At 41.2% G+C, this 70654-nt stretch overlaps 2 protein-coding genes across 3 annotated transcripts in view; both read right to left on the reverse strand.

Moving 5' to 3' along the window:
* The window catches only part of cnn1b (calponin 1, basic, smooth muscle, b), a 13374-nt gene extending 7520 nt beyond the window's left edge, over positions 1 to 5854 (reverse strand). The window contains exon 1 of the mRNA XM_085453397.1: positions 5520 to 5854. Within this exon, the coding sequence (XP_085309523.1) occupies positions 5520 to 5579 (60 nt within the window). The 5' untranslated portion in view covers positions 5580 to 5854. The remainder of the gene's footprint in view (positions 1 to 5519) is intronic.
* Positions 5855 to 20745: 14891 nt separating this feature from the next.
* On the reverse strand, positions 20746 to 40708 carry tlcd4b (TLC domain containing 4b). Of its 2 annotated transcripts, XM_085453400.1 has the most exons (8): positions 40189 to 40708; positions 39223 to 39372; positions 35814 to 35966; positions 32341 to 32430; positions 25940 to 25998; positions 22627 to 22721; positions 22458 to 22531; positions 20746 to 22351 (listed from the first exon to the last, which is right to left on the reverse strand). In XM_085453400.1, exons 3-8 carry the CDS (start codon positions 35957 to 35959, stop codon positions 22003 to 22005), a joined length of 813 nt encoding a protein of 270 aa, XP_085309526.1. In that variant the 5' UTR covers positions 35960 to 35966; positions 39223 to 39372; positions 40189 to 40708; the 3' UTR covers positions 20746 to 22002. The 2 variants fall into 2 exon arrangements, with proteins under 2 accessions (XP_085309526.1, XP_085309525.1); XM_085453399.1 differs by lacking the exon at positions 39223 to 39372.
* Between the last annotated feature and the right edge of the window lie 29946 nt (positions 40709 to 70654).

Genomic DNA, 70654 nt, shown 5'->3' on the forward strand with positions numbered 1-70654 from the left:
ATTTTTTGATAGATAGATAGCTATCTATCTATCTCTCTTTTCCATATGGGACTGGCTTCCACTGATTTTCATGTATAATGTGACATAGCCCAGCCTTTTCTTCCCGTTTTGGTTCTTTAAGAATGGCTACTTCCTTCCTTCATCCTTCCACTGACACCTTTTCTGATGAGATGGAGCAAAAGGACCAGATACATCTCTCAGGTTCTGAGTTAGATCTTTGCTGGATTTCTTCCCCAGTTTCTTGATGTTCCTAATGACTTTTAGATAATAATATCTTCAGCAGATAAACTTTATTTTTTTTTTCTTTTTAAGACCCAGCACTTTCTTTTGTTTACTTGTCCCTCCTTTTAAGGACACACAGGCTGAGCTTGCTACATTTTCAGCTAATAGCTTTTTGTGAATCACCTTGTTAGTGCAAAAATACAATTTTATTCCCCTCAAACTCTTATATTTGGCAAATTTTATTTTATTATTTATCAAAAGAAACATGAACAAATTATATGTTTCTTTGACAGGCTGCTAGTAACAAAACGCCAAAAGATACAATTTAAAATTGGTTCTTTTGGAAGTTGTTATGTGTCGACACAAGACTTTTTAATGCTTGATGATTCAGAGGTCAGCGTTAAGTGACTTAAACAAAAACATTCCTCTGAAAATAGTCAGGTACAAGAATGGGACTGAAAATAAGTATAAAAAACAAAACAAAGAAAAACTCTGAAGAACTTAAAAATTATTCCTCAGGACCTCTTTTTTAAAATAAAAATAAATAAATAAATAAATAAATAAATAAATAAATAAATGGCAACAAAGTCAGCCTCCTGGGAGGTAAAATATAAAGAAATGATGAGTGGCTAAAGAGTTTTGCACATTACTGTATGAGATGGATTATTTAAGTGCACTAATTGAAAACTGGCCTCTCCGTTTTATTTCAAGGTGGAGTGCCTTCCTAAAGATTTATCAGGAAACTATGTATAATTTACACATATGTATAATAAAGTGTTATCATTCTTACTGATAGTTGAAAGTATAAGGATACTGTATGTGAGAAATTGGTATGAGAATAGTAGACTCTGTAATCTAAAATACAACATTCAAATCCTTAAATACATGAATAGCAGCTTCTTTCATGCCTCAGAGTCTCACAGAGGATGACGCTCCATATCTGAAAGTCTTACTATATACTGAAAAATACTCTAAGCTGAGGTGTAAAGAGAACAGGAAGGAAAATGAAATGTGGACATTTCTGCATGCAGAAACACACAGGCCTCTCCCTCTCTCTCCATGCATTTCCTTATTGGCATAAACACACTGCCCTAATACTTTGAATTCTGGCATGGGGGTTTAAGGCTGCCCCCCCCACCTCACCCCTTCACCACACACACACACACACACACACACACACACACACACACACCCACCCTGAATGTTCTGCAGATAAGTCTTCACAGTCTGGGATCAGCAGCCAACACAAACAAGTATTTCAAAGCAGCAGGGGATAGCGTGGACTCCAGTCCATCACACCAAACTTGGGAGAAACAGCTTTTCCTAAACACTCCTCCCTCTCCCTCTGCCTGTCTCGCTCTGTGTATTCGATTGGCTGCGCTCATATTTCTCCCTCACAATCTCTCTCCTTCTTCTCTCCCTTTGGGTTTTCCAGAATCTGCCCTTTTACAGCGAGTTGACTATTCAGGCACCCAATGTCCGATAAAGGCACACCAAGTCAACAGGTCCCCCTGCCAGTCGGGGGGGGGGGTTTGATTTAATTGTGCTTTGTCTTTTGATTGCCGAACTCCACTGCCACAATAAAAACTATTTTAGGCATGAAACACACAGAGAGAAAAGGCAAACAGAACAAAAAATGATCTGACTGTATACTGACGGATGTTATCGAGAGCATGTAACACTTGTAATTCCACCATGAGTGGTAATTACAATAAATAAATAAATAAATAAAAAGAATCAGTAACTGTAAGATCATAGCAAAAGCTATCAGAACATTATGCTAGCTGTCTTAGCTTAGCCAGCATTAGCTAAAAGTAGCTCCACGTGTGGCTGATCATACCAGACCAAGTAAGGCTGTGGCAGTAAATCTTCTGACTGCACTGAACTCCAGTTTGGTGCATTTCATTTCTTATGAATAGAACTTTTTATTTGATTAATGGTGGTCGGCTCTTTTTAAAGGGTTAAATAGTGGCATGTGAAGCTAAAAAAAAACCAGTACAACCAGTACAAGATTGTCAGCAAAGTGTTGACAATCTTGGATGTCACGTGAAAAGTCAAATGAATTACTCTGAAAAAAAACTCTTAATAATAAATCATCATCCCTGAGGGGACACCCAGAATCAATATATAAAGTCAGTTTTGCAGATAACTGAGGTGGAGCCCATGTTTGTCTGCTTTATATACAGTTAGGCAAATACTACAGTATATTGATTCTAAAACCATGGGTTGGCCCTTTCCTGAAAATCGAAATAAAGGATTAACAAGACATTGTAGGATGATTAATAAATGAGAAGAAATAAAGCAATAGCTCTAATTCTTTTATAGTTATAATAATTTAGATTTTTGAACAATAAACTTAAAAGGGAAAATAAGAAAAAGCCCCCAGTAACCCCAACATTTTCACAGGGATCAATAAGACCAAGAGGTTTAGCAATTGCTGGCTTCATCTCCATTGATGTATTGCATGTTTGAGATTTATCACTTCGTTTTATGAGTGAATTTTCTGCTAATTTGGTGTTTTCTTCAGATGTTTTGTACTTCAAATAAATATATATTCAATAATCTTAGAGCTTATAGCCAATTTTATTTAAGGAGTCATACTGTGCGGCTACAGCATGGATTTATTAAGAAAACGCATAAAAAAAAAAAAGAAAAAAAAGAAAAAAAGAAAAATGTGGACTGCCCTGCACTGTATAGTGGTGAGTTCAAAAACCAGTGTAACAATAGGAAAGAGCTACAAAGTGCCAGTAAGCTGAAGCAGCCATGCCACACACGTCACCTACACAGCAGTTTGCAGGAGGAAAAACTGCCAGCATTTGTCACCATAAGCTAACGGTCAGTTCGAACCAAGTAGGGCTGCTGCAGCTAAACTCTGGGTGTACTGACCCGAGCAGTGGACTGTGACAGAGAAAATTAAACAGGCTCACAAGAATGGCTCCAGAGCTTTGCTACACTATCACAGACTATTTGCTGTAACCGCTGGTGTAAATACGCGAGTTGAGCTGTTAGTGCCTGATATGTGGATTTCCGCCCCTCCCTCATTTATTTGTTTGCATCGAGTCTCCTTGGATTCACTGTGTGAACTACTGGCATGGCCTTGTCTTTGCTATCTATCGCCTATCTGTCTCCTGTCCACCTGTGTTCTATCAGGACAGTGTTTTGTCATTCTTGACTTGGATGTAAACTGTTTAGAGTGAGCACACTTTCTCACGTTCCAAGTCAGAGCCCAGTCACTCCATAAAAGGCCATTAGATGATGATCATGTACCTGTCAGTCTTTCTGCTGCATCTCTGCCCCTCTCTGATGTCACGCTGCTGGAACGCAGCATCCCGCCATTACTCTCATTTAAGCCCTTAGGCTTAAATAAAAATTTTATATCCCCCCCAACCACACACACACACACGACCCTACTTCTCAATTTCCACTCACTGCGTGTACGTGATCGGCTTGGAAATGGCACTGTGGTGTCGGTAAAATAGCAGCCTGACTGCTGAAAGGAATGCGGGCTTCATAGAGTGTGCTGCACCTCTGCATGAGACTAAAGCACAGCTGAGAGATGGCACCATTCAGGGAAGAGGCCAGGGCAATGATGATTATAATGATGATGATCTGGGTATTGGAACAGTCACAGGCTGACCTTTGTCATTCTGGCTGTTAGCAGCTGTGACTCATCCAAACATACAGAGTCACTGCTGTCACCGCACAGGCAGAAAATCCCAGTAATTTTATTCACACTCACAAAGTGAACACGGCCTAGCTTCCCCACAACGGTGACAACACACACACACAAAAAAAAGCTTGAAAATCAGGATTGTGCATGTTTATCCTTACCCAGGTACAAACTGATTTAAAGGTGGAATGTGAGTCAACACTTGTCAGGTGATCCGGCCAGTTTAAAAAAATAAATAAATAAAAATAATCAGTAATATAATGTGCAATGGCACAACACAGATACGTTCCACCCTGCCAAAATAGTGAGAAATTAATTTTTCAAAGTGATATATATATTAGATTGTATTTGGTATATTAGCAACAATATTCCACATCCCAAAATAAATACTCTCACTGACCTAATCATTACAATCTTTCAAAGCTTACTGAATGTAATACTTCCTGTTAAACTTGTGTCATATGTAATTATATGGAACTGCTTTCCAGTTTGCTCTCTCACATGCACATCCATTTACGTCTAGGAAAAGGTTCATAAAAGGTGGAGGATGTGAATTTTAATGTAGTATAATTAGTGAGGGGTGCACACTCACTAATGATACACTAAGTTTTTAATGTTGGCGTGTGTGTAGTTTTCATTCAGTCTCGGTCGTTGTGTCCTTGGGCAAGACACTTCACCCGTTGCCTACTGGTGGTGGTCAGAGGGCCCGGTGGCGCCAGTGTCCGGCAGCCTCGCCTCTGTCAGTGCGCCCCAGGGTGGCTGTGGCTACAATGTAGCTTGCCATCACCAGTGTGTGAATGGGTGTATGAATGGGTGGATGACTGGATATGTAAAGCGCTTTGGGGTCCTTAGGGACTAGTAAAGCGCTATATAAATACAGGCCATTTACCATTCATCTAATTTCTCTGTTCAATCCCCTTTCTCACTGCACAGTGCAGCTTCAAGCTCAGCCTTTGTAAGATCACCTTCTTCCATGTTTCAGTCACTTTTTGATTTCTCTGAGGGGAGATCAGCCAAACAACAATAACAGAGCACTCCCTCCACCACGTGCTTCACTCCAGCACACTATAAAGCCCTGACCCTGCATAATCGCACGAATCATTTGGCCACTAAAGCCTGTTTTCTGCTCGAAAAACAATCACCTCCTTCACGGTGTGATCTCTTACCAAAAGACAGAAGTGTGTCACCGCAGCGGTTTTCCCAAGCACACAACCTGAAATTAAACTGGAATGAGATCACATCACCGATGATATCTTCCCCCCCCACCCTCTCGGTGTAACGTTAAGATACATGTAGGAGTTCCTTTCCAACTGTTTGATGCAGAGCCACAGGCCAACAGCAGGTGTCTCTACGTCTTTTGCTGCGAGTTGTTTCAACATGCTTAACTATAAAAGCAGCCACCACAAACCCTCTCTTCTGTTTCTTTGTATCACAGTTTCGTTGGAAAAACTGCGTATTTACAGCAATCACAGAGAGCTTGTTGTTTACTTTGCTATTATACTGGGTAGATCAACCTGTTACTGACCCTTTGTGGACCTCTGACCCCCACCAGAGGAGCCCATGCTTCACCTACAGCATCCAAACACACTCTGGATAACTAATATTAAAAAAAAGAAAGAAAACATACCTTACTCTTGACCTCGGCGGAGAGTCCGAAGGCTGGGCCGCTCCTGAAATGTGTTGTCATTCTGTCGGGTTTTCTTTTCTTTTCTTTTTTGGCTATTTACAGTGGAGCTAGGGGGGAGCTTTAAAAATGGAGAAGCAGGTTAGAGCTCTCTGTCCAAACAAGGCAGGGAAAGCACGCAGAGAAAGTCCCCAACAAATCCGCGGGTATCTTTTACCCCCCTTTTCTTTTCTTTTTATTAATAATATTATTATTCGCCCCAGTCGTGCTCGGACCTGCTGGCGGAGGTTTTTGGACAACTTTCCAACACTTTTCCGAATCTTTTTAAAACTCTTCCCATGTGTGTGCTCTCTGATTGGCCGCGAACTCCGTCCAATCCGGACGCAGCCCCATCACGGAGGGGAGTGATGTCACCGCTCGGGTATTGGATTTAATCAGTGTCACTTTTTCCACCTTCATACCGGTCCGGGATAATTCACACGTGTGTTAATATGCAGTTTGAAGGAGTTATGTCATTGCCATGTTCAGATCAATTTCTGTTTTTACTCAAGGTCTTAAAAGGAAATTCACGTAGCAGTAACATTTAATTCAGTAATATGAATAATTAAATATTAAGGAGATCTATAGCCTAGATAACTGCAATAAAGTCATACAGTAACATATTAGAAAAGGAAGTCTTAAAACATCTTAAAAATACACGCTTAGATATATAAAAATACTAATATGTGTCTAAAACTGGTCTACTATGTTAATAGAACTACTAAAACACATTATTACCAAAATTGAGTAATCACCCATCATTGAATTCAGGTGTTCCAATCACTTTCATGGCCACAAATGTATTAAATCAAGCACCTAGGCAAGCAGAGTGCTTTTTCAAACATGGGTCGCTCTCAGGAGCTAACTAAATTCCAGTGTGGAACTGTGATAGGATACCACCCGTGTTATATATCCAGTTGTGAAATTTCTTCTGTATTAAATATTCCATGGACCTCCAAATTTCATCAGAAAATCAGATTGGCCATCAGATTAACTCAAGAACAGTGCATACAGAGCTTCATGGAATTGGTTTCCATGGCCGAGCAGCTGCATCCAAGCCGCATATTGCAAAGCACAACATTAAGTGTTGTTTGCAGTGGTGTAAAGCATGAGTGCGTGTGCTTCTCAGTCTGGTATTCCGATAGATGAGTTTGGGTTTGGCAGTTGTCAGGAGAACAGCACTTGTCTAACATTGTCATTGTACCAAGTGTAAAGTTTGGTGGAGGGGGATTGTGGTGTGAGGCTGTTTTTCAGGATTCCGGCTTGGCCCCTTTGTTCCAACGAAAGGAACTCTTAATGCGTCAGCATACCAAAACATTTTGGACAATTTCATACCCCCAACTTAGTAGGAACAGTTTGGGGATGGGCCCTAATATAAGTGTGCACATTCTAATATAAGTGTGCACTAGTGCACAAAGCAAGACCCATAAAGACATGGATGAGTGAGTTTGGTGTAGAAGAACTTATTTGGCCTGCAAAGAGTCCTGACCCCAACCTGACAGAACACCTTTGGGATGAATTAGAGTGGAGGCGGTGAGCCAGGCCTTCTTATCAGTTAGTGTCTGACTTCACAAAAGTGGTTCTTGAAGAAACTACGACTACGACTACTTTTGGCCATATTGTGTATGTAATATACCAAGCAATGATAAGCGACAATGCTAGTAGCGGTTTTCTACTGAAAAGGATCAGGTCCCTAATCATTTCTTTACTGCATCTCAGTCATGAAATGACCGGTGCTAGTGTCAAAAAGTAGTCACAGCTGCCATAGTTGGTGATAAAGAGCTGTACGAGCCTACAGCTAAGCAAACCTTTGAGATTAATGCTAACAATCGGCACACTAACATACTCACAATGAAAATACTAACATGTTTTGCAGGCACTGTTTGCTCTGTACTGTATCTTAAATTAGCATGTTAGCATTTGCTAATTAGTACCCAACACAATGCAAAATGGAGGTTGGTGAGTGTGGGAGGGAAGGGATTTTACCACTACCCTCCAGTGACCCCATCAGATCCTCAGATGAACAGTAAAACATTATATATTACACTGATTTTTTTATTCAACAAATGCTAAGCTAAAATGCAGACACAGTATGTGAAAAAGTGCTCCCAAGTAGCTTCCCCTACAGCAGTCAGGCACTGATCAAGCACTTAATAAATTTATCATGTGTGTGTCAGTTTGCTTACTGGTCTGGAGTGTTCAGGTGTGTGTTTACACGATGTCTAGGAGGAAAGACATCGACAATTATCTTAGAAAAGCAACTGCTGATGTCTGTCAGTCTAGGAAGGGTTTTAAGACCAAATCCAAACAATTTGAAGTCCATCTACTCTGAAGAAGATTATTCAAAACATGCAACACCATTGCCAATCTTTCTAGGAGTGGAAATCCCAGCAAATTCAGCCCGAAGTCAGATTGTGCAATACAGAAAATAAACGAGCTACGTCTCAGACTCTACTGGCTTCTGTTAGCATGTTAAATGTGAAAGTTCAGTTAGAAAAAGACTTAACAAAAACGGCTTGTTTCGAAGAGTTGGCAAGAGAAAGCCTATTCAGTCTAAAAAGAAAATGGCAGCACGTTTTTGGTTTGCAAAGTTTCATCTGAACAAATCTTGTGGAACAACGTCCTTTGGACAAAAACACCTAAGTGGAGATATTTGGCCAAAATGTGGAGCTCTATGTTTGAAGAAAACTAAACATAGCATATTAATACAAACCCCTCATACCAACTGTTTGTTGTTGAGTTGGCCATCAGCTCCTCTGTATACCGAAGTATTTCACAGTAAAATGTAAGGCCATTTGTCTGACAGCTAAAGCTTGGATGAAATTAGGTCATGCAACAGGACAATGATCCCAAGCACAAGAGCAAATGTACAACAGAATAACTGAAAAAAAGAAAAGAATCAGGTGTCTCTACAAGGTGATGAATCGTGGGTTGTGTGTAGTTTTCACACATGGCTTATGCATTTTGTCTCAGTTTTTGTAACCGTGTGTAATGCATGGTGATGTTGTTCGTGTCAGGTTGTTTTTAAATCACTTTAGAACCTGTTAAAGATCAGATAATGTTTATTATATTTATTACAGTTAAAAAGGTGTATTTTCTCTTTCACATGGCGATACATAATAATAATAATGGATTGGATTTATATAGCGCTTTTCAAGGCCCCCAAAGCGCTTTACAATACCACTATTCATTCACTCTCACATTCATACACTGGTGGAGGCAAGCTACAGTTGTAGCCACAGCTGCCCTGGGGCAGACTGACAGAAGCGAGGCTGCCATATCGCGCCATCGGCCCCTCTGGCCATCACCAGTAGGCAAGTAGGGTAAAGTGCCTTGCCCAAGGACACAACGACCAGGACAGAGAGCCCAGGGACCGAACCGGCGACTTTCCGGTTACAGATGCGATTCCCAACCCCCTGAGCCATGGTCGCCCCCCATAGACCAAAATCAGTATGAACCTAGTGCTATCATAGGTTTGATTGAATTAGCTCCATTAGCGTAAAGAGTATATAGAAGTCCTTGATGCGTGTCTTACCCTCTCTCTCTCTCAGCTTTCCTGTCTATCATCACTGTTGCTATCCAAGAAATGCCAAGAAAATAATATTTTTTTAAAAAAGCCAGTAACTTATTAGGCTGTAGATGACATTGGCCTTGGCTCAGGCGATAGAGCGGGATATCTACCAATCTGATGGCTGGTGGTTTGATTCCTGACTCCTCCAGTCTGCATGTTTAAGTGTCCTTAACCCTGGAGAACCCATGGGGTCAAATTTGACCCCATGGTTTCCCTAGAAAACCAATGGGGTCGACTCTGACCCCATGGGTTCTCCAGGGTTGAAGAGTGTGGATGTTAAACAAGTCACAGAACCGGTGAATGAGTCTTATGGCAGAAAGTACTAATGAGTGTTCAGGTAGAGTAGAACAGCACCAGTCAATCTACCATCTGTAGAATTAAGTATTTTGTTCAATGTAGTTTACAATCCCGCCAAGTTGTGTGAATTTAAATGTGGCAAAGTGACCTAACCATGAGGTTTGTAGTTTCTTAATCGACTCAATCGTCCTCAGCTGACTGAAGTAATCAGAACACTTAAAGGACTGGTTCTGGCTGAAATTTAAAGTTTTGCTATTGATTTTGAAGACAACATTCCAGAACAGATCTGGAATATTTGACAGGATCCAATGAGTGTTTCCATGTTAGTTTTCAAGCCAACATAATAATAATGGATTGCATTTATATAGCGCTTTCTAGACACTCAAAGCGCTTTACAATTCCTCTATTCATTCACTCACTGGTGGAGGCAGCTACAGTTGTAGCCACAGCTGCCCTGGGGCAGACTGACAGAAGCGAGGCTGCCATATCGGGCCATCGGCCCCTCTGGCTAACACCAGTAGGCGGTAGGGTGAAGTGTCTTGCCCAAGGATCCAATGACCAGGACAGACAGAGCTGGGGATTGAACCGGCAACCTTCGGGTTACAAGATGAGCTTCCCAACCCCCTGAATCACGGTCGCCCCAAACCCCAAACATGGATGAGAAGTTATCAAAATACTTTGTTATGTCAAAGAATAGAGTGCTCATCCCTGTACACTGCTGTGGGACTTTTTTTTTCCGTGTGTTTGACGTGTGTTTGACTGTGCGTAAAAGCTACTGTAGTGTGCCTGACGTCACCCTGGGAACAATGAGGTGGTTTTCCTGTTTTACTCCAGAGCGTTAACTCTTCTTTCCCCCATAGGCGGGCAGACGACAAGGAAAGGAATGCAGCAGATTCAGGGGGGTCCGTGTAACAGGGAGCTAGGGAGGACAGGGAAAGCGACTCCCAAGTAGCATGATTCATTCCCTCTTCTCTCTTTTGAGTGCATTTGAACGTTAAGATTATTGCTGGCATGCCAGACTCAGAGAGGAACATTCTGGAAAAGCCAGAGATGGATGAAAAAGAGAGGAACAGAGAGCAGGATGTGTGGCTGTGGTGGTTGGGATACCCAATGAAAGAGTGCAAATAACTATTGGATATACACTGTTACACCGTAGCAATGCAAGGGCTTCAAGTCAGACAGTGGCAGATTTATACAGACCCAGCTGAAATTAATTAGTGCAGAGCACTGGTCTGCATGAGAGACTTTTGGAGACCACAATGGGATTGGCATGTTCACAGTCTAGCATGCCATAGCTACAATCTGTCATGGTAATCCAAAGACAGAAAGCAAACATTGCAGGACCTAAAAGTTCCTTCTCAGTTTCAGGAGTTTAGAACCCAATTGATATCCACCCAGATGGTCCAGTGTTGATCAAGGGAAAATAGTGGGTCTAATGGCAAAATTTTCCCTCCATATAATGATGATTATATACAGGAAGGCATAACTGTTTCTGTTATGGGGCAGGGATAGCTCAGTGGGGCAGGGATAGCTCAGTAGGTAAAGTGGTCGCCCCATGATCGGAAGGTCGGCGGTTCGAATCCACTTAACGGCTACCCTGAGGTACCCCTGAGCAAGGTACCGTCCCTATACACTGCTCCCCGGGCGCCTGCTTAGTGGGCTGCCCACTGCTTCACTGAGTGAATGGGTCAAATGCAGAGAAAAACAAGTAATTTCCCCATGGGGATCAATAAAGTATCCATTATTATTATTCTTGGACAAGGTTTGAATTCCATTAGCTTAAAGGAATCATTAAGAATGTGGTAAAGGAGCCATGTGGTTGTTTTTCATAATTCAGCTGATGGAGGAGTCCAAACAGTCGGTGCTCAGTGGAGCCTGATTGGCTTGCTGTAGAATACCAGAATTGGCAGGTCAACCTCTGACGCCCTTTGGTTTTCACAGATGTGAGCAGGTTCACCCTGAGCACATGTGACAGATGTGAAAAGGTCTCGAGAAGTTGAGGAGAACCTTGTACTACCTGTAAAATCGGTTCGTGTGACCAGTTTGGTGATGGGTCAGCGATGGTCTAGGCAGGCATATCCATGGAGGGACACACATAGGGTGCCGTAGCCTGACCTCTACAGGTTAGGCTACTGCACCCTAACTGTGTCAAGATGAAATTCTTTGGATCCAGTGTCAAACACTACACAGGTACAGTGGTTCCTGGGTTCCTACTAGTGCATGACAATCCTCAGCTTCCTGTGGGAAGAGCATAGAGGCAGTTGCTGTAAGATGAAGGAATTGATACCATGGACTAGTCCCCACACCTGCCTGACTTAAATCCAACAGAAAACCTCTGGGACATTATGTTTTGAGTTCCATGAACTCAAAGTTGCTCCAATGACATCTCAGTAGCTTGAAAGCATTTAGCTTCATGTGCAGAAGGTGGTCATTGTCCATAGCATTAACCATGGACAATGACCATGGTTAGCCATGCTCATTTGGATGACCTCTGGGTCAGCTGATGGAGGAATCTTAACGGTATGTTGACTGAAATTGAATTCAAATAGCACTTGTTTTATACACTATAAGGACGGAAGGAGAACCTACACAGTACACCTACAGGAACTTTTATGACATTCATTGTGAATTGGTTCCTCTTTGTGGCTATAACAGCTTCCACTCTTTTGAGAAGTTTTCCTACTGGATTTTGGAGTGTTCCTGTGGGAATCTTCTGCATATTCATCCTGAAGAGCATTTGTAAGGTCAGACTTTGATGTTAGACGAGAGAGCCTGACTCACAGTCTTCATTCTAGTTTGTCCCAAAGGTACTTTATAAGGTTGATGTCAGAGATCAGTGTAGTCCTATAAAGTTCTTACAAATAAAACTTATCCAACAATACATTGCCATTAACAGAAAAGTGCCTTCCTTAAAAACTCACACAATATCTAAAGCATTAAGATTTCCCTTCGCTGGAACTAGGGGCTCAAACCAACTCTGGAAAAACAACCAAATACCATTAATGAATTCAGCGATGTGTGTCACCCTGTACTGCTGCTGCCCATACTTACCATATAAAGCATATTCTGTAATGAATTGTGTAACAGTTGCATTTTGGCCATGTTCTATTGAAAAAGAAAGTTTGGAATTTTGTGGCAAAATCAATGCAAACTGAGAGAGTAAAGGGAAATTTAATAAGGATGTAGCTCGCAGTGAGGCTGCAAACATTTCAGTACCTGTAGGTGAGTTAAAGACTCAATTTCCACGTTGTAAGTTAAGACAGACTTTTGTTTGTTTGTTTGTTTGTTTCTTAGAATGCATGTCTTTTTGGAGCAGACTTATTTGTGGAAGAAATACAAACTTGGAGAAGGCTTTAAATTATTTGTTAAAAGTTTGTTAAGGTGTCAGCTAATTTGCTAAAATGCCAGCTAAAGCAATTAGATACTGCCAAAAGGCAAAATATAGCATCCAGTTGCAAGGATGGCTATTCAGCCTCCTCTGGAAGAATTCCTCTGCAAAGCACTAAACCCCCAATTTTGTCCCAGAGGTCACAAGTAGCACTCAGTGTTGTAGCTCACTGCCATCTGTTTTAAGCGTATGTGTGTGTGTGTGAGAGATGGAGAGAACAGGTGAAAAAGAGGCAAATTGTAAAGCACTTTGGGTAAAAGCACTACATAAATGCAGCCATGGGGCACTGCGGATGCTGCTTGCTCTCTCAGAGTGTCCTAACCTGACAGTTTGGTTGCTTACAGCACTTATGAGTAAGAGATAAAAGCACTTGAATTATAAGATGAATCGAGGTGAAACCTTGAATGAATGTGTGAATTGCAATCAGCTGATGTAGTTGGTAGGGTAACAGTGACGGGAAGTGAAGCATCAGCTCCAAAGCTGTGATTAAAGAAACACTTTAGATTAAATATTAGATTAATGTCTTTAGCTCTACACTTTTAATGCAAGTTGTTATCCACCAGAATTATGCTGTAGAAGTGTAAAAATGTAAAATGCTAAATGTAATAAAGTACAGGGACAATGAGAAGAACATATAACAATAATATTGTAGTTTATGAAAATGCTACCTGTTGAGTTCAGCGCATCAGTAACAGGCTTAATGCTGAGATTACTGAAAGTCCAATAAAAAGAGTAGAGAAACATCATAATGGACCTCATGAACTGGTTAAAGCACAACCTTAAACTCTCACAACATAGTAAAAGCTGACACTCCTAACCTGAAAGCAAATCAAACATTATCAAAGCACAGTAGATTACCATAAACAGCCTGTTAGAATATAGAAATCTGGATTAATTCTGCGTGCCAGGAGATGTGCTCATTTATGCACAATCGCATTCCCTCATGTGCACACGCACACACAAACTAAGCGAGGGTCTTATAAACATTTCACAGGGAGAAGAAGAAGCACACACATGGAATTTGGACGCTTTATTTGGGCATGATGGGAGAAGGGAAGGGCCTGAGCTGACTGGGAGAGGGATAGAAATGTAATGTCTCGTGAAAGAGGAATCCCTCACACTAAAAATAACAGAATACAGTCAGACACGGTGGGCTTTACTGTTTATACTGGCTCCAGTTCATCTGACACCTAGGCTAATAGGCTACTTCTGGGCACATTTATTGTGTGTCATGTGGATGGATGACTAAAGAGTCTTGGTTTAGGGATAATGGTGTCACAATTTCATAAACTCAGCGGAGAAGTATTGCAGTAATGTGCTTTTGTATTTACAGTATTTTAGTCAGTCATATTTTGTGACTGGACATTTTTTCACTTTAAGCAATCAGTCCTCTTGACAAAGGAGCAATTTTAAGTGACCGGTGAGTTAGTTTACAATTTCCAAGGTGACTGAAACATACTGTACATGCATGGCCCAGTTCAGAGAAACTATTTCAAAGTCAGTGGATACATCATCGGACAAACTTCTTTGGGGTGGGGGTGGGGTGTCTTGGATGGTTGAAGAGATCTGGGTGGATTATAGAGATATGCTCTGAAGGCGCGAGGTTGAGAAAAAGTCCCGAGTCACAAAACTTGACGAGGTGCAGACAGAGAGTTTAAAGGGGCTTAAAACTATTAAGGAAGAAAGATGCAAAAATACAGAATGGGAGGGAAAGAGGAGATTAGTGCAGTTTCTGAAACTCAGAAGGGCATTTCTGCTGGAAGCTGTTTGTTCCTCCACCCACCGACCCCTCTCCCAACTCCTCTTGGGTCTGGCTATTTATGGTAGAAGCCTGTCTGAGGACTTCTGAAGGCTGAGTTCATGGCATCATAATTCCAACCTGTTGCTAGAGTAGGAGAGGAAGCTCTAAACATACCTGGATTTGGTCAACAAGCCCTCAGGCGTCAGCTCAGACCTATTCAATCAGTCCGGTCATATTCTTGCATATGTGTCTCTGGTACTTTTAAAAATAAAATGTTGAACAAAATGTTTTACCTGACTCAGGGACTTTCAGCACTCTATTTATGTTTGCACTAGACAGTGAAAGTTGTTGCCACTTCAACAGCGAGCCAGTATAGCAGTGATCATCACAGTACTCGATTCTTTTGCTCCTTTCATTACTTAGGCTCTGACTGACACCTAAAAAGATGAACAGTTTTTCAATGGAACTGTCTTCAATCTCCATATTTCATACACAATTCACCTCCACTGGTTTTACTTTTTCCATGCTGGTGTACCTGACACTTACAGTGCAGAACCTGGACTGTGCTCAGTTCTACTGCTGCTGCTTTTAGTGGTTACACCTTAAGAGAGCTGTGCATTAACAAATGCCCACAGACTTCAATGAACTGAAGCAATGTTGTAAAGAAGAGCAAGCGAAGATTCCTCTTATAAAGTCATCTAGAAATCCAACACTTTCAGTTTTTGCTGCTAAAACTGGTTCTACAATCTATTGACTTATAAGGTGTACTTTGGATTTTGTTAAATAAATAATGAGTCAGCCTAATATTTGTTCATCTGAAGTTGTATATAAATACTTAATAAATACTTTAAGACTTGGTATGGACTACATTAATATTGTGTGTGTGTGTGTGTGTGTGTGTGTGTGTGTGTGTGTGTGTGTGTGTGTCTGTGTGTGTGTGTGTGTGTATATATATAAATATATATAGAACCTCGAAAGAGGATGTAACTTATTCTTACAATGACTGTAAGAATACCTTTCAATGTTGCCTCAAACTTTTTCAGCCTTTAGGACTTCACATTTCAACAAAAGATTAAAAAAACTCCTTCAACTCTTCCAAGGCCTTTAAAGATGCAGAGTATAAAATCTCACCCCTAGGCACTAGATGTCAGTAGATTGCAGATTGCAGTCAAGTGAACTTGACATCTTCCACAAACCAGCGCCCACTCCTATCAATATTTAATGGATTATTTCTAATTTTATGAGAATGCTTAATTCTTTGGAACATGTAATTTTACACACTAATCAATGTATGTTTTGTGAGCACATTTAACTGACTGTATGTTTAACTTTCCCTCTTCATAGAGATTTAACGCTGACATTATTGACTTTTTACATCAGCTGGCCTTTAATTTCCTTTACTTCTTAACAGCTTTCAGTTATAACTCTCACCTTTATTCAGCTTTTACTCTTACACTTACATGTGCACTGCTTTCATCTCTCTTTTCAGCTAACATGTCAACTCTTTTCAGTGTTTACACTCTGAATGGCACATTCAGATCTCCAAGCATCACCTGCACCAGATCACCTGCTGTCAGTACTTATTCTTTTCACATCAGCTGACACCTTTCCATCTATACACTTGCACTAGCACTCTAATATCTGGGTTTCTCCTTAGTTCCAGTTGTGAACATTTGCAGCCTGTCTTTATTTTCGCTTGTTTTCCTCTATGTCCAGATCTTGGCTCTCACTCACATGCTGGAACAGGCCAGTGACACCTTTGGCTAAAATTGCTGGTGTCAGTGAGGTGCTGCTTGTTAGCGTGTTTGTTATAAAACGATGCCCAGGCCAGGGGTTTTTAAGCACCTTGTAAAAGTGGACTCCGTTTATAGCTCCTCCAAAGTCTGGAATGTTTATTTGAGTTTTTCTTTTTTCTTTTTAAATGTCTGTTTTTGTTTCTCCGTGTCTGGGAAAGGTCTTCAGAATAAATTCCTCTTGAAATAGACATATCCCTATAATCTATTTATTTTTACATAACTATTACTTGCTCAATGTTGTGTCTGGCTTGTGCTGCATACTAGGAGCAAGCTCAGATATTGGACCTTGTAAAGACAGGGAGAGAGGAGACTTGGCATTTACAGACATGAATTCATTAAGTTAAAATGTCTTACAAACACACAGTCGACGTAAGGAGACGGTGATTTTCTCGGGGAAATCGGCTGTGCTGTGAAAACCAGAGAGCCCGTACAAAATGTATGCTACGTTAAAAAAAAAAAGAAAAGCGTTGACGGATAACGTGTTTTTGTAACAGGCAGGTGTGTTTCTCTGTGTACAAAACACACAGGTGATGAGATTCAGCCCATACATGACTGAAGTTAAACAGTGAATGTGCATTGTAGTAGCAAGAGGAAATGTTCATTGAGTCTGTTATGTGACCTTTTTTGGTAAAGCTTCTCAAGCATGGACTCTGACCAAACCCCTTGACCGATTGGTACACACACACACAGGAGATGGTTTCAATCACAGACCTCTACAGTGGCTCAGACCCCTCCTCCAAATTTTTCACTTTCCGTGCTCCTTCACGGGTCTCTTTCATCCCCATTTCGAGCAATGCTCTCCTCCCTTTTATCTCATAGCGAACGTCTCAGTCCGTGCTTCACCTTTCCTTTTTTGTTGAATATCTCCATCACTTTCCTCACAAACACTTTTTAAAAGAAAACACAGAGCAGTGGTGCCAGCTACCAGTAGTTAGTTTTGGCTTGCCTAAGTAGAACTGTCATACTACTGACTGCTGACAAATGACTGGACAGGTTACACCACAAACAACAGGTCATGCTGACGTCAGTGTTTTTGATAAAAGTGTAACTAAATGGAATTTCAGTGTGTTGTATTTGAAATTACAATCTAATTATATTTACCTATAAATACTGAAAAGTCGGTGGACTAGAATAATGGGGTAACAAATGTATAAGTATGTTTTACTGTGCAATTTCATGGTAATTTTGCAGAAAAACAAACCGTATTTCTCCATCTTACATGTTAAATGCACCGTATTTGTTGGGTGCGGGTCCTATTATGGAGTGGAATAATCTTCATTATACTGATGTGCATGATGGGTGTTCTATTATTCAATTGTCCTTTTATTTTACTAATATATATGTAAGTCCAACTTACTTTTGTTTCCTGTTCAAACACAAACTAAAGTAAATTTAAGTAAAGTATAATTAAAAAAACTGATTGTTACTACTTTATTCTAGTGTACACAGGTTTAAGTATATACAGTATAATTACATTGTAATTAAATTATACTGAAGCGCCATTGAATTAGAGGGGAGTTGCACCTGTAGCCGCCCGCCATATTATAAAAGTTTGCATAATGAAAATAGAAATTTAGAGTCAAAATAAAACTCCAACATACTGGTTTTCTATGTTTTCAACTTTATTGAAGAAAAAAAACACTTCAAGTAAGTCTCAGCTTTCAGCACTACAATTATGTGATGATTAGTAGTGGTCATTGTAGACAACAACAGCCTGAGTCACAAGGTAATGCTCGGACGAGGACCCCGAAGGCTGCGTGCGTCTCCGTGTGTGTGTAGTGTAGGCTGTTTCACATTAAAATCTCCAGAAAACATAACAAGATCATTGCATTAAAACACAAAAACAGACAGAGGATGTAAAAGGAGAAGCCACACTGGCAAATCATTCACAGGAGAAAAAGGGAAAAAAAAAGAAAAAAAGAAAAGACGTGATCATCACTGAACTTTATCATTATAGAAATCTTCCAGATTCAGCAGATTACATTTCATTGCACAACCAGAAAACAAAGAACGACAAAACTAAAGGAAAGAATGTTTCGTCTTGTACCGTGAATACCCGTGAGAGAAACTGAAGTATAGCATACAACTTCCACCAGCTCAGAAGCAACCCATTTAATATCAGCAGTCTTTTTGTCTAAATGTCTGTCTATTTTGAGACCCCAATAGAAAAGCTCAGCTGTAAGGCCAAAGCGTATTTCATTTCAACATATGCTTGTTGAGCATGTGGAAGAACAACCTAACCGCATTCCAGGCAAACTGGTGGAGGTTCAAATCCAAACTTGCAATTTTGTTCCAAATATATCAGAGTTTGATCACAGGATGATTTTTGCTAACTTTTTGATATATATACACATATAGCTAAGCAATTTCTCTTTATGAAATGCCATAACAAATAGTGGCAATCTGGCTGTTGTAAACAAATAAAAATAATTAGTACAGAATACAGATCACAGCCTTATATCATTCCACTCACTCTCTTTCCAAAAAGCCTCAAAGTGTGCGACAGAGATCTTGAAATATATTCTGTAGAAAAACCCTGACAGGTACAAAAACTCTATTTGTCCAGTTCGCAAAAGAGCTACACAACAAACATCCCAACTGTGTCCTTTTTACATTGTGCATGAGACATGTGCCAGAGAGCAGTCTCAGTCTAAACTCATCCAAAAAGAGCAATACACTACAACAAGAAGCGTATCAGCATCACTGCTCGGCCGAGTCTCAGTAAAGTCTCCCGTGCTCGGTAGTTCAGACTGAATATTCACAGCTTTGATTTCAGGAGGCTGGAGAAATGAGACACTAGCCTTCCCGTCCACTACGTGTACAGCTTAAAGAACTTGTGTTTAAAAAAAACAAAACACAACAAAAAGAACTTCATTTTCGACATCTGCAGGATCATTTCAATGCCACTAAATAACCTCTCGCAACATTCAGATATATACCCTGCCCAGAAAACGGGCTCCCCTGCTGGGATCAGCTTTGGGATTATAATACTTGGCCGGATTAATCACTGTGCAGGCAGGTTATAAAAATATATATACACAGAGTATACATAAGGAATATAGAGGAAATAATCACTGGATATTACATTAGAAAGTTCATGCTAATTCAAATCTGACTGCATCACATCCACCGTTTGTCTAAAAAGGCACAAGATACTGTAGCCCCTCCTTAGCGGTGACAGACAGAAATACAGGAGAGTCACAGCCCCACGGGGAATGTGCTTTATATTTCCACAGTGAAAACAGCAGCAGAGATTCTCAGACTATTTTAAACATTGATCCAACGAGACAAAGACTCGAAGGAGAAATCCACCAGTTTAACACTTCAAGTGTGTGTGTGTCTGTGCAAGTAACATTTGCTGGGAGGAGGAGGGGGGGGGGGGGGGGGGGCTGAGGCTAAAAGAGAAAGGGTTTTATTTAAATGCTATATAATTAATGTTTAGTTTAAGTTGTGCAAGGATGGAAAAATTTATTAAATTAGATTTTCTTGCAGATTTTTAGGGATATGTAGTTACTGTCATTCATTTTTGGATGTGAATGCAGCTCAAGTTTAAATAAAACCCTTTCAAGCGAAGAAAGTACAAACCTGCAACCTGTTATTTCAAGATTTGATAGCAAAAATAAAAAAAAATAAAAAATCCCAAACCTGAAACATCTGCTGTGTTTCTGTCTGTCATGAAATCAGCTGTTAAGAATTTGCTGACAGAAGAACTGATGAATCTGTAAGAACTGAAGTCTGTAAATCTGAGTAATGCCAACTGGCCTATGGAAAGTGTGGTAACATCTTAGCCATACAGTACGCACAACTTACCTACTGTATGCGTATACACTGTACAGACATGCAGGTTGAGGGGAAACAATCAAAAAATACAAGTAGTACATGCTTTGAGTATGCTCTGAGAGGACAACACATTTTGGAAGATACCCAGCCCAGCCCCACCCAACCCCTTTAGCATTAGATTAATGCATTTAATATTTAGATGTTAGTCATCTATTTACCCTATTCACTAAGGCGTCACAGAAATATGTCAATCGTACCATGCTCTATCGTGACGATACATTTTATACAGTAAAGTAAATCATGCAGATTGCCACGGTGCTTTCTGATGTCGCAGACCGGTCCATCGAAATTCATGTTCTTATCTGCCAGACAATTTTTGAAAAAACTAATGTAAATAATAAAATGGCATATTGCTACCATTCCTATTGCTCAGATTCTGCAAAAAGGACAAGCACCACCATGGTGTTTAAAAAAAGGGCACTGAATACAGTGTGTAAGATTGCACGCTATGCAGTGCATGTGCAAACAAGTGGAACAAGTACATGTGGGTGAGTCTGCTTTCCACTATTAGAGTCACTGAAAACAGGGTGGATAAGTGGGGGGGGGGGGGGGGGGGGGGAATCTAACTACAAAAACAAACAAACAAACAATAAACAACACAATTAGAAGCAGTTTAGCAAAGCTGCTCTGCTGCACTGCACTGGCTGGGATAAGCTCTGAAGACAGAGGGAGAAGTCGCTCTGAGCCATTAATGTTGACACAGATGAAGTCTTGAAAGATAAAAACATTTTTTTCCTTTTTTAACAGGGAAAAAAAAATAAACAGCTGATTAATTCATGAGGACGGGATCGACAGACTCTTTTGTAAGGCAGGGGGAGAGGTAGAACGAAAATGCTGGAGCTCGATTGTGGAGCCCTACCCAGTGAGGCAGAGGGTTGCAATGAAAATGATATTCCTTTGATTGCTAATGACAAGTGTTAAATTAAAAAAAAAGAGCCATCATGAAGAATACTGAAAAGGCAAAACTGTCCTGTTAGGAGCGAAAGGTGTAAGAGAGTGAGTCTCTGTCTCTCCTGCATGCATATTCTGTGTTTTACATAGAAACTCCAAATGATAACGAGGCTGGAGGGGCATGGCTGGTGATACAGGTAGGTGCCACTTGTTACGAGGAGGCCACAGCAGGTGATACTGTAGAAGAGGCATTCATGGTGTTTTTTTTCCTGTCTCTTTTTTTGTGAGGTTTGATGAGTTTAAGACAAGAGCCCTATAGATTCACAAACACTGTACGGGTCTGACGGATGAATTAGTCACTCTGCAGGCCACGAGTGTGGAATGATGAAGAAGCCTCGAGTTTGTCAGGAGCAAAAGTGAGTGCGATTGTTTTTTTTGTTGTTTTTGAAGGGGGCTAAGCAGTAATGTAATGGGCGATATACTCCTCTACTGTTATTGCTTTCCTGTTTTTTTCCCTTCCCCTCACGCCCCCTCCCACAGGCACTTCAGAGGATTGGGCTTTGGCTGAAGTTGAGTGTGAGAGCAGGCTGTGGGGGAGATGACAGAGGATTGGTGGTAGTGACAGGAGTAACAGACAGAGTTAAAAGTGTTCTTTTGAGCTCTACCTTGTCGTCTGAAAGCTATCACCCAGCAGGATACTAATCTGTCAGTGAAAAAGGTTGCAAACGCTGGTGCTTGTCCTGTGCCAGGGTGAGAACCTGAGGACTCTTAGCCCAGGCCACTAGCTGACTTCAAGAAGATCAGGGGCTGAGATTGAGGGTGAGAGGGAAGCTGAGGCTTTATTAAAAGAGCAAGGTTCCTGGTTGTCCAGCCTCCCTCCATGCTTATTGTCTGTGTCTACAAATGCTGTGCTCTACACCTCCTCAGTCTGTATGGTTGTTTGTGTGCTTCTTATCTAAGGAAGATGACGCCTCTGCTTCTACCTTGACCTTTCGCCCTCCTCTCCCAGTCAGGACCTTGTAGCAGCCCCGAGTGATTTTGTACATCCAAATAATGTTCAAGACATCCAGGGCAATGCAGGAGGTGATCCATGCCACCTGGGCACCCAAGCCCAGCCGCTCAAACTCCGGAGTGCCAAAAGTGGCGAATACACTGGCCCAGTAGGATGGCATGACTGCAATGCGCACCAGGAAGAACACCACAGCCATAGCAACCCCATTTAATACCACCAACCGGTGTGAGCGTGGGTACTTTAATGACTCGAAGAACCACCTGGAGGAGAAAGAGCCATTAGGAAATGTCAGGGAACAAGATATGTCTGCCATATGGTGTGAAGGGGATCCTGACAAGTACATATTCACAAGTGAGGATGACTCACCTTTGGTTCACAAATGGTGTGGATAGCTCAGAAATGAGACGGAAATTGGCAAAGTAGGGAAGGACACCACGGGTCTGCGAAGAGCAAACAACACAGATGATGAGGAATTTAGGAAGCAGAAGGACACAAAAACAACAAGAATCGGGTTTCAGAAAAATGAGCCACTCACCAAAACATATCCGTAAGCATAGAGCGCCGCCAAGTGGTGGCAAACGAAAAAGCTGTCCCCCATAGTGCTCCAATTACATGCTAGCAGCACCAGGTCTGGAGAGCAGGTGGAGACATTGGTCATTAAGCTAGCAAAACATTACACAGCTGACTTTAGAAGAAAAGAACAGAGCCCAGGCTGAACTGAGTCTAACACGAACACAGAATACTCAGGACTTTGACTCTAAAAATGACTTTGACATAATCAATTCATCAACAGATGAATTAAAACTTGTTACAAAACTTGGAGAGCTGACAATACATTCAAAACTAGAATCAAGTCATAAAACAGCAACTGAAGATAAGGAGAGCAAGAACAAAAGAACAAGGAACACAAATTTGCAGAAGAAACTGAAGGAGACATTTATGGTCCTCCATTTTCAACAGCACTCATGCAGCATTTTCATGGACTTAAGCAAAAAGTCCATGAAATATGTTTTTATTTCTCATTCTTTTGAGAGAACAATCAAATTGGTATACTAGTGGACAATTTCCTTTCCTAGTATTTTCAAAAGTTCAGTCGCTGATAATGAGCTTGCTCTGGACATTTCCCTACCATCACGATGACCAACCCACTCATGTGGCCATTATTTGGCTGCAGATTCCACAGATTCCCCTGCTAATTACCCAATCTCATATTCGACTGATGCCACAGTTTTATCAATCCCTGTAATTATAAAGGCGCAGATGGAAACCATTTATTAGTCATCACAAATTTCTGCAACCAGGCCTAACAGTCTAATTACCGTGCCTGACAAAGCCCAGCCTCCCAAGTCAGCAGTTATTGCTCTTTTGAAACGACTGAACTTTTACTAATGAATCATTTATTATTAATGGTTTATTACCATCTTCTGTACCACTGAGACTTGGCTCAAACTAGAGGACTACTGCCCCCTTGTGGAATTTTGCTGACTAAACAACAAATTCTTGAATGCCCTGAGGCGCTCGGGCTGTGGTGGGGTAATCGCTGCGGTTTACAAGGTCAATTTGAATTGTGTTCCATTTCCTCCCACTTCTTTTCATTCATTCAAATTACTATTGTTCAAAATTGACTGTGAAAATCTAGTTTGCTATATTATTATCTACTGACCTCCTAAATCTGCTACCAACTTCCCTAAATGAGTTCCCCAATCGACCTTCATCTATTGTTAAATTTGACAAGCTCATTTTGGTATGCGACTTTAACTTGCGCATTGATTCCTCTAACTGAATTTTACACAAGGCATTTCATTTAATGGTCGCACACAATGGTGGGCACATCCTGGTTGGTTGTTTTACTCTTGGCTCATCTTTAGACTCTCTCTGTATGTCATATTTACTGTTTCACCATAAGTGTAATATTTTTGCCACAGTTTTGCAGCCAGTATCGTTTTCAAAGAGGAGAATCATAAAGCCTAGGATCTTTAATGAGAACACAGTGGCTACATTTTTAACTCTCTTACCAAGTGTCAATTATATTTGTAATAAAGCTGAGATAGAAAAATACAAATCACTGCCTTTTCATGACGGAACCAGTTACTAACCAGTCTACTTCTTTGGCTTAATTAGCATGAAAAACAGTCCAAGGTTCTTGTTTAACACCACGAACAGACTCCTTAATCCTGCTCAGTCTGGTTTTCCTGCCCAGCCCTCGGCTGAATGTGAAAAACATTTTTTTTCCTCTTCTGTTGTCTGTTAAGATCAATTATATCAGGTCACAATTAAACCCTAGTTGCTATCAACCTGCTCAGTTGTGTCATGGAGTTCTGTTATCTAAGTTTTTTCCACGACAGATCTTCGTTATGTTTCCTAAAATGTGGAATTGTATGTAATAGTAGCCTTTGACACCACTGATAATCCCATTCTTATTACAGAACTGGTTTGGTATCTCAGGCCTAGCTCCTAAATGGTCTCATCATACTTATCTGACAGATACTCCAGAATTCATATTAACTGTATGTCCTTATCAGAGCCCCTCATATGAGGGGTTCCACAGAGCTCAATCCTGGGTCCAGTTCTGTTTTCTGTATATATGTTACCCCTGGGTTATCTATTAAATAGCTTCTAACAGGGATTTCCGACCGCTGTTATGCTGATGATACATTTTTCTGTTAAGTCAAACAACCTGAAGAGCCTCTCCTATCTCGGGGAATGCTTCACTGCTGTTATTTGTTGGATGTCTTTAAATTTCTGCCATCTCAATACTGGCAAAACGGAGGTTCTTGTGTTTGGCTCTTACAGCTTCTCTAAGATCAGTCATTACATTGTCCAGCTATCCAGCAATATCAAGTCACCTGTTAAGAACCGTATTTTACCAATATTTGAATTTGTAATCTCATATTCTCAAATTCATTCTTCATTTTTTATTAATGACATATAAAGCCCTACATGGCCGGGTTCTGCCTTTCTAGCAGACCTGCTAAGACCTTAATCGAGCACTCAGCCTGCAATCACTGATCAATGTCTCCTAACTGTTTCACACTTCCACATCTATTTTAAAACCAGAGGCAAAAACTCCTAAACCTTCTTTAGGAAAAGTTTTTCTTCTTCTTCAGCCCATGTTCTTTGTTCTTTGAATGTATGGAAGTATGCGCTTGTATGTTTTAGACATGCGCTTATCTTTTGTGTTATTTTATTTAAACTGAAGCATTTAAAAAAGTGCTATAAAAATAAAGTTACCATTATTATTATTATTAACTTCATAATATTTTTTGTCCTGTTCTGCAGATTCTATGCAAGTTAGAATTTTTATTTATATAGCGCTAAATCACAACAATCGCCTCGAGGCACTTTATATTGTAAAGTAAAGAACCTACAAAATGTCAATGCTGAGCTCTCCAAGGCTGCAGAGGAGAACAAAAACTAACGTTGCAAGTTCACAAATGACCTGGAGTGCACCAACCAGGGAATGAAGGACTCCTGACTATTCTTTCATTTAATGTACAGGGTTTTTGTTTTTTATTAAAAGAAAGTGTAGGTGTGTCTTCCTTTGGTTTGAATTCTGAAGGAAACATTAGAAGTGTTTTAAATTCCAATTCAAGGACACATGATAAGACAAAATAATGACTTTCTTCCAAGTCGGACATGTCAAATATTTTGTCCTTTTTCGATGCTCCTATGCATTCACGTATCACAGGTATCCTTCATAGCATGTAATATACATTTAATTAAAACTATCCGACTCTACAGTAACTTGATTACAATACAAAGCTCTACTTGCACACACACACGAAGGGTAATGGCAGCCACATATGCAAAAAAACGAAATAAAGACAGAAGAAAAAATTAAACCTCACCATATAGGAGGTAACCACAGGTTATGGCTACATTTAGTTTGACGAGACTGGGGTCACCCCTGTGGAAAAGCAAAGGATACAGTGTAAAGGCACAAAGCCATAATGCTCAATCAGTGAGAGACTGAGATTACTGAGATTACCCAAATGCACCACTGAACAACACACGAAATCATTGCTGGCTGTGGATATCTGCCTGTACAACTCCTCCACCTAATGCACAGCACACAGTGCGATAGTTGCACCGTTTTGCACATCCTGTATAGTCAAAATAACTTATAATTAAACTACTTGTATATTAGAGACATTTTAATATTTTGTAACTTTGTAATATATTGTATTATTAAAATGTAGCTCAGTCTGTTACAGTGTCTTGGAGAAACAGTAACCACATAATTTCCTTAGGGATTAATAAAGTTTCTGATCCTGATTTTAAAAAAAGAAAGTAAGAAAAAAAAAAAAACAGGAAGAAGAAGCTTCAGTTTATGAGTTAAATATGTTACGTTGTCTTGCTTCCCTGATCGACAGTCTGCAATACTGCACCTCTTGCATTTCTTAGCAGATTAAAACTGAAAGGTCATTTAAGTTCGACTGTCTAACCTTGATGAATTTGCTGTGATACTGTTGTGTGCGGTATAAAGGCGACTGTCTTGACAAGAGCAATGCTTGTGGTGAATCCATAACATGACAGATAGCTCTGCAGAAAAGATATCCACAATGCTGACACTCCGTGTTCCTCTCCTCCCATTTGACAGTGTTTCTGTTTAATCAGCAATCAGTAGTTCGGGCCATAAACCTGTGACCTGCTGCTCTTACCATTAAAGTGTCCTTGCAAATAACATCGGTTTAAAATAACAATGGAGGTATGTCTGCTTCAATAGAGATCCGATCCTTGTATCAGCCACAAGTATCGCATAGCAAATGACTGGCTGACTGCTTGTGTAACAGGAGCTCGCAGCACAGCGCACATGCTCTACTATACACTGTACCCACACCAACAACATGACCCTGGGCTCACTGCTTTCAAAATGTATTCTTTATCTCCAAGCTTCGACTGCCCCACTTTAAAATAAGTACTTTAACTAAGTGCATTGAACATCTGGAGATATAACCAAGTTACATGTAAGATTTTCTTTTTACCATACCATTTTAATATCTAATGAAATGTATGTGATAGAAACACACAGACACATTGATGTCAGTCCAAAATGAACAGTCAGGTCAAAGAAGAGTATTTGTTTGAGTTTAAGACTTAACTGCTCAAACATCCATCCATCCATCCATTCGCTTCCGCTTATCCTTTTCAGGGTCGCGGGGGGCGCTGGAGCCTATCCCAGCTGTCATAGGGCGAGAGGCGGGGTACACCCTGGACAGGTCGCCAGTCTGTCGCAGGGCTAACACATAGGGACAGACAACCATTCACACTGACATTCACTCGCACATTCACACCTAGTGACAATTTAGATTAATCAATTAACCTATCCCCACAAGCTGCATGTCTTTGGACGGTGGGAGGAAGCCGGAGTACCCGGAGAGAACCCACGCAAACACGGGGAGAACATGCAAACTCCACACAGAAAGACCCCGGCCTGATGGAGGAATTGAACTCAGGACCTTCTTGCTGTGCGGCAACAGTGCTAACCACCGTGCCACCGTGCTGCCTACTGCTCAAACATTTGTATTTATTTGAAAAGACGACAAAAAAAAAAAAAAAACATTGTCGTTTTACTAATCTAACATTTCCCCAACATTATTGTTTCCATGAGTATACGTGTATGAATGTAACAAACATGGCCTCGGCCTGTTTTGTTGGAAAGTGTTCATCACACTCTGACAGAAATGCAACGTGCAAACATCAGGTTGGCTAATGCCCATCATGCCTGATAATGTGATTGTCAGGGAGCCTGAAAATCCACATACTTCTTGGTAATCTCATCCGTGTGACTCAACTTTGATTAATCAGATCTACAGTATATTCACGTTGTCTCTTCATGAATGGTTGACTGACTGGAATTTGGCCCAGAAAGATACGTAGAATGTTAAACAGGAAGTACTACAATAGCGCCAACTCAACAGGCATTATACAAAAGACACTCAAAGCCAAATGATATGCTGTTAAGGGGCAAGTAGAAGTCATTTAAGAGCACCAGATGCACTTAGCAGTTTGCTAGGCTTTTTCCATGGGGCTACAGATACGTAGTAATCAGAATGAACCTTGAGCTTATATGTGGTTCAAAGAAAAGCGCAAAGGAAACTTAAATAAACTCTCTATATTCTTACTGAACGCAACTTCGAGAAAAAACCTAACTCTCTCAGAGTTTGTCTTTGCTCAGCAGAACATCCTCACTGGCACATCAAAGTATAGAATTACCTGTAGCGTCTGTACTGTACTCTGTATCATTTATCTCTGTGACAGCTGCATACCCTTGACTGCCGCTCTTCTAAATCATTGACTGTTCCGCTTTTTAACTCTGACAACTTTCGTCTCAGATGGCCAAAAATCACACAGACTTAAGTGGGGGAAGTGTGGTGGTGCTTGGGCTATGAGTTATGTTCACCAGCAGCTGATCTGGAGCTGTGGTGACAAATGACAGCATGGGAATAGAAGGGTCTGACTTTCAGTGGATCTTAGACTTTTTGTTAGTCTTAGTCTGCAACCCTTCATTAAGTCATTCCAGAGTTATCAACAACTTAGATCTACAGATAAATCACGAACTAGCTGGCTGTGTTTCAACAGGTTACGGTTTAGATTCAGGGAAGCAGGTTTTAAAAGTTTTGACGTTCAAGAATGGGGAAACGGATAGCAGCACATTGGTGAAACTATGATGTATGAAAGCGCTTTTCATTTCCACCTGATGAGATGGATACTGGAAGTCCCATTCAATGTCAATTTTTGATTTAAATATTAATTCCAGTAAGATCAAAAGAAAGAAATATAATTCATTGGTTGATGATTCTCAAGGACGTTTATTCAACCTGTGACAACCAGGAGGCAAACAAACTCAACTCCAGGTCTCTTATAATGAATGAATGATAATGTTGGTAACACTGACATCTTATATGAATCTGATTAGCTTTCTACTTGCTTGCTCTATCGATAGTTTGACTCTTCATTCAGATATTTGCATTTAGTGTTGTGCATGCAGACCCTTAAGGGAAATCTAAGGAATAAAGCATTTTAACTGCAACAATAAAACACATTTGAATGAAGTTTGGAGAAAGAAAAATGCACAAATTTACCAAAACCATAGAAAAGAAAGGAATGCTGGGATACAGGTGGATGACAAAAACAGTTGATGGACCTCTCTTTTCATCACCTCTATTGATTCTTAACAGCAACAGCATCCTTTAGCTGCAGGGTTGCATTTCTTTGAATAAAACTTGCAAACAAATGGGGCCGGATGCTGATGATGACATGCTGACCCTCCTCAGGAAAGACACTGGTGTTATAAATTAGGTTTTGGGGCCTTGCTAGGTAAGGTGAATTGAGGTTTACCTCTGGATTTTCAGTGTTACAAATGCAGTTCTCATCTTATCTGCTTAAATCGCTGTGGTAACTTCTGTGGCAAACCTAACCTGTTTCCAAAAAGGTTGTGCATGAGATAAGACATCAACATGCACATAACAATTACCTACTGACCAATCAGTTCACCGTTAAATGACATAATCATTCCTGCAAGGTCACATGAGGGATTTGAGTTATTAGCCAGCACCTAAACCCTCTGTCTTCTCAATACAGGGACCTTTCTTTGCTGCTTCTAAAATAAGCAAGTCAGCCTGTTTAACAGTCTAAATTCTGTTTGTTTTTTTGTTTTATTTATTTAAGGGTGTTTACTTGTGTAAACAACATTGGGACAGCAGCTGAAAGAAGGCTAAAACCTATTTGAATACCATGAGAATACATTGAAGCAAAACATTAGTTTAATGGAACACCCTTTTCTAATCCTGTATCTTAATAATGGAGCAGTGATACAAATAAGATTGCATTTACAGCCACTAATGCCTTTCCAGACTTCCCGATGGCCTAAAGTGCTTTAAACTGTATGTATGAAAGAATGAATGAATATAGCAGATTTTTATAGCAGAAGATACACACTCACACTCTGATGCTTTGGCTGCAAAAACTGTGTTGCTGCGGAGCATGTATTATGTGATTAACCTCTTTGCAGTTTTCTAATATTATAGCTTGGTTGTTGTTTGTACAATATGCCAGTCTGCTGCCTGCCAGTAGACCTGCCCATATGCTGCCAACACCACCTCTTTTACAGCGCTGTGAATAAACTGGTTTGATTTATCAAGCCAATAACTATTAGTGCCTGAGTTTTCTAAATCTCACCAGAAAGACTTGCTGAACTAAACATCCTGGAAAAGCAACACGAGAACAAAGAGTCATGGTAAAAAGAAAGCACACCCTTCAACCACAATGTGAGAGACTGATACAATCCTAATGCTTTAAGTTATTGGTGCTAAGGGTGGTTCTACAAGTTGGTGACTCATAGGGAGTACTTATTTTCTTACACACTGCATCTGCATTTTAGCTTAGTTTTGTTAAACAAACAATGAGACAATCTGTCTGTCTGACTTTATACTCTCCTAATCTGAAGACTTATAGGACTAGATATTATTTTTTATTTATTAAATGAGATTTGACAAAATGCACTTTCACCTTATCTTGTTTTTTTTTGTTGCTTATTTTCCTTTAGTGTCAAAAATATATCTCAGGTTGTCCTAAATTTTAAACAAACTGAAATGCGGTCCTCCATTCTCCTCAGACTGTCATGCACATGTTAAGTTCAAGTCCAGATAAGCCAATCAAGAAATGCAGCAGGGGCGAGGCCGGCAGACACGGCGCTTGTTAACCGAAAGGATTATGATAACAGCCGAAGCTGTGCTGACAGTCGGAGTGACAACCTGAAAGAGCCTGAGCAGCAGCTGCAAACAAAGCAGGCTTCTAACAGTTTGGCTCTGACCGCTGCGCCACCATTTAGCACAGCGCCGAGAGAACAATGCTGCTGTGTGACAGGCCTTAATGATGCTGTAGCGCAATCAGATTGACTGGAGAATTAAGGCTTGCTCCACTCCGGTGTTGAAATGAGATGAGCTTTAAAAAGGCATTAGGATACTTCTGGGAATTGGCTAGGTGCCGGTGGGTGACGGGAATAAGCTTAAGAAATTCAACAATAGCAGTGAAGAAATAAAGTTGGAACAAAGAAACCATTTCAGCAGAGAAATGACTGTCACCTTTTGCTCAAGGGGGGTGTCTCAGAGAAGTGATAGAAGAAAAATCCTGCCTGCAACCCCCCAAAAATGCTGGTAAGGTATTAAGCACTTGAACACTGAGCAGATGAAGACTAGCAGCAGGAGGAGGGAGGGAGAGCTCATCCCTCCTGCCCGTGCCCCTACCCACCGCTGTTTTCTCCCCTTTTTCTTTGCTCCATCAGCGATGCTAGCCAGAGAAACAGAATAAAAGAGCATTGCATTGATATGGCAGCTAGACATGTGTAATCGGCAACCCAAGGCAGGGGGAGGATCGTGAGGGCTGGTGGTGCGAGGGAAAGGGAGAGTGGGTTTTGTTTTGTTGTTTTTTTTGTTTTTTCTTTGGGGGGGGGGGGGGGGGGGGGGGGTTTAGCTGCTGCTGTTTGCTATAAAAAGGCATCTTGTTGGTGGGATTTCTAGTCTGCTGGACAGACAGAGAGGAAGTGAAACAGAAGGTAAGGAAAAAGAGGAGAGAGGGGAAGGAAGTGGTGTTGTAAGTGAGAGAAATGAGAGAGCAAAAGCTGAGGAGAGATGTGTTCAAAAGACTGATTGAGATATTAGAAAGGAGAAAGAAATGGGGGGAGAGAGAGCGGGAGAGTGAGCGAGAGATTGCCATTTCTCTTTTTCAGGACTCACTGATCCAAATAACAGACTCAGCACTGGTGGGGAGAGTGAAGGCAGAGAAGACAGCGAAGACAAAAATCAAAGTCTAAATCCTCCAAATCAACAACTCTCTGGAGACTCCACTGACACGTTAGATCCATCCTCTCGCCTTCCCTCTTTCGTTCTCATGAAGGCAGTGCCATCTCTGTCGCGCCAAAAGGTGTTAACTACCAATCCCGACGATTTTTCACCACCCCCCCACCTCCCTCTTCATCCCTTCATCAGTTTCCACCCTTCCCTGTGTGAGAAAGTTCCGGCTGCCAGTCTGAAAAGGCAGATGTGGGAACACAGGTTTCTCCCAAAAGCACCCACGGCTTTAACAGTACTTCAGTATTTTTTGTTTATATGGTTGCACAGTATGTGGACAGCATATGGCTGCATGCTGCAAATCTTGTCTTACTTCGTGCACGTGACATGATATTCATGGATGCTTTTGGTTTTTGTTTTTTTTTAATGCATGAGTGTCTCCTTTCTGTTCCTCTTACCAGACAGGGTTGGCGTTGACTGCGTCATCGTACCACAGGATGTACAAACAGAACAAGCCCACAATCAACGCGTGCACTGTGGACACTAACCTGGGAGACACACACACGCACACATATTACAAGAGCAAATTAGTGAACATGACAACAGATTAATAGGTTTACAGTCAGGAACAATCATCAGTCTTTTTTACACATCTGTTCATACATGCATAGTGTACAGGTTTACCAAGCTATGGGCTGAAAGAGCTAAAAAAGTGGAGCTAGCTCCAAAAGTGAGTCAATCCCGATTACAGGTGGCAATCACCAGACACTCCATGATATGGTATAAACACATGACATTTTGAACTCCGTTGAGAATTACAATAACTTATATTGTGATTTATCCCCTTTTTTTAAACTGCAAATTATGTTCTCAAAGTTTAACTTTGTCAGTATCTGTTACATTAATAAGATAAAGTTCTCTCACTTCAGTTATTTTTTGCTGAAAGATGAGATTATCAAACATATCAACACTATCACTAAAATCAGCCATCAGTCTGATAGTGAATGGGGTCAAGTTGGCAATTACATGCAATCTGTTTCTGATAATACAGCTAATCATCAAATTCACGTATCTGTTTCTGTCTACATAGGCAGAAATTCATATTTCACCATTACATTTGCACTCGGCAACCTTCCTGTTTTATAGGAATACAACCAGCTGGCAGCCAGTTGAGCAGAGTCACCTAATTCAATTCAGTTTTATTACATTACACAACAACAGTCGCTGTTGTTGTGTAACAGTTATATTATATATAACACGTTATATATATATATATATATATATATATATATATATATATATATATATATATATATATATATATATATATATTTATTTAACACTGACATTGTTGGATTATCGTCTGCTGTGCATACAGCTCAAAAAAACAAATAAAACAAATAAAAGTAAAATCTGCTTTTTCATTGGTCTGTTACTTAGGACCAATCAGGAGATATCTGTGGGTAGCATTGCATATAGTTTACGGACTCTTGGATTTCCAATATCTGGTCCCAATATGATCATTTTTGAAAAACAAAACAAAAAACAAAACAGCATTTTAGTTTCCCAAATTTAACACTTGGCTTCAAAATGCAGAGACTAGAACCTACTGGGTGAGTTCATGATGACTAAGCCCAAGTTTTATGTTTAGTCTATGATAGCTGCATTTATTTTATGCACTGTGTTCAAGTAAGTTACTTTCTTTGACCTTTGGAGTTATGTGGGCCACTGAAGAGATACTCCAGAGGTCCAGTGGGTCTTATCTCTTCTCTACCACAATCACAATTCCTCCAGTGTCACCATGCAGCCTCTATCCACAGACTGCAGCTGCCAGCCTGAGCCTTGGCCAAAACTGGCTCGATGGCAGGCTGCTGTACAAGCCCAGTCTTAAAAGTATGACTAGCCACTGAGTTATTTTCTGTTACAGAAAGTTCTGGATGCAGTTACTCTATTTGAGGACGTGCAATAATAAATAAGAGGATGAGGAAAAACAGAAAAGACATGAAATAAAAGTACAGGACACACTTTTTTGCTCACAACCATACTGCTTTTCCTTAGAAGTGCTTCCTCCCTTCTCTCCCTGCACTTAAGTTGTGGTTACATAAACAGCACACTGACACACTGAGAGCTGGCTGTTACACAACAGCAGACCACTCTAGAGTGGGCCATCAGCGCTTTGCCTTTGACTTGTCTTGGATTCCTTGGTCAGTGCACTCCATTCTTTCAATTAGGTAGAAGCAGGCTAATGTAAACCACAGCTGCATGAAGAAAGTGTAATCTCTGAGCAGTACATTACAGAAAACAGATGGAGGAAGAAAATAAAAACAGTGAAAGATGTTACGCAACTACAAAACATTGCCCCCTGAACCTCACCCCTGAGGTTTAAGTTTGAAACTTTAAACCACTCTGTGCTCCACCAGCCGTTCATATCACAGCTGTAGTTGTGCAGAACAATGAGCTGGCCTGAGGCACATCGAGGTTCATCTCAACAGAACCGCACAGAGGTTAGCTCGGTCAAGGCTTTATAACATTTTGCAGCTACAGATTTTTTTTTTTTTTTGAGGAAGTGCATCTCACTTGTACAATTTTATGACAAAAAAATAAAAATAATATCATTACTTTATATTTTGCTATGAATAAGGGGAGTGTGTGTTACAATTTATTGAAATATGCACAAACATGTATGGAAATACAATATACAAGCTAAAAAAATGGTAGAAAAAGACTAACAAGCTTAAAAGTCAATATTTGGTTTGACCACCTTTATTTTTCAGCACAGCCTGAAGTCCTTGGAAAGCAGTCATGTAATTTCTTTAAATAGTCTTCAGGAATGGTTCTCCAGGCTTCTTAAAAGACATTCAAAGCTCTTCTTTGGATGTTGGCTGCCTTTTCTTCAGTTTTCTTTCAAGATGATCCCACCATGCTTCAATAATGTTAAAAACCGGGTTCTGGGGGGCCAATCCATGCCTGACTGATGTGTGTTTTTTCGGGCCCGATATGCATTTTCTGTATTGGCACTGTGTTTGGGATCATTTTCATGTTGAAAAATGAAGCTGTTCCCAATCAGAAGCTTTTCAGATGATACTGCATGGTGGATCAAAATCTGATACTGTGTTTCTTCAGTTATAAATCAGTTTTCACTGGCTGATTGCAGCCACAACCATGACAGCGCCTCCACCGTGTTTTACAGATAGCTGTGGACTCTTAAGCCCCTTTTCCATTAGTACCTACTCGGGTCGATTCGCCATGGAACAACATGACCTTTTTTGATGCTTGAATGATTCACAGGTCAGTGTTAAGCAGCTCAAAAAACTCCCAAAAACCATTCCTCTGAAAATGGTGAAAAAGCAACAAATGTCCTAAAAAACATTTGTGAGACCTTCAGAAAGCCTGGAGAGGTATTTCTCAAGACTACTTTTAAAAATTAGGAGATCTGGCTTCTTCAAAATATTAAGAAATGGGAGAGGAGGGACTGTTGTACAGTATATTTCAACATTTATTATCCTAATCGATCATTCTTAATGTTTTATCACCTCCTAAAAGGGGGGAAAAAAATGAAAGAAATCCCCGGCTATACCCCATTTTCCACCAACCAAGTACTGATGCTCAGTCCAGAATCAATTCCATGCTTTTCTACCAAAAAAAAAAAAAAAATAATTAACTAACATTCACTGAAAATTACAGTCCCAAATGATGAAATTACTGTCTTCACTGCAAAAAATTCACCAATGATCGTCCACCATAATTTTCTTCCCACAGGCATTACATCCAATTCTGCTGGTAATGCAACATAATCGGTTCCCTTTCCTCTTAAAATGTGCCGGCATTACTACCAGCAATGGCACTATAGCACAGCGCTGCTGTAAAAAAACAAGGTAGCTCAGGTGGAAAGAAAAGGCCTGTTGACGAGCAGCGTTTTCCTGTGACGTACCTGGAGTTCCATTCAGTGAGCTTGGTGGGAGGCAGCCGTCCATAACCTGGGGTAATGGCGGAGGAGAGCGGCGGGCTGGCCACTGAGAAGAGAAGCTGGAAACCCACAAAGCTACCAGCTACCACGGTCAACTCTCTCGTCTCCATCACTCACCTAAACACAATGGGGAGCAGAGGAGGGGGGGAGGGGGGGGGGATGCACAGAGAGTGATACACATGGACAGGTTCAATCGATGTCTGTCAGTCATTCTGGGCAGTGCCAGAAGAGAAACTGAGGTGGCATTGAGAGCGGAGGGAAACTGTGGTTCAGCCGGCGCACAAAGAAGAGGAGGAAAGGGAAAGAGACAGAGGGAAGAAATATAAGCTGAAGACATGAGCCGTCTAATGCAAGTGACATGAGCGCTTTAGCCAAGAAGGGCACGGTGGGAAAAGGTGGGGTAAAAAGCTTTTATGGATAACAGAGTGGCAGAAACAGAAAAGAAGTTACTGGGTGTGAATACGTGATGCTAAGCATTTAGAACTGAAAAAAGGCTCTGTGTTATTATGCACATTTTGCAAGGGGATTACAGAGAGTTGTTTAGGACACACCAAAAAAAATCCCTGAGAAGAAAACAAAGCCTGAGCGAAAGAGGATTTTCAAGATGAAGCAACAAGTTCAGCTCATGGGATTGCATAAAGAATTTCAGGCGGTATTTTACTTAAAACAATGCTTGTTGTTACAGCTTTGTTTAGGCTTAAACCCCTTTTTTTTTTAACTCAATCTTTGCCATTCTGCCTCGCTTCCATGTTGCTGACACTTTATCTTAAAATGATAAGGCAAATTTGAACTAAAAGGAAACCGTTCCAGGGAATGCTAAGCAAACTACCGATTGTAAACATACACTGTGAACAGTCTATACTTGAGTAGCTTATGAGATTTATTTACTTTGACTCACGTCATCGCACCAGAAACCAGTCTTTTCAAACCGCAGGTAATCAGCGAGGGAACGGTGCCACGCTCACTAAAACCACTGAATCAGAGACTTTTTTTTAATGAGTCCTTGAGTAGTTATAGATTTTCATCAGTTCATACAAGCTCAGACAGTAGTCCTATTGGTTGTTACGTTAAACAAGAACAAGAAGTTCAGACATTTTTCTGAGAACTTCCCTAAGTTGAAAAAATAGATAGCATTTAAAGAAGTTCCACTTCTCTAAGAGGACTTTGCACTACAAGTCTCGACACTTATCAGCTTGTGAGTGTTGCCGTTCCTGTTATTTGTTTCCTGCAAGCAAAAATTACTTGCATTTCTCAGCTTCCCCCCTTCAACAGATCACAACCACAATTACAGCCAAATTGTCCATGTTTAAAACAAACAATTTTAAAAAAGGAGGTCAAAAAAGACCCAAAGTTCACAGGGAACAGAGGGTACTGAAGTGCATTCACATAATGACCTGTTATCAGTTATCACCACATCCTGTGTCAGCACTGATCTGGACTCTGTCCTGATAAAACCCCGTTTCCCAAAAAACTGTGACGCTGAGTAAAAAGTAGAGAAGTTTAAATTCTTAGAGTTAACATTGTTTATATTTGGAATTATTTAATGTTATATTTGACTTTAAAATTGCAACAAACACGTAATATCTAATGTTAAAACTGATCAAATGTACTTAAAAAAATAAAAATATGAGATAGCGGTTCTTTCATGAACATTGGGATATTTGCCAGCAAAAAAAATGTAAAGAAGACTTGGTGAAAAATCTCACTGCTAATTAGTCTAACTAGTAAGATAGCTGAGCTTAAAAAGAGCATCCCAAATGGACTGAGTTTTTCAGAAGACCGGAAAAGCGTCACTACTCTGGGAAGGCCTTTGCAGTTAATCAGTTCAAGGATTTAAGGCCCTGCCCACATGTACACAAGTAAGTCTTTTGGTAAACATAGCCCTTTCTATGTATTTTTGCCATTTCTTTACACATAAACAGTGTTTTATGTGACTGATCTTTAAAACAAAAATCCTTCCAATGTAAGGATTTTAAGAAACTCGGTTTCTCCATATACACCTGGACAAGGCAAACAGATTTGGTCTTGTAAATCCAAAGGTGTATATCATGTGCATGTGGACACAGCCCAACCCCAACTGGAGGATTTGATCATTTACTGCGCAATATTACTAAAAGATTAACATAAGCCTGTGAAGTCAAGGGACAAGCCTGAAAAGCAGCACTAAATGGCTGTAATGCAGGACTGAATGGCTCACTATGTGGGCTCAGAAACAGTCTGAAAACCTGTGTCAGTGGACACAGCTCAGCACCACATCCACACACGTAAGTTAAAACTCGAACGAGATCCAGAAGCGTTGCTGCCTCCTCTGGGCCAAGCCTCATTGAGGATCGAGTGAAGCAAAGTGGAAACTCTTGAATTCATTAGGAAATTCTGGACACAGAATCCTCATGGCTACAGAGGAGAGGAACTGTGCAGCTTGTTATTAGCACAAAGTTTAAAACCCACTAAGTGTGGATTAGTGGAAATACTTATTTATTTGTGGCATCATACACTGCTATTAAGTCTCTGTCAGGGAAAGCCTTGCTTGTTTCAGCAAGGATACGCACACACTCCTACAGGTGCTTAACTGCCTGCAGTCAATTCATTCAGATTATTCTGCAACAATAAAATAAAAATAAGGAAGCCCATAGAGTGGCTAAAATCCTATATCAAACTACGAAGCGGAAACCTTTCACTTTTCAAACTACAGCAACTGGCCTCCTCAACAAGAGAAGCGGGGCTGCAACACAGTGGGAAACATGGCATGCATTTACTGTCTTTTTACCATTCTCAATTAGAAATATATAAATGGATGAACGAATGTTATGCAAGCCACGTGATTCCACTTTTGACTGGCAGACACAGCAGTTGCTGTACAGTTTGTGAAATCATGCTGTTTACAAAGCAACCTAAGCAGTTTGACCCATATTACTAAGTGTGTATCCAACATTTTTCATCTACATTAAAATGTCCAGTGCTGTGCATATACACCGCTGTGTGAAAGCCAAGGAAGAACAACCTGCTGAAAAAACCCAAAGCACATCAAGCCAAAGTGCCACGAGCAACACTGCATCAATTCAGTGTCGACCATGATTACAGCGCTGGAGTAATCTTCTGCACAAACTCCCATCGGTAGGACAAACTTCACTCTGCAGTAAATAAACACATTTACCAAGAATCAAAGCCGCTGCAAGAAGTGCAACTCCACTCCAGCTTTCCAAAGCCCCATTCTCTCAAATCTGGCATGTTCAGCAGGGAAGCTGAGGCAGGCCATTCTTCTTTCTTTTTTTGGGGGGTGGGCTCTTATTGTCCCCAGAAGCAGCTACGCACATTCCCGGGCAACCCTGATCATATGCAGCATGTGCCTGAATAATTCATTGGCATTCTTCACCTGGCAGGCTGGTTCATAGCGCCCCATGGGAAGGAGCAGCTCACGGAGCCTCCTCACTGCGGCTGACAGGTCGGACGGGAGAAGTGCTCTGCCATCCTCGTCCGACCTTGGTCCGCTGGACTATCCTGCTGCTGTCAGCAAACCGTGACCCTGTGACATATCGACCAAATATAAATAATAGGGCTTCAACTCTTCCCCCACCCCCGTCCTTTTTGATTTGGAAATCTAAACCGGCCCCCCCAGTCTACCGCATTGCTACAGCAGAGGGATGGGTCTGGCTCGCTCCGAGTTGGAGGATCAGTCTTCGGCCAACCTTCATCACACCAAACCCCGCAAGCAAGCAAGCATGCAGGATCATGACACGAATACTGATACATGACTGGTGGCTACTGCCGTTTGAAGCTGGAAGAAATGCCCAGATTTAGCAAACCCTCTCTTCTTTGATTTGGACTATTGTGCAGCCCGCACCACCTCATCGGCGACTGGCGGGTTCGGCTTACAGTAAAAATGGATCTATATAACAGCAATAACCCCCATAAATAAATCCACTATGTTTGGCGGGGGTTGTAGTTGCAAATGCATCGTAAAAGCACTGCAGACGGCTGAAGAGAATGGCAAAAAAATGTGTCGAAAAATAGGAATCTCATTGACAATGGGGGAGAGAAACACAGCTTATTAAACAACACAAAGACAGGAGGTTTTGAGCGGATTGTAACAAGCCGCCAAAGCGCAGCGGACTGATTTCAGGAGAGCAAAGTTGCTCCAGAAGAAAGCTCAAACTGTGTGGACTGCTACGTGTCCTGTTGTTTCTGCCGCCACGGCAGGAGGAGAGAGGGACACGGGAGCTGTTGCAGTCCTAAGGTATGTGCGGGGGAGAACTGCCTAAACTGAGTAAAATAAAGACGGCAAGGCTTTTAGTCTGCGCTGTGTCTGATGTGGTGGAAGGAGATGGGTGAGCTCTCGTACCTGCTATCCGTCGCATGCGTCTGTGTAGGCGGATGAGCTCCCGGTTCGCCCCGTGTCTTCTCCACTTTCTTCCAACTTGACGTTAGCTAGCAAGTCTGCTAATCGGAGGCAGCCCGCAGGCTTTCCCCGTGCGAGCTCAGGGAAGAAGAAAAACAACCTCCGCTGCTACAGCACAACGTGGCAGAACAACCATTACAGCCCGGAGAAGAGAGGCTTTCCCCGATTCCCCGCTGTCATGAGTCTACTTGAAAAGTTTTTTGTTTTTTTTACTCGTTTTTATTTTGGCGTTGACAGCAAGGACCCAGTGGTGACGTCGGTACGTACCCGCCCACGCGTGCACACGCCCCCCACCGCCGCACACCCCTTCACCAGACAAGAGTCTACGCTACAGTCTGTGGGTTACACCCACCAGGAACAAAAGCCACTGTATATTATGATTGATGATGATCCGCTGCAGCACAGGTAGTGGAGACGTACAGTCTGCAAGTCATGCTGCTCTGCTGGCCGATGGACTAACGACTTGCAAGAAGATATCTCACACGCACAGAGTGGACTGAGATATGCTCAAGGGGCTCAACTGTTGAGCACCAAACCTATCCATCATAAGTGGATCATGAGGATTTAAGTTACCCCAGGTGTATTAAATAATATGAGCTCAAACACTCCTTATGTATGTGTCAAATGTAATGTTGAAAAAGCCCCCTTACTTTAAAGCCTATGGAAGGAAAACTATGTAAACGTGACTCGTAGTGCACTGAAATAAAAATGAAAACTACACTTTAGCTAAAAATTAAATGAACCTTTGTCAGATCTAACAATACAATAAATGTAATATTTAAAAAATATATACAGGACATCTCTCCTTTTTTCAACAATTTAGTCTGGTGCATGTGTTTACTGAGATAGGAACGTCAACATGACTGTAGGAAGTGTGTCACAGTGTTTGTGTTGTCATACATAATTAGAAGTTCTTAAACTTTGCATTTGACAAGTACCATTCAAGACACTGAGGCAAAAATAAAATTCAAATATTGAAATTAAGCATTAAAGAATAAAATAAAAACATAATATAATATAATATAAAATATAATATTAACTATAAGAGCTACTTTTAGCTCCTCCCATATTCACAAGGAGTCAAATAGCTCAGTATGTTTGCTTTGGCAGATTTTTAAGCTTTTTATGCAGATTGCTGACCCTCACTGAACCTGGTTCTGTTGGAGGTTTCTTCCTGTTAAAAGGGAGTTTTTCATTCCCGCTGTCACCAAGTGCTTGTATAAAGGGGTTGTCTGATTGCTGGGGTTTTCTCTGTAACAAAAAACACCTTGAGGTGACTGTTGTTATGATTTCAATTTTCCTGTAGACTCCTGCTGGAGCATAGGTCCGCAACAACACCACGCCAACGGACTCTGTTCTGGGCCGTTCTCTTCATCTGGGTCCATGTCATTCCGGCGGCCTTCACTTTGCTCTCGACAGATCTTCTCCATGTCTGTTTGGGTCTCCCCACTTTCCTTTTCCCTTGTGGGTTCCAGTCCAGTGCTTGCATTGTGATGTTGTCGAGTGGTTTTCGAAGTGTGTGGCCTATCCAGCCCCATTTTCTCTTCTTGATGTCTTGACCGACCGGGTTCTGGCTGGTTCTCTTCCACAGGTCTGTGTTTGAGATCTTCTCAGGCCATCTGATGTTGAGGATGTGTCGCAAGCACTTGTTGATGAAAATCTGTATCTTGCTGGTAGTGATGTTGGTCACCCGCCACATCTCGGACCCATACAGGAGGACTGCTTTCACGTTGTTGTTGAAGATGCAGATCTTGCTGCGCTGAGATAAGGCTTTGGAGTTCCAGATCGGTCGCAGGGTGTTGAATGCAGCCTTGCTTTGTTGATCCCGCTTCATCTGTGCCTCCATTGCTGTTGACTATGGTTGTTATGATTTAGCACTATGTTATTTAAAAGTTTTACATATTTGATATAAATCATTTAGCATTGTGTAAATAAAATTTAATTGTCATTTGTAAACCAAAACACTATAAGGTCACTAATTATATTTAAACTGAAAAATAAAGAAATGCAAATAAAATCTAGGAAGAAAAATAAACCCTTCTTTCTGTAAAAAAAAGATTCAAAATGTACCTGTCAAATGATCTTAAACACAGTTACTCATTGTGTATTTTATTTGTACCCAGAGGGCAGTGTGTGCTGAGAAACAAAGAAAAGAAAATGATCGACTTGTGCATATTACATGTGCAAGATGCGTGATTTCTCTCTGTTGGCAAGGCATAAAAAAGCCCTAGCAGCTATCAGCACGTCTCATCCTTTACAAATGAAACAAACAGGCAAAAGGTTTGAAATGCACGATTGATTTGCTTTGGAAATTTAATGGTGAGACACACCTAGGGATTGCAGTAAACTCCTTTGTCTGCTATACAGTGCTCTGTTGCTCAATATATTTTTTTATTTAATGTAATAACTGCTTTCTCTTAGCGGTGGAGGGATTTTTTTTATATTAATGTGTCCGTTTTTATATATATATATATATATATATATATATATATATATATATATATATATATATATATATATAAATAAAAGTGTGTGTGTGTGTGTGCATTTCTATATGAAAAAAATACATGTATGCTGTGAGTATAATTCATAAAAAGTCTCTTTTGAGATGTCAGTAAACCCATGGTCTGAATTCAAGGACATCACTCAGTTACATAGCTGGAAAAAAACGATGCAGACTGCTGTTGAAGCAGGTTTCCAGGCAGAGTGAAATACCAGCAAGCAGGCTACAAGCATACGCTTATGTTCCTTTCATATAGCAGTTTGACAATCCAGACAATCCAGTTGTTTTGTTTTCGTTTTCTTTTGTTTTTTGTTTTTTTGGTTGGTTGTTTTTTTTTTTTTTTTTAATCTGAAAAGATACAGAGGAGTAGTTACAACTGTATCCAGCCTATACCAGCATACTGCACAGACAATAGGAAAACAGCTTGAGTCACAATTAGGTTTAGGAAAAAATGTAAATTCATGAGTAATGACACCATGCATAAAGTAACCCTTTGAATTTTCTTTTCCTTTTTTTCTCCTCCATCAGGCGACTTTTGGCATGGTGACTGTTTGACCTCTTTGTTGCTTCAGCTTCTGAGTCATTTTGCAGAGATAACACTGAGTCAAGGTTGTCTGTCCTGTTCTTCCAGGACACAAACGATCACAGTCTACTCTAACCTTAAGCATAAGTGCCACCCATTTAACCCCGTCGCCTCCAGAACTTTGAAAAAAATGTTACCCCAAGAATTAATGACTTATATAATTGTCCTCATAAGGAAGACGTGTCCTCGTAATGAAAGTGAGTAAATGGATGTAGGTCCCCACAACATCTTTAATACCTGCACCACGGGAATCTTTTCTTCTCACACTCGTGCACCAGCATGTTCAGTGTGTGTAGTCAGTAGCCGTGGGGTTATATTGTGTGATGCATTATTCATAAGAAATTTATGAAGGTACAGTTTTTATTGAATTTATGCTAAGAAAAAAGCAGAAGGAGTGCAAAGAGTTAAAAATGTATCAGACGAGAACAGATGCAGGGATAGAGATTGCCTGAGACAATGCAAGAGGAAATTTATGTGCAGGTTTATAGACTGCATACGAAGGTGAAATCTCACACGTACAAGAAATTACAGGTTGGTTACAAGCAGAAAGCACAAAATCACTTTGTGACATGGCAGAATCTAAATTTATAGAGAATTAGATTTTAATTTTCAGATGTGCAGAGTGGAAACAAAGGACACTGTGACTGAATGCTTTGGCAAGAAGGTATGTGAGAAAGCATACAGAGATGGAGAAATGATATTTGTGTTCACTGAAAGAGTGTGTCGAGACAGGATGAATCTAATCCCTACACTAACAATGAAGAGCCTCACAGATTTACTAAACATCAGCTGGTAATTAGAGCAGATCAGATGCCAATCAAGGGAGTAGCACAGGGAAATAAAGAGGCGTGGGGAATGTACTGCCTTTAAATTATGTCAGACAATATGACAGAGGCAAGCATGCAAGCAGTGGTTGATGTGCCATCACTTGGTTTCCCAGTGGCATTGGGTTACAATGTGTCAGTGTCATTACCAGAAATTGTGTGCCTCCATACCATTACAATTGAATTTAGCTTCCATAGTGGCCTACTCTAAGTGAAACATGTACAGTATAATGTTTACTATGGTTGTCAACACAAAAAGCACATTATGTGCATTAAGTACATTCATTTGGGTCCATAAGTATTTAGACAGCGATACCAATTTTGTGATAGGAAAGCTGGTAGAGAGACCAAGGGGAAGACATGTAGTAAATAGCCTCCAGGCAGATTGAAGCTCAGGCCTCTGCATTAACTGGCAACTCCACACTGGATTTTAAACCAACAATCAAAATGTGATTGAAGTGAAGGCTTTCAGCTTTAATTCTAGGGTTTTACCAGAAGTATCAGAGTAACTGTTTAGGATTTGCAGCCATTTTTATACACTTTAAGAAGCTCAAAAGCAATTGGACAATTGGCTGTGAAGCAGTTTCACGGTCAGGTTAGGCCTTTTTCCCACTTGAAGTGCATCACGAGTGTTTATTGCTGATGCGACTGCTGATAGAAGTAGCAGGTGACGTGTAGAGCAAAGGAGGAACCACAGCATTTGGTGATGTTCAGGGGCTTTAGACATAAAGCAGTCAATAATCAACGTTATGTTCGTTCGTTAAGTTCCTTTTGAGCCTTTGAATATTGATGAATGTGCATAAAAATGGTTGTAATTCTATTTTATTTATTTATTTATTTATTTATTTATTTTTGTAATTCTATTTAATTGAATTCAATTTTATTTATATAGCACCAAATCACAACAAAATTCACCTCAAGGTGCTTAATATTGTAAAGTTAAGACACAATAATACAGAGAAACCCCAACAATCAAACAATCCCTTGTGAGCAAGCACTTTGGTGACAGTGGGAAGAAAAACTCCTTTTTAACAAAAAGAAACCTCCAGCAGAACCAGGCTCAGGTAGGGGCAGCCATCTGGGTTGTGGGAAAGGAGAAAAGATAAAAGATATCATATGGAAGAGAGCCAGAGATTAATAATGACTCATAATTAAATGCAGATTTCAATGCAACAGTCACACAATACTTCTATTAAAGCCCTTTAATTAGAGCTGAAAGTCTGCACTTCAGTCACACATTGATTGATTGGTTTAAAATCCACTGTGATGGTCTACAGAGCCAAAGTTTTAAAAAATGATGCATAAAAAGAGTAGGTACGCCATATTTATCTAGCTTTTCAATACAATTTTATTATAGCAAATAACAGAGGTGAATGCATATGAGTCTGACATCCCATAGATTTCTTTGTTCAGGACTGGTAGTCTGATCAGTTTCAACACAGTAAAAGATGATATAATTATTATTATTATTATAAATTATTATAAAACGAGACCTGAAAACGCATCGCAGAAACTGAAGGAAGCTGTTGCAAAGTCCTGAATTATAGTGGAAGGAAAATCTCTGCTTTCTGTAAAGAACATTAAAGTTCATCACAGTTTGGAGGTGAACAGAAACGTAGTAAATATTTATGCTTTATATGCATTCTCCTTTTCATTACACGAGTGTCATGCTATGAGACTACAACCTTTCCAATGCAATGTCCATCCATCTATCTCTTCATCTATATCTATGGAAGAGATAGATGGATGGATATTGCTATCCCAGCTATAATAGGGCGAGAGGGCACGGTACATCCTGGAAAGGTTGCCAATCTGACAAAGGACTAACACAGACAACCATTTAGACTCACATTCATACTTATGGGCAATTTAGAACCACCGATTAACCTAACGCCATTACTTACATGTCTTTGGACTGTGGGAGAAGCCAGGGTACCTAGAAAGAACCCATGCAGACACGGGAGAACATGTAAATTCCACGCAGAAAGGTCTCGGCCAGATCGGGGACTTTTTAAAAAAAATTATTATTATTTTGGGGGGAAGACACACAGCTAAGGGATTCACACTGGACTCAAACCCAGGCCATGGGGCATGTGGCTGTGGTTCATTTTTTAGGCAAATGTATAACCACACTATGGAGCCACACATATAAGACTTATGTGTAAAAAAGAAACTGTACCATTGTCTTTGCCACTTGGTTAAAGGCAGATCCTTTGAGAAAACTGTTTTCTGGTCAGATGAATCAAAGATAGAGCTGTTTGGCCGCAGTAACAGACATGTTTAGTGTAGATCAAAGACAGATCCTTGGGAGAAGAACCTGCTGTGAAGCATGGACCTGGAAATGTAATGGTTTAGGGTTGCTTTGCTGCCTCAGGGATTTCAGCTTGCTGTCATCGCCAAGCTACAAATTCCACATCGTATCAATAAATGCTTGAACATAATGTGAGGCCACCTTTCTAAAAGCTAAGCAGAACCAGAAATAGTGTAGACGTTTTACAAGGATCATGATCCTAATCACACATCAAATCCACCAAGGAATGGTTTAAAAAGAAGACATGGTTATGAAATAACCTGGTAAAAGCTCAGATTTAAATTCTACAGAGGGGATTTGAAACACGCAGCACACACTGCAAATCCCCCAGACCTCTCCACTGGGAGGAATTTTGCAAGAAGTGAATACAAAATTTAAGTAAGCCAACATCAGAGACTGGTAGGCAATTACACAAAAAACAAGAAGAAAAAGAATTATTTTCTGCTAAAGGTAGTATGTGCCTCTGATGCACAGGGATTCTTAGTTTTTCTACATTTTTCTTTTGGTTTGTTGTTGTTTGTCATGCTTCCCATGATGCACTGCCCTCTCTATGGCTTTATAAACAACTCTGCATTTATTCCTTATTATTCGTCTCTGGTTCTCTCCCATAGTGTGACTTCTGTCCTGTCTATCTCTGTTATTTTCTCTTTCCCCTTGCACCTAACTGGCCACCACAGATGGTTGCCCCTCCCTGAGCCTGGTTCTGCCAGAAGTTTCTTCCTGTTAAAATGTTTAAAAGGAGTTTTTCCTTGCCACTGTCAACAAGTGGTTGTTCATATGATGTCTCTGTATAATTGTAAAGTCTTTACCTTATAATATAAAGCCTGCTGTTGTGATTTGGCACCATACAAATAAAATTCAGGTTGAAACTACTACAGAAATGACAGTGGTCTTGCAGTGAGAAGGTTTAATCTTTTCTACAAAAAGTCCTGATGGAAACACTTGACTGTATTCTGCACATTTTGTGACCATAACCACATTTTTACTGACTTCATTACATTGGGGTGACAGCAGAGATCTCACATATGTGAAAACCTGCACAAAGAAAACCAAAAGTGCAATCACATTTTTAATTTCGATGCAATTACCCTGTAGAGTATACGTTAAAGAAATAAATCAATATTTTTTATTACGGTAACTCCATGGGTCAGAGGAACCTAAAATATGAGATGGGACAACCCAGTTGAAGTTCAAAATTGTTTTAATCATGCAAAAACAATTACTTACAAAAATCGAACTCAAATAAGAAGATAGAGGCTGTGCAGAAACAAACAAAAGAGAAAGAGGGCCATGAACCAACCACACAATGGGCTAAACTAATATTAGAAAACCAAACCGATAAGACAAATACTGAAAACAGGACTGCTAGCAATCCTCATCTCAACTAATAATTAATAAATAAACTTCAAAAAGGAATAACGGCTAATCAGCACTATCAGAGAGGATGGTAAGAGCCGGTTAATAAGGATGATAAACTTATTCTATTTCTTGCCAAGGATTACATGACAAGATCCTAAATGCGCAGAAAACACAGATTAAACCTGTTATGCTCATTTCCAGCTCCTTAACTTTATTTTTTGGACTTTATTAGCTTTGCAAGATTTGAAATTAATGGAGTTAGATTAATTGGAGATTCTAAATTGCCCATAGGTGTGAAAGTGAGTGCGAATGATTCTCTGTCTCTCTGTGTTAGGCCTGTGACAGACTGGCCATCTGTCTAGGGTGTACCCGGCCTCTCGCTCTATGGTAGCTGGGATAGGCTCCAGCCACTTCGCGAGCCTGATAAGGATAAGTGGAAGAGAATGGATGGATTTGCAGTTCAAAATAATTTATCTCCTGCTGGGTCTCAGTAGCAGCCCTGCATATCACCCACTCTCTGAAACAGGTTTAGCTCCTTTCCCTTTGAGCAAACTGTCTTTTGATTGGTTGCCCCTCACGAAGGCAGATGAGTGGAGCGTCTGTGGTGACAAGCAGAGCTGCCTGAGTTCAGTGGGACTACTTGAAACTTTGGCCTGTCTAATATGAGCATCCATATTTGTAACACTGAATTATGATTAAAAAAGCAACATAAGAGATTCATTTAAAATGTTTATTGTATTGCGTAGCCTACTGTAGATCTCCAACGCTCCTGTTGTGTTGTTGGGTGCGAAAAACTGATTCTCAAGTCATGGTGTGAAATTGGTGAGAGTGACTCATAACTGGGTGCAAAATGATGCAATTTACATTCTTTACTGCACTTTGATGCCAAATTGGTAAACAGGTACAAGATGGTTGGTAATAATCAACAAACAAAACCCGTCAACTCTCCGCTGGATTCCTAAAAACCTCAGAGGGGTTTTAGAAAGCTTTTGTTATCTGATAGATTTAATTAATTTAGTCAGATTCACTAAACAAATCCTTAATTTACATTTTCAAGCATGGAAATTTCACATCCCTGATGACTGACTGTAATTAACCCGTAATGATGATGATAATGAGTGCAACAGTGACATTGTTTATTATATTACAAGCGCAATTGAATACAGCAGGCTACTTCATCTCACTGCAGGACAGAGGGCTGTTCTCATCAAGGTGTAAGGGCAAGCCACAGCAGGGCAGTGTAGTGATCTGCAGGCCGGCTGAGAGTTTGGGCCGGTGCCATCTCTGTTGGTTCTATTTGGATGAAGCATAAAGTCTGGGTGTAGTGGCCTTTTTTTCAACCTTGAGAGTAATTGCTGGAAGGAGAAAGGTTGTTGGCTTGTAGCCCAGGACAAAGAGGCAGTTGGTTTCCAGTAGCCCTGCAGTGGACATCCATATGCTGAACAGGGCAAGATATATATCATATTAAAATGTCAAGAGTGCAGAGCAGGTCACTTATAGCCTGGACCTTTGCTCATAGTGAGGTGAGATGGTAAAGTGTTTATTTGAGCAGGAGGAGAAGGTGTAGTGATGTGAACAATGTGCCTGCAGAGCTACAGTATGTGTATCCACATCACTGGAAAAAGCTATGGGAGGTGTATAGTAAGTGTAGGGGTTGTTGTATTTGATAGCTACAGACATCTTAAAAAAAAAGGTTTACCAGGGTTGCAGCCAACTTTGAGGACACTGAGGTCACATTCTCTCTGTTTTCTCTGTAAATGCATAGCTGTAATTCAACCATAATATTAAACCTGTGAGATTTATGAATATGGAAGTTTAAGATATGAGTCCACATTTTTGTTTAGTCACACAGAGTCATTTTTTTCTTAACCTCATTAAAATCAGAAAGTTGCCAATTATTCTATTGAAACTGGTCTGCTGGGTGATAATTTGTGTTATTATATGGACAATTATCACCAGGAATACACTTGAAAGAAATACTGAAGTAGAGTCTAGCCTGATTGTGACACCATGACTTCACTCCAGTGGCAAAGAGGAAATGTGTACACTTTAGCCATTTTCAAACACCACAGTTCTAAAGATGTGCATGCAGGATGTAAAAGGTCTTTGTCCCAACAGCTTCCCAGTGCATAGAAACCTACCTGGGATTTATGAAGCTTGTGCACTTACTTCCATGCATATGTTAGTAAATCATTTAGAACTAAGATGTTTGTGCAATCTCCATTTTTCTATATAAGGAAACATGTTTTCATCCAGGTGAAGTGGAGAACGTAGTGAAACCTGCATCTCTAAATCAAGAAACCAGGAGAAGGTCTAATTGAAGAAACTTGAAGGATAGCGTGCAAAGAGGAAGCCAGAAAAGGCGCAGCTTTCCAAACTGTTTCAACAGGAGTGATTTTTTTTTTAAGCAAAGAAAAAAAAAAGAAATATCGGACTGAAAGAATGGGATTTCTGGACATCCCCCCGGACACAATGAAACAAAGCTCAAGTACAAAAAAAATAAAGTTTGGACATTAAAGTTGATATGACAACAGATTAACTGACTGAAGAAAACAGGTCGAGGACAACGAGCAACTCACTGTAATGAAAAAAAAAAGATTCTCCAGCATCTGTGCGATAGTGCCAAGAAATATAAGTAAGTGATGACATCCAATGCAATGATAGGAGTCATTTTTAATAAGACAACACAAGATAAGATGAGACACGTGTCTTACAGTCTATCTTTCTATTACATTTTTTTATTTATTTAATTGTAATTCTGAGCATTTTCTGGCTTATGGTGTAAACTATAAATAAACACCAAAATGCAATAATATTAATATTAATTAGTAGTAGCATGCATTATAAGCAAAGGTAAAATACACCTACAGTCATACAGAAAAGGATTACTTCAATTTACTGCAGCCAAATGTTGCTCTACAACCTCCTGAATCATGGGGTGTACTTAGGATTTCACAGGATTGCATAGAGTTCTGTTTCTTTTCCACATAACTGCAGTATCTGTGTAAGAGCTGTTTCTGTCTATGAATCTTTTGTTGCCCTGCACCATGTGGCTCGTGCAGAAAGCTACTTAGGGGTATAATTGTGTCTCAGATACAGCACTGTTAAATAATCAAAGTCTTTGCTCATTTTTCTTCAGCACGAGTGGATAAAAGCTGGGGAAAGCAAAGAAGCTGCCACTGCCCCCCACACCCCCCCAACCCAACTGAAATAGAGACAGTCATGAGATGGGGCCACAGACTCACAGGAAATGTCAACAGCTTTGCCCTCAGGTCAGGGGCATTTGGTGCCTTGATTGGATCTTTTCTCAGATAACCTATAAAACACAATCAGGCGCCAAGAGAAGGCCACAAAGGATAATGAAATTATCTGAATAGCACGCATAAAACACCAGCAGAGAAAAATAGAAGTGAGGATGAAAGTTTACCCAGAACTGCACTTGACATGGATGAGTATACTGAATAATGAGGAAATACTGAGCCATCTGTTCCAGAAAGGAAAGAGTATGAGAGTGTTTGAAAACAGACAAATGCACAAGTGTCTACAGCACAAACCTAAATATTTTAACAGATGCAGTGTGTCTTCAGCTTGAAATATTATAGTCTGACAGTGCGTCTGAGTGCACGTGTGCAGAAACACATCTTTATCTGCGTGAGAGTACAGCGCAGAAGTGTAGTCGTTGTAGTGCATTATTAATATATTGACGCTGTGATCCGCCTTTATTCTCCAGTTTACGCGTGTTTGGAATTTATAAAGCAATAAAATTAGTTGTAATCCCAGGAAAACACTTGGCAGAATAAATCATTGTGTTGCCTTCCTTAGTCAATTACTGTAATTATTAACCTCCCTTGGGCCCTCTGAACAATGTTTGAACTTACCAAGGCTCAAAATATTTCATTATCTCGGGAGGAGACTAATTGGCACTCTGTTGCAGGTAGTGAGTTAAGAACAGCCATTATTCAACAAATAAACATGCAATTTAAATCCATCTTAAGTTTAATTGTTTCATTTCAGCTGTGGGAGAAGGTCAAGATGTACGAGCGGCTGTGCAGCACACACGATGATAATTTTAGCCCGATATAATATCTTTGTCAGAAACCTGTTACTTCTCATAGTTATTTCTGTTCAAAGCACAATTATCGATGCGCTGCGACACGTTTTGACAAACTGTTTCATATCTTTTTTTATAATCTATGTATCCATAGGTGAATAAAGTCGAGTCCTCCCACTCCTCTGATTTAGGAGGTGTTAAGTTTAACGGCAACTTCTTCAGCTCCTTGCAGATATTACACGCTACTTAAAGGCTCATATAATCATGATATTTGGTGGACTATTTGAAATTAAAATGTGAAAAAGAAATGCAAATGGTTTAGGCTCATACTAATAGGGATAGTAGAGAACCCTGGAAGTAAAAGTGCTTCTCCAGCTAATGGTGCATGAGTAATACAAAGTGCTTTCTAACTAGCCAAATAGGAACACGACTGATTCAGAATACATTAATGAAACATTTTTAGAGCTTCAGACTCATTTCTATCACTTTTTATCACTTGTATTATAAAACCTGGAGAGAGAAAAAAATCCAGAACTTAGAATTTAATTTATTCTTGCTTAACGTTAATGTGTCTGGAAGTACCAAGCAGAAACCTCTGAATAGTGAAGTTATTGTAGAAGTGCCCAAAACGGCAGGTCCTGGAGTGGCCCTCCATATTCTAAAGCAGCGGTCCCCAACCTTTTTTGCACCACGGACCGGTTTATGCCCGACAATATTTTCATGGACCGGCCTTTAAGGTGTCGCGGATAAATACAACAAAATAAAACTAGTACCGGTACCGAAAAAAAGAAGATTTATTCATAACACACGTGAAAAGACCCAGGAAAACCGAGTTAACGATAAAAACAATAACAAAATAACGCTGAAAACCGATAAAAACCTTGAAAACCATACATTTCACACCTGAGCCTCAACTCTCGCGGCCCGGTACCAAACGACTCATGGACCGGTACCGGTCCGAGGCCCGGAGGTTGGGGACCGCTGTTCTAAAGCATTAAAAATCATATTTACCTCAGCCTGGTACATAAAAAAGGGGGGTCGGCCTCTATGAATAAGTTCACCTTTAAAACAAATGTACAACGGGTGATCTGGGGCTTTTGTTTTTTTGTTTGTTTGTTTTGTGAGGTGTGACGACTTAAGCAGCTCTAGCTAGTAGTTTTTTTGAGGGCTTACATTAGGCCCTAGTCAGATTGGTTGGTGACTGCCTGGCAACCATCAATCACTAGGGAAAAATTTGTATTCTCCAACTGGTTGCACTATGAAACTGAAATCTAGCTGCTGAGGTTGCTTGTAGTTTGTACAGAACACTTTGACTGTTCTGCAAACACTTGCCAACTACTCTCTAAGAAATAGTGATGGAACAGAAAGCTGTTGCTGTCCAGTCTTTTGAAGTATGTTGGTTTCAGAGTTAAGGAGCTAGTTTTGCTACTGCTCAGTAGTTAGTGAGTGCTTGCAGACAAGTTGGCCTCCATCATTCAAACAATGAGTGACCAAAGCAATGTGCTTCCAACCAAGAAAATCACAAGGAATCCTGTGAGGATCCCACATTGACTGGTCTCTGGGCCTGTGTGACTGAGACCTTGGCTAATTTGAGTCACTGAGCTCGTCCTTGTTACCATGTTTGTCCTGGTGGTAGATCTTGGAGCATTCTTAATAGAATTATCCGGTGAACAATATGGTTTTCTGTGAGGTGTGGGCTGCAGAATAGGCGTATGTTTCAGTTTTGGTGAGAAAGGTTTTAGTGTATTATTAGCCCATTACTTAGCACTGCTATCATTAGCTGATAAATTGGCGCTCTGTGTTCTCATCCAAATGTGGTAATTTCTGACCAATTTATCGCTCCTACCCATTTTTTAATAAGAACAAGAGCACGACTGTACAGCGATTACACATGACAGAGTGACAAAAACACAGTGGAATAAGGAGAAATCCCTTTAGTCCTCCATCAACTCTTTGAAGTTGTTGTTGTTCTGATGACGAACACAAGATGGCATACTTGATACTGTCCTCCAGTAACGTTACTTCAGAGGGCCCAGAAAGGGGTGGCTTTTCCTTCCCAGTCAGCTCCTACATCAGTGGAATACTCAAATCTGCGGCCTGCATTTATTAGAAAGTGGAGAGTAAAGAGTGAGCAAAGAAAATCCTGAAACTTCCAAATCCCACCAGATAGAGCCCATCAGCCTGCGAGGCTGAATTTTAACATGTATCTCTGTACCACGTTACATAATATTGGTGATGTGCTAATGTAAAGCTGTTACACTCTAATGGGTATAACAGAACAGCCTATGCCAGGTCCCAGTGTGTGTGTGGGGGTGTGCGGAGGCGTTAGAAAAAAAAAGGGGGGGGGGGTGCCATAAGTTTGTGTTGTGCCATGCCGCAATCTATTCCATTCTACACCCACACAACTAAACTAACTACTGTAGCAACTAACAAAACGCTGGAGAAAAGCTTTTTCAAGAGTAAACAAAACGTGTTCAGATTCATAAAGGCGCAAACACACGCTCAGATTCATATGCACCTGCCATCCTTTTACCCAGACTGGCACCTACTGTCAGTATGATTTAACCCCACTTGTCCTCTATCCTGGGAAGTTTGATGAGCGCCATCAGACAAGAAGAGCTGGTCCCTTCTTTTTCTTGACATGTGAACAGCTGGGGCCTTCTGTGTTATGACTCCCGCTGCCACATCTGGTGCGTGTGTGTCAGTTTACGGGGCGTGCATTTGACGAGTCCTGCCACATCTGGGAGGCAATCCAGCTGTCCCATTCTTCACACGTCTGGACAGCGTCCTGCAGACACCTAGCTGTCACTCTGGGTTACCTGGAGCCCACCTCACCGTTAGAGGCGAGACACTGGCTACATGTGCATCCACACTACCACATCTGCTCTGTGTGTGTGTGTGTGTGTCGGTGTGTATGTGAGAAGCTGTGTGTTGTTGAGTGTGTGTGTGTGACACTGAGGGTACATGTATGTCCTCAGGGCTGAGGCTCCAGTCTTCACACCTTTCAGTTGAAAACACACCCAGAAAGACACACCAGGCACTGTAGCCACGCTGGGTATATGGGTCAAAGACTCTGCTTCAGAGGGAAGATTTTTGAAGCTCAGGCTTTCATGATGAAGCAAATACTTATGCAAGAAAAATAGATTTAAGAATATTAATTTAAAATATGAAACAAAGACGTGATAGCATCAATAATGATCTAGCCTTTTTGCGTTAAAGAGACAGAGAGTAAGCTGCTGATGGATCTGAACCAGCTGAGTCGCTTCCAATGCAAATATCTTGAATATGACCTGAAGCAAATTTAGTTTCGTTTTTACATTTTGCATCACCAGAGCGAACACAGAAAACAATTTTTACTCGGCAGACTTTTATTGTGTTTGTGGTATAAATATTATGTGTAAAGATTATTTCCAATGGATGTGACAAATACAATTCATCTTTTGGTAGTCTGAGGCTGAGGCTAACGCTTTGGCAATTAGAAGCCTCAAGAAACATCTTTGTAAATGATATATATTATTTTTTATGCAAGTACAGAGATTAAAATCACTTTTCTAGGTACACAAGATAACCTGGTGAAGTTCAAACTGAGCACCAGAAGGGTAAGAAAAAACTGTGGGGATTTTCACACACAACCATCTCTTGGATTTACAGAAAAAAAATGTTTCCAGTCAGCGGCAGCTCTCTGGGTAAAAATGCCTCGTTAATGCCAGAGGTGAGAGGAAAATGGGTCAGACTGCTTTGAGCTGATTGGAAGGCAACAGTAATTGAAATAACCGCTGATCACAACCAAGACATGCAGAAGAGCACCCCCGAATTCACAACACAACTGTGTGCATGTGTGTGCAGCAGATGACCTACAGCAGCAGAAGAGCATCCCAGGTGTTTCAGCCACCAGCTAAGAACAGGAAATCGAGGCTACCTTTGTACAAATTCATAAAAGAAGATTAGAAAAATGTTGCCTAGTCTGTTAGTATTCATTTCTGTTGTGACATTTGAATTGTAGGGTCAAAATTTGGTTTGAATTAATTCAAAGCATAGCTCCATCCCGCCTTGTATCAACAGTTCAGGCTGATGGTGGTGTAATGGTGTAGGGATACTTTCTTGGCACACTTGGGGACCGTTAGTAATACCTGAACATTGTTTAAATTCTACAGCCTACATGAATATTGTTGCCGACGGTGTCCATTCCTTGATGATTGCACTGTACCCATCTTCTGATGGTTAGACCAGAGCTCAGATAATCTCTATCTGGTTTCTTGAAAATGATGTCTACAATCACAAGATCTCAATCCAATAGTGCACCTATGGGACCTATGGGATCTATGGGACCTATGGGTGAAGGTGGAGATTCTCATCATGGATGTGCAACTGTGTGATGCTGTCATGTCAACATAGACCAAAATCTCTAATGAACATTTCCAATCTCTTGTTGATTCTATCATCACCAGTTTCTGAAGGTAAAAAAGGGTGTACCTAATAAAGTGGTTATGAACGTTTATGTCAGTCTTTAGGGATGTGTGTGTGTTCTTCTCTAGTGAAATATTTTATCGTGATCAGGAGAGCAACATGTTTCTCAGCCCTGATTTATTTTTGATTCCATTCTCTTTTGGTTAGACGAATTGTTACAAAAGAAAAATCAAAGCAAATAAATGTCTGAGATCAAAAACGTCTTATTTTTCTGTGTCGTCAAGGTTTATTTAGAAAAGTGTCAAGAAGTCAACAATCAGACAAACCAAGGTGTTTAGAGCGTTTTCATACTCCCCCTCTTTACCCCAAGAACTGTCATCCAGTCTTTTGCAAATCATTAGAAGACTGTGTGAAGTGTAAACTCTATTTGTCAGGCTGTTCATGACAGGGAGCAACGACAGTCACAAAGATTAAACAAATATCACTACATATATATATTATATATGTAGAAGTTTTAATCTGAGGTTTCATTGAGATTCATTTTTTTATGTTACAGTTATTTTACAGAGCTAAGATGTGACTAAGCTGCTTCTTGATATTTTGATACCAGATCAGTCACATATTGATTAACTGCATCACATTCATCGCTGGTTCCTGTTTCTCAAATGATCATGTTTCCTGCCTATTTTCTGTTTTTTGTCCAAGTATCGTTATCCTGAGGACTGCCATTTGGGAGTGTCTCTAGCAAAATGTGGTGGATGTTTACACTATTTTCTGATATTTGAGCTGCAACAAAAAAAGTCCAGATAATTGTGAATTGCCACCACACCACAGAGTTGTTGCACAAAGTATGATGTATATCTTTGAAGTCTCGAGGTCTGTCTCTCATGTTTTAAAGGCAGTCACTCGACTGCATAGGTTGATGTGTAAAAAGCAGCCTTGGAATGAAGCAGCACCACAACTCAGTGTTTCTGTGGATGCATGCGCATCTGCCTTGCCATCTACGAGGAGTGTTGCCAGTTCCTTACCTCCAGATCAACATGCATCTTTCCCTAAGCACTCCACAACTGAAGAATCTCCACACTAATTAACTGAGATTACAGCAATTAGCAGACCATTAATCACACCCTTATTAGTTTAGCAAGGCAGAGAGAAGGAAAGAGTGAAGAGAGGGATGGAAAGACGTGGAAAGTGCAACAGTAGAGGAGGAAAGACTGGTGGGGCGTGGGGGAGAGGCTCTCCTCTTGGCACCAGAGTTGTCTGTGACTCCACATAGTGAAGCTTTAGGAGCAAAACGATGTTTCCCCAGATTAATACCGGGGGTATTTGTTCCTAAACGCGTGCTCGGTGTTTTACGACATACTTAGACTTTGCACACAGACACACCTTCATGCAATTTTTTCAAACGCGCCCTGTGCAGATTTTACATACGATAGGGGAGGTGTACACTTAGAGTGTAAAAAATGTGGCGAGTCCTGAAGACAACCGTGTGTATGTGTGTAATGGTGGTGGGTGGCAGAGTGTGAGTTCAGGTTGGCACAAGTGTTGGTATGTTAAAGCTCGAGCGTGTGTGTGTTTGTTTGTGTGTCATAATGCATGGTCTTACAGTATCAGTAAATGTGTGAGCATGTGTGTTTGAGCCAGGGGGGAAGAGGTTGCATGTGTGTGTGTGTGTGATTATTAAATATGTGTGCATGAGTGTGTGTATATTATATATATGTGTGTGTGTGTGTGTGTGTGTGTGTGTGTGTGTGTGTGTGTGTGTGTGTGTGTGTCTTAAGGAAGGAGTGAGAGCAAAGCGGCTTCAGAGGCTGAATTTCTAAATGTGCTCACATCTGATACTATCTTCCATCTACTATTCTATGTTTCTTCTTCTCTCCTCTGCTACCCCCCCCCCCCTCCTGCCTCCACCCCAACCCCCACCCCAACTTGCCCCCCCTCGTCAGCGAGCGGGGTCAAATGTTATTCCCTCCTCGTTGTCACGGTTGCCAATCACCTCACTTTCTGTAGCAACTGTTTCCAAGGCAACGGAGAGATCCGGTTGCCAGGCACCGAGAGCAATGCATGTGATTGTTACTTATTTATTTAATTCTATCTTTATCTATTTGTTCATTCTAAATGCGTCTGCACTTGCGTTCACGTGCGCACCCTCCATGCACCAGAAAGGCACACACACTCTGCTCATCTCGCACTCACAAGCACAAATACATGAGCTTCTCTCACACACACACACACACACACACACACACACACACACACACACACAAACGACTGAGACCTTAACTAGCTAACCCATCTGCATTTACCACAGGTGTGAAACGTGCGCATTGGATGACAAACAGTGATTATCATAGCAATAAGGATCCTAATCTGAGCCCTGCTCTCCTCCTGGCCTTCTGTTCCCTCCTCTCATCTGCCACGTCTCATAGGAGCTGCACAGTGATAAAGACAGGCCCTAATGAGAGGGCTCTTATTGCGCTGTGATTTCCTCCCTCTGTCCCTTCATCTCCTACTGCCCCCCCACCTCCCCCCACCCCCAACTCTTCCATATCCATCCTTCTATACCTACAGCATCTCCTTTCTCTCTCTCCCCTTCCGTCTATCCATCAGATCCCTGCAGCCACTCCTGCACACAGCAGGCCTTTTGTTTTCCTGGATAAGTATTACAGGGTAATTGTAATGGAGTGACCCATCGAGGAGGAAATTACTTCTATCACTGCGCGGCCAAACCCAAGGCATACTTATTCATTCAGAGCCTGTTGTCTCTGTTTTGTTTGGTCTTACTGTGGTTATTACAGACTGATCTGTCGGGGGTGGGGTGGGAGACAGTGTAGATGGAGGAGAAAGGGGTTGGGTTAGGGTGGGTGGTGCTTCAGCTGACCACATTGTTGATTCTGATGGGGGTTGCTTTGATGTAAGCTCAGCCACGGATTGTAATGTGGGGCTATTTGATGGCCATGTTTAGCGCCATCGCTTTTGAGAGGCAGATCGCTATTGTTGGCCGGAAATGATAGATTAATCATGTTCATCAGCAGCAGCTCTATGAGAAGTGGACAATGAAGAAATGAGGTTGATTTGAGTGTTGGGAATGTGGTCAGTTTACTGATTGTGGAGACACAGGGGTGGAAGTTGAGTTACAGTAAGTAGAGCTGAGAGGGCTGCGAAATATGAACTACAGCAAACTGCCTATGATGTATTCCTTCATAGCTTCTTCATAGGTCAAAAGAGTACTCTTTATTATATTAGTCCACTACTTTAATTTTTTTTTAACCTTAAGCTGCTTTAAAAAACAAACAAAAAAATCACAAGAAGAGTCGTCCAGTCTTAATTTGTATACTTCAGTTTGTGCACTTCTGTGTGCACTTTATTTACTTACTTGCGCGATGTTTGAATTTCTCAAATTGAACACTGCAAGTTGTGTACTTAGAGACGATTGATATCAGGCATTTTGCAAATACGTCCGACTTGTCGTGGATTTGGCTAAATTGTTGTGCAGTGAAGGCAAGAATTATATGACGCCACACATGTATATGTACAATGCCCGATCAGAATTGACCTCCTATAGTAACTTTGATATTTTCTCGTTCCCTCTAGTGCCACCAGCAGAAAAATCGAACGTGTGTCAGGCGTACATGGTTCGTTGACATTTATTGCTCTGCTGAAATGTCTGTTTGATCTGTTGCCTAGCTTGCCATGAGAACACATATAATGAGGGGATACGATTGTTTGTTAGGATGACACCATCTTCTCATCTAACACCAACATTAAGTGTATATTTTAACTTGATTCATGATATCTGAGAAGGAAATGTCAGAGTTAAATGCACATTTAGCTTTGTTTTGTACACAGAAAATGTTGGCGTTACATCAGATTGTAGCTAAATGCAGTCAGTGGATATAATAATCATTGGGTTTTTTTCTATAAATTTCCACAAATATTGAAAAATATGCTATCATGTGCCAGCAAATTCAATATTTCTAAAGTATTTCCTACCGTATGAAACAAAGACATCTTGGCCTTTAAGAAGCTAGAGAATTAAAAGTACTTAAATAGTTAACTGCTAACAAAATTCCTGCCATAAATTTTCTGTGGATAATTATTTATTCTGTTAATAAATGTTTTTCTTTTTCCTTTTGAAGGCATTGTATTTAAAGGTAAGGTGTACACGTTATTGTTCCAGCTCCCTGTTTAATCAGATATCATAGAAAAACCAAACTAGTGAAGCAGGTAATCAGTGTAGGCAGGGAAATCAATTGGATCTTTAATTGCTGTGTGGAAGAAGAGACTGAAAAATTGCAATCTTACACATGCGTGCACACACACACACACACACACACACACACACACACACACACACACACACACACGCACACACCCGTGCACAGTGACAGACAGACAGTGGCACTGATATGAGTGGTGTCTCTGGGGAGTGGCATGGAGAATCCTCTTGGATGGGAATTTCCAGGGTTTAGCACAGAGACACAGTTTCTGTCAAAGGGCCCTTTACATGGATGAGCCCCAGCATCACATTCGCCCACTGTGAAATAGAGGGATTTGAATAATCTTATTACATCCCATTACAATAACACTAATATGATCCAATGCCCTGCAAACTAGACTGGAGTGGGGGGAAACTGACAATCTGACCACCCCACATGGCACCAGAGCTGGGGCAAGTAAATCACTAAAAAGATATTAAGGGGATAGCATTTTCATGAGATTACTTAACCAACATTTCAACCCCACAAACATGACTCGATTAGTGAGTTGAAGCAGAGGCTGGTGGAAGGACTTATGTGGTTAAGGTCACAATTGCACGGCAAAGCATAAAGTCATGGATTTTTACTCTGCTTAGTGAAAGCAGAGATGTATCGTCTCCTTATACATAGATATATAAGTATATATAACCTGGTTGAAATTGTTCTATGGATGTACTTGAAAAATATAAAAAATAAAGTTCACACAGCTTTAGAATTATGCAGCGTGATCGTAGAATTAGCTGATTTTTTTTAAATTACTGACTGCAAATGATATCGCCTTATAAGCAGTGTGTGATAAGCAGTGTACACTGGTAGTGTGCTACTTACAGTAACATGTAATGTAACGTAAATTGTGTGCGATTTTTAAAAGTAAATGTATGCAATGCATGAAATTTACCTGCAGAGTAACTGTAAAAAAATCAAGTTAAATAAGGAAAAAGGTGTAGGCAGGATGACTTTGGTACATTATAGAAAAGCTAATTTTCAGCATTGTTTTTGATACATTGTTTCGATTTTCACCACCTGTTATCAGCCAGTCAAACCCATGCAGTTTGCTCCTGGCAGCCTGAGTCTGTTAGGCCTGCAATTGACAAACCACTCCACAGCAGGTAACCTTTATGTGCCGAAAATTCAACATTAATTTACTTAGGAAATTTAAAAAAGCTCTATAAAAGCCCTAAACCTGAAAATAGAGTCTTCAGAGGACTTTTCTGCTTTTTGTCCAGTTAAAACATTAAAAGTAATCAAAAAGTAACCAAATGTAATAATTTACATGACTTTTGTGAAAGACTTGAAATAAGTTAATTCCTTACATTTTTAATAAGATAGTAAACTGTAACCTATATTTCAGAAATTACCTTCCCAACACTAAAGATTGATTTACAATCCTGTGCTAAATCTATAGTCATGGTTGTCATGTAATTGCATGATCTAATGCTATTAACTATGCCATTTTCTGAGACCTTCCCAGGGATGTAAGTACACATTTCAACAAAGCACACGGCAACAACTGTGACTCGTCTTCTTGGTAGTATGCTGCTTAAATACATAATGAGGCCTCTATGAAACAAAATGTAATAGAGAGAGTGTGTGTGTATATGTGTGTGTGTGTGTTAGTGAGTCTGGGGGGGTTGGGTGGTGGTGGCTATAATTGTATTTAGTTTGCTCACCATGCTAACACAATAGCTCGTATTCTGCCAGTGTAGACATATGCTGTTTTCTTGTTTTCATAGCTCTGACAATCTGCGCTTCAATATTTTTTTTAGCTCCAAGTCCAACATGATCAGCTCACTTTCAGACACGAATGGCAAAACGATGCAGACGCAGCACACAAGTATAAATGCAAACGACGACGTCGCCCACTATAGGCTCTGCAGAGATTAAAGCTAAAGAGCTGCTGGTCTCACACACTGCAGTAAACAGACAGACCTGTATGTCTGTATTAATCTGTCTATGCAAAACTGCTCTCTGCCATGTTTTTTTTAATGGATAGTAACTTTTGTATCTATATATTGAAAAAATATATAAATATATAAAGTGTGTGTGTGTTTCATGGATTTAGTAACTTATTTATAGTTTTACTGTATATATACATACATGGCCTTGCAATTGTTACACTTTTTTATATTGTATTAGTGTTTTTAATATAACAACAATATGTAGTTACTGTATTACTTGTTTGCAATAATGTACTTTATATAAAATGTAGTTGTAAAAAAATAAAAAATACCACATTTGCTTTTGAATCCAAATCCAAATAAAATGCTGTATGTCATGTCATGACTAACATGTTCCCTGCCCTCCCATTTTCTTAGAAAATGAACAGTTCAAAGAGTCATACTGGAGCACTGAACACTGCACTGTTTTCTATAAAAGCCTGAAACTATATATTACAAATAACTAGATGAGTAGAGTGGAGTCGTGGAGTCGTTTGTTTAGTAAAGCTGTAAGTGAACTTTATTTAGGGCCAGAACCTGAGCACGAGAACGTAAATGTACATGTTACCTTCCTTTCATCAGATATTTGAATCACAGATATTGCATGTGAAGGTTGTTCCCGTGTTTGCCTGTCTTATAGCCCCTGTTTCTGTTCTTCTGTCTGCTTCTCCACCCACCCTCCTCCAGGCAGCTTGCAGAACAGCTGAGAGTAGACTGAGATTTATCTCTGACTTTCTAAATGCGTTCCTGCCCGTGCCCCTACCTGCCCGCCAGCCTGTTTGCCCGCCCGTCTGCCCGCCAGCCTGTCTGGATATTGGATTTGCTCTTTGACTGTGACCTTATACACAGTGAGCCACAGGAGCTAGTGCGACTGCTGGACCTTCTGTCCTGTCGTGCAGAGTCGTGTCTTCCTGCCGTCGGGGGCCCAGCCTCCCTCCCACCGAAACATCAACACTCCCCCCTTCTACAAACCCCTCTGCCATGTGCACTTATTGGATTCCCCTCTTCACCACGCACTCTGATAAGGGCATCTGTCAAGCGGATGAACAATCCAAGCTAAAAAGGTGTGTGATGCACGCTTGGAAGGATCTTACTTCCTGCAGAGGCCGAGAGGATGCTGGGTAGAGAGTCTGAGGACCTCGAACGGGACTTCGGAAAGAGGACTGCCATCACCACAGGTGCTCTTCACATCAGGAGGAGAAATGTTTTATCACTGCACATGATGGTGATGATGACGATGATGGCTTCCGCTCAGCTACGCGTATTCTCAAGCAATAACATCGACATCTGTATTATCAACCCAAGAATACCCGTGGTCGAGACGGGAGCAAACGGTCACGCCACCGCTCTTCCCTCCACCTTCTCTCCTCTTATGCTCTCACCTCGCATCCCTAACCCACCCCCTCTGTCCCTGTTCGACGTTATACGGCAGGAGAGAGCTGGAGGGAAGGGTGGGGATTTCATAAGCGTTTTCATGAACTGTCCAGGTCCTGCAAAAGGAAAAGAAGAAGAGGAAGAAGAAGAAGAAGAAGAAAGGAAGAGAGAGCAAACACAATTCTTATGGGATTGATTCAGAAAATAATTGCGACCGCAACAGTTTTTTTAATCAATCATTCATCTGCACATTATTCGCAAAATATCATAAAAATGGTACAAATAAAAAGGCAAAAGCGGAAAATGCCAAAACCCTACATGATATTATAAAACCTCCACATTAACAGATGACAAAGAAAAACAGGAAATCTGTAAATGATTGTTATTGTTTTTTACTTTAAAAAAAATCACTGAAATTATGACCAAAAGCGTCAACTGCTTGTGGAAACATCGTCTTCGTCTATGGGCGCATCACGATCACATTAAAGTTTTCTTTAAAGTGAGAGGATTATTAGGAAGCTACTGAGGAACGAAACAGGAATTCAAACAAAACAAAACAAAACAAAAAAACAGGGAGTGGATGCGTTTAGATCATCATCTGAACCGAGAGTGAACGCTCTGCTCAAGATGCCCGCTCCACGTCGCGCACAAGTCCTCGCTAATTGCCGTGAATACGTCTTGTGTTTTAGCGGTGTCAGCCACGGTGCGACAATGAAACTACTCTTGTTTCCAGCGTCGTAAACACTCCCTCCACTTACTCGCCGTTTCTCCCGCAAACACCAAACCGTATCTACAGCCAGCAGCAGGCGAGCAATGAAAGAAATAAGAGCGAGAATGTGATGGACTGCCGTGCTCGCATGAATAGTCATTTTGTCACCGCACACTGGGGCGCAATAAAGTCCCCCTCCCCTTTTTTCTCTCTTTTTTTTTTCTTTATTCTGTTCACCTCTTGGAACCTCTGACTGTGTGCGAGTGAGGAAGTGGGAGATGTAGCTTTAGCCATCCCCTGTCCCCCGTGTTTTATCAGCAAACGCTACAGTCGCACGCTTGCATCTGAGGGAGTGAGGGCTGCCCCCGCAGTGCTGCGAGCTCGAGTCCCCCCCCCCGCCGTCACCTCCTCCACCCCACCTCACCCCGTGCTGCACATGTAAGAGAAATCAGGAGAAAAGGAAAAAATGTATGGAAGAGGAGGCTTTGTAGGGAAACGACGAGTATATATATATATATATATATATATATATATATATATATATATATATATATATATATATATATATATATATATATATGATAAATGTCAAGGAAGGAAAAAAACAAAAAAGGAGACGTGTGAGCAATTTCAAGAGAAAGAGAGGGAGAAGAAATGGATAGAGAGAGAGGTTTTTGTGTGTGTGTGTGTGTGTGTGTGTGTGTGTGTGTGTGTGTGAGAGAGAAAAGACAGAGAAAGAGAGAAGGGTGGGGTGGGTTTGTGGGGGGAGGGGCGGGGGGGTGATATCAGCTGGGTTCGGACTGTCATTCTACAACATGATTGGCTGTGTCAGGGAAGAGAGATAAGCAGTCTTCACATCCCTCTGCCCTCGCATCTTCAAGGCCCCGGAATCAAACGGTGGAGAACACCGACGTGCGCTCCTCTGCACTGAAAAGAGACTTACATGAAAGGAGTGATTCCTGCTATTATTCTAAACACCTCTGCATGTGAAATACCACACTTTTTTTCAAAGGGTGGAGGTGGGGAGGGTGGGGAGGAAGGATGAAAAGGCAGAAAGACAGAGAGAGAGAGTGAGCAAGAGAAAAAAGGCTGCTTTTAAAAAAAAAAAAGAGTTAGAATTCCTCATAGGAGGTTGTAGCCTGATAGTACCCCTGTGGTTCCAAGGCCCTGAGATCTCAAATCCCTGTGTCTTTACAACTCTTTCTTCCTCTTCCACTCGCCATAAGCTCTCACATTAGACAGCATTAAGGGAGGAGATGGAGCGAGGAAGAGCAACTCCCCTACATCTCAGTTCCTGTAGGACTTAACATCTTAGCTCTTAACTGTCCCGGTGGCCTGTCCAGCCGCTCTCCCCTGATTCAGTCCACCACTTCCCAAGCGTCATCTAAGAGAAATCCCCAAATTAATTCTCCAGGCGTTATTATAAGCTGTGACACTCTTGTATAGATCTGCAGGATTAAAAAAAGAAACAGGCAGGTATTATAAGGTATTACTTGGTATTAGTTTTTTTTAAGCAACAGCTTAAACCTTCACATCTGATGATGGACTGGTGAAAGGGCTTTTAAACGTTAATTCTATTGATATAAGTAGTTCCTTGTGAGCGCCGAGAGCTACAGGGTGGTGTAAAAGATTCCGATCACAAACCCTTTAAAAATAAAGAACCGCAGATTGGGGATTGATTGAGAAGATCTGAGCGCACGCCGCAATAAGAGCGAGTGTTGTAGTGTTTGGACCCTGCGAGGATAGAACGCCAGGCTGTGTCTGAAACAAGACAGACTGTCTGCGAGGCTGCACAGGCATCACCGGCAATCTCTGGTGTGCTCCCAAACAGCTCCCCACTATGCGCCGCATCAATTATTCAGCATATTTATCTATGCAATTTGACGGCCTCTCCCCTCCAAAGCTCTGAACAAATTGCGGAAGCAGCTAATATCGCTCCCCGGCTATGTGGCTCAAATCGGCGCGCTATAGCAAAAAAAAAAAAAAAAAACCCAGAGGCTGAGCACAAGAGTAAACCATCACTTGACACTTAGCACTTATATTTTTTGATCTGTTGGGCTAAATGCAGGCTGTGAACTCGTGCACACCTCCTCTTCCCAGACGTGCGTGCCGCAAGCGCGAGCCTCTTTTTTTCATGAGAGACACAGTGGCGATAAATGTGCGCGCAAGAGACCTGTGGAGCTTTTACAATACCAACAAATCTAAGCATCCCTCACCCCCGCCCCACTCCCATTGGCGAATCCATGTGAACACACACACACACACACACACACACACACACACACACACACACACACACACACACACACACACACACACACACACACACTCTCCTCATTTCTTTCTTTTCTCTCGTTTTCCACCAAACCGGCATTTAGCATGACACACGCCGAGGAGCCAGGGTAGCCAATTATCAAACAGATGTCAATGTATGCGTTACAATACTGAGGGGAGCCCAATTACCACACAGATGTTTTGTTTTCCTTCTCTCACTATTTGCACCCCCCCCCCCCCCCCCCCACACACACACACACATTTTCTACCCAGCATCCTCTCTGCTCAAGGCCCTGTGGGCCCAGATCCCCCCCCCCAACCGCCCGAAAAACACAACCTCCACTAGTCAACACTAAAACCGAAGTGCACACATGTGTATGCGCGCACTCGCGCTCAGCCTTTAGCGAGCCAAAAGGAGAGCATTGGGATGTCAATCAACAGGGCGGAGGAAGGGAACAGGACTGGGGAGGGAGTAGGTGGGGGATAGGAGTGTGTGCGTGTGTACATGTGTGAGTGGGGATTTTCTTCCGGGGGGGGGGGGGGGGGGGGGGGGGGCGGAGAGGAGCAGTATATACGGCCACTGATCAGAACCAAGGACAGCTCCCAGTGGGTAGACGCTTGCCGCTTTGCTGCGTTATTAAATGGAAGTCTTCAGACACACACGCGTTCATATGAACGCACCCGTGCAAGTGCGCTAAAGCACCGCTATACGAGCAAACTGATTAGTGCGTGTGTGTCTGTGTGTGCGCGCGCGCACAAAAAGTCAGACACACACATGCACATATAATCACATGTACACCCACACACGCGCGCACACGCACATGACCTTTGTCCAAGCACTAACAACAATTTAGTAATCAACTATTAGCTCATTCCTGTTTCCTCTCTTCATCCATCTCCCTTAATGGATTCCCAAGGCTTCGACCAATCTTTTTGTATTTCCTCCTCCTACTCCACCCCCTCCCCCCATCTCACCACCACCCCCTTCCACCTTCTCGTCTTCATAGGGGGGCCAGCAAGCCTAAAAGACAGACAGCTAGCTCCAAGCCGAGCCCACATGAAAACCGAGGAGATGGAACTTTATGTCTCTCTCTGCTGCTTGATCAATAGGAATTTAATGGACAAGGATTGAGTTCAGGGAGTTCATGCTTGCCAATGTGCCTGAGGGGCTGAGCACATGCACACTGTGAGGGAGGCAGGGGGGCTTGCAGACACACACACACACACACACACACACACCCACACACACACACACACACACACACACACACACACACACACACACACACACACACACACGGGCACGCATACACTCATTCAAATGGATGTTCTTTCTCTATACCATACAGATGCACGCGTGAACAGGTGCACATCACGCCGTCACATGCCGCCACGAACCAAAAGCTGCAAAATTACACAAACAAACAAACAAACAAACAAACAAACAAACAAACAAACAAACAAACAAACAAACAAACAAACAAATAAAAAGCCAACAGTTGAAATTCAACTGATTGCAAGTTACAGGCGGGATCGGACATAACTGTTCACTGCACAACTCACAGAAAGAAGACATGGACACGCCGAGGAGAGAAAGCACGAACATGTCACTGAAGTGAGCCGAAACCAAATCATCTGAAGAGGTCCATCACATTATGCTGAGCCCTCGCGCGAGAGAGCAGCTCCTGCCTTACAAATGTGGGTTTTTTAAAGCGCAGGCTGTTTAGCCTGCATGGATACTGACAGAAAACTTATGCTGGATTGCTGCAAAAACATAAAAGAGAATGTCAAATGAAGAAAGGCCCGAAGAGTTCGGAGTAGATCCACAAATACATCAGCTTGGTGTTGCAAACATTAAATGATGCTTAACATTCACGGACACACAAACTGTGACGGTGATGACTTTCGGATTTATCAGGGCAAAAGAAAGAGTGTCATGATGTGGTGTTGCATTGTTTCCACATTTTCCTTAGTTCTAAGCTTTATTTGGCGGAGAAAATAAAGTTATTCACATCTGCATTGTAGTGCAGGCTGTTCACTTTGAACACGAAGTGAAGTCATTGCAAAATTACAGGCAACAAGCAAAGTCACGTCCAACTCTTAAAAAAAAAAATTAGTCTTACTAAAGTCTGTGAAGAGGAATTAGAAGAAAAAAAATAGGGAGTGGGGAAAAAGCACGGGAGCAAGTTGGAAAATCGCGCGCGAGGAATGAATGAATGTATGAATGAAGGGAATAAAGAGAAGGGGAATGGTCTTAAAGCGCTGTTTCATGACACTGGTGTTGGCTTTGTGCTGCGATTACACTACACAGAGCGCTTTTTCTTCCTCCTCCACCCCATCCCCTTTTATTCCCCCCTCTCTCTTTTAATGGACAGTCTGCTCTGTAACGATGGTCAGTGATTTGAATAAACCCACCTGACGAAACTGACAGCTTTTCATAGTGCACTGTAGCCATATTGGCCACACATTTTCTGCGTGACTTAACGGCTCTGCATTAATTCTATTACACAGCATTTATGTCAAACGGATTATGAGAAGAATGGCAGCAGCGGCGGCAGCAGCGGTGGCAGCAGCAGCAGCATCATCTCTGGAGGATTTATTCCATACTCACCCCATTGTTGGAAGTCTGTCAATTCCCCCCTCATGCACTCAAGTCGACGGCAGTGTATTGGCGATATCTGGAAATCACACTGAAGAGAGGAGGGGGAAACGCCCCCCTTTCTAACTCTCTCTTTCTCCTTCCATCCAGAAAAAGCCTCACCCTTGTTCGAGGGAGGGGAAAAATGAAGGTAAAAGAGGAGAGGGGAAAAAGAAGAAGAGAGATCCGAGAGGCAGACACTCTCCACCCTTTATCCTCCCTTTAGATCCTGGAATCTCTGGCTCTGCTTCTGCCCTCATCTCTCTCTCTCTCCCTCTCTCACTCCCCCCTCTCTCTCTCCTGTTCTCCCATTGTTGCGAATCAAGCGTGGTCAAAGGGGCGCGGCGGAGGCGACTCAACGATTCAGGATTCACAGAGAAGGAACAGATTCAAGCCCCGCGCACGCGCGCACGCGCGCACGCGCACATACATCGCGGTCATGGTGATGCACGCTGATCAGCATGTAATGACAGCTCACACACTGTCGGGGGAAGAATCGGCGTAGGTCTAATTACGACGACGATGATAATAATAATAATAATATTACAATAATGATGATAATAATTCGTGACTGTAAAAGCAGAGTGTATTAACTCGTCCGCATTCTTTGCTCACCGGACTCAGTGCAGCTTTTTTCCCTCCTTTGTCTCAGTGTCTTAATTCCATTAGGCTATAACAAGCGCATTAAACAATAGTCTCTAACTAAGGCTTGGAAATTATTCAAATGTAACCTTCACCAAAGTGTTCAAATGATAAACCTGCACACCGGGAGACACTCATTAGGCAGTGGCAGGCTGCCTGGAGAGCTCCGCTTTGGAGCCGTTTGCCCTGAACATGACCGCGTTGCGCGTTAGGCTAATTAACTTTTCAAAATTACAGATGGTCCCGCATTTAAATTCTGGCCGGAGTGATGGACATTTTTTTTATTAATTCCGCACCCCGTCTTCTTTTGTACCCCAAAAAGAGAGAAAAAAAATCATCATTGTGCCCAAAATCAGGCCCCATCAAAAATCTTTTTTTGTCCTCCTGTTCCTTTAAAATTGTCTACTTCCTCAGCAGCAGCATATAACACGAGCTGATGGATAGATGCACAAGAGAAGGAAGTCACTGCCTGCCCATTCAAAAGCACAAGCACAATCTGTATACACACACAAACACACACACACATGAGTGTGTGTGT

This window comes from Copadichromis virginalis, linkage group LG4, assembly GCF_057382275.1.
Source record: "Copadichromis virginalis isolate Kocher_CV1m ecotype Utaka linkage group LG4, C_Virginalis_male_GT1.1, whole genome shotgun sequence".
NCBI lineage: Eukaryota > Metazoa > Chordata > Actinopteri > Cichliformes > Cichlidae > Copadichromis > Copadichromis virginalis.

What these genes read in the sequence shown, in the direction of transcription:
- tlcd4b (XM_085453399.1), bottom strand. Translation starts at nt 35,959, where the DNA reads ATGGAGACGAGAGAGTTGACCGTGGTAGCTGGTAGCTTTGTGGGTTTC. An exon ending in GTCAACGCCAACCCTGTCTG is followed by an intron (nt 25,999 to 32,340) that starts GTAAGAGGAACA and finishes GCTTTTCCACAG; the next exon opens with GGGTGACCCCAGTCTCGTCA. An exon ending in CTGTGGTTACCTCCTATATG is followed by an intron (nt 22,722 to 25,939) that starts GTGAGGTTTAAT and finishes CCTGCTCTCCAG; the next exon opens with ACCTGGTGCTGCTAGCATGT.